Raw genomic sequence first — 72089 nt, forward strand, 5'->3', positions numbered from 1 at the left:
GAAACTAAGCAGGTGGGTTATCTCATGTGCAGTAATCTATATAGGTGTGTTCCTTACGATGTGAATAGAGAGTTTCTTTTCTACCAACGGGGCATTTGTGTTCAGATTTGAATTTGAATCGGGTTGAGAAAGTTACTTGATTGTCGCAAGAATAAATGCTAACTTAGTGGATGATTAAGGTATTTTATGGTGGGTGTTGCATAAGCTTGAGAAGAATTTTCGTTGAACTAACTGCAGTATTATGGCAGTAATGAAGTATGGGTATTATGAGTTGTCGAGTGTTTTGTTCTATGGCTTTGAGCCAAGTGAGGGAGCCTTCTATTGGCAATTCAATTCATGGTTATGCATCAAATGTTTTGTTTTGGTCTGAAGTATACTTGGGAATTGGTGATGACTTGCAGAGGTGGAGTTCGAGAATGACTCGAGTAAGGAAATTTCTAGATACAGGATATATTGCGCTTTATGAGTATATGAAAATCGTGGAATGAGTGAGTTGTTATTTGTGAATGATGTAGTACGCAAGGAGTATGAATTTGATAAGTGGTATTAAAGTAGGGTTACTTCTTTGAGTGTTGTTATGCTAATGGGGAACGTGTCTTTTGGCCCATTTAGGCGGTATAATGTGGATTTGAACAAAGGGGGTGACTCTCGAGAAAGTTCTAATGGATTCGAGATTAATTTGTTACAATTGAGAATTTTTGGCGGATTTGTTTATGGCTAAAATCTGAGATTTAAGTTGGATGGTATCGAGACTTGTGGCATTTTTGTATATCATTATGGATTTTATATTTCGGTATCAGGAAGGTGAATGAAACGGCCTTAGACTCAAATAAGGTATTTTAAGAGTGTGTTTCGGTTGTGGTATTTATAGGGGTAATTATGATGTGGTGAGACTCTACAGATGTTTTGGTGGCAATACTCTCGGATTTGGCAACTTGTGTGGCTTGGTGGAGTTGGATGAATTCAGTTCTGATAGCTTGATTATGTGCAAATGGATTTCAAAGGGTTCTTGATGGTTTCTACCATGGTTTGAACCAGATATTTTCTACTGGTGTGGGAAACGTGTTGTGTATTGTGATTTTCTCCTGGAAGGAAGCAAGATAAAGGTTTCTAACTAACCGAGTATGTAATTTGCTGGTGACTCAGAGTTGATAATGGGTTTCTTGTGCTTGTCACATGATTGGATAATAGATGTGTTGTGTTGTGCGGGATTAGGAATTACATGTACAAGGTGAAAGTTCAGTCTTGAAAAGAAGGTAACGAATATTGGACAGCATGGTCAGTTTCAGATATTTCGATGAATGTTATAACTACTCGGTAATTCCTGAGAAGGGTGCGCATTTCAGAAGGCGCATTGTGTTTTGACTTACAAATAATTCGTTAGTATTGCGGTACTCACCTGGTTGGTAAACTGATGACATTCAAATTAATGCTATGTGGCACTGAAGAATTATGAAAGTATTCCCCGTGGGATGATCGTGCATAAATTATGTGTTAGTCATTCGAGTGCTGGAGTTGGGATCAGTTACGGTAATTCATGTGTTCGATGAATTTGTTAGACCTCCATGCCTTAAATTCTTAGTTTTGAGTCTCTTATAGGCTAATTCATGCTTTACTATAATCTTGTTGTTATGAAACTAAGCATGTATGCTTACCATGTTGATCTAAATGATATGCCTCCTCAATTCTGCTAATGTTGCACATGCTACTCTTTCATTTGTTATGAACTTATATTGTCATTCTTTATGCTAAAACTACTCTATCAAAACTGTTCTCTGTTGATCCTTCAACTTTCATAATTAGATCGCTTGCTTGAAATTGCCTTAAGCTGTTTTTTACCATGCTAATGTTTGAGAAGTAGTCTGTTATCCTATGATGATCCATCATGTCCCTCTAAACCTGGAAGATGCAAGCATGAACTCGTCTTGTGTGTGTCTTACCCACATGTCACATGACACTACAAAAAAATAACAAATTTGCGACCGTCAAATCAGTCGGAAATCGGTCGAAAATCGTATTTTTCCGACAGATTTCCGACTGAAAAGTGTTAGTCGGAAAACACGTGGTCACAATATATTTTCGACGGAATCAGTCTAAAATTTGCGACGGATTTAGTCGCAAATTGAAAAATACGGGGACATTTGAAATTAGGCCATTTGCGACAGAATGAGTCGTAAATGTAGCGACCGATTCAGTCGTTGACCTGAATTAAAAAACTAAATATAAATTAAAGGTTGCGATTGATTCCGTCAGAAACTTAAAAAATAAAATTAATTTTTAATTAATTATTCCGACTGAATCTGTCGTAAATATTGATTATTAATTAATTAAAATATCGATATTTCTACATTTTTGACTGATTCAGTCGCAAATATTAATTAAATTTTGTTAGAAATTTTCAATTTGCGACTCAATCAGTCGCAAATTTGGGTAATTCCTGGTGAAATTTACTACTGATTTAGTCGTAAATCGGGCATTATTAAGCAGAATTCTGTTGTATTTTTAATTACAGCACCTGCCAAATAAAACAGCCAACCAAACACTTAACAACCAAACAAAAACCTAATATAACATTTCAAAACCTAATATAACAATCCAAAACCTAATATAACAATCCAAATCCAATATTTACTACAAAATGAACAGTAATATTTATAACAATTCAACCAACTAATCAAACAACCAACTACCAAACAATATAAATTATACATGTCTCTAACTTCAACTCTAAAACATTCAAATAGCCTATTCAGAATCAATCTCCTCTTCAGACTCAGACTCCATTGCAGCTCCTTTCTTGCTTTTCTTTTTTAACAATTTTTGGATCAAAGCCTGAGTTGCTTGAAATTATTGCGACATTTGATCCACTTTTTGACGCATAGCTTTCATGTCTTCTTGGAAACTGATGCCCCAGTGAATAATGGTGCTGGTGTATGACTGGAGGATGGTTGTACTCCAATCCCGTAGACTCGACCTTTATTTATTATTTTTATGAGAAATAAAGAAAAGAAAGTAAAAGAAGTAAGAAACTGAACATGCAACTTTCAAGCTAATACCAAAATAGATAATTACATAATATTTATACCTTTATTCACGCCACTCGTCGCATGTGTCCAAATTGTAGTCATATCCTCTGGGGCCGGCTGAGTTCCTTCAGGCTGAGTTTGTCGCCATGCATCAATATCAATATGATACTTGTCCTGAAATAAACATAATACATGTTATATAAATAAAATAAACCAGGAGAGAAAAATAATATAGTATTGGTGTTGGGATCATACAAATGTCTCTGAATCTATAAAATATACATTTGAGTTTTGGTGGCACATTCTTGTCACACAAAACAGCAAAAGCATGTCTCTATTTCATCCATCCCGCTCCAATACAATGTGTGACATCTTCGTCAATCTCCCCATTTCCCTGTATAATAGACCCAAGGTACTTAAAACTTCCCCTCCTAGGAATGACTTATGAACAAGCCTCACCTCTCATTCCACTCCCTGAGTTGTACCACTAAACTTATACTCCAAGTATTTGGACTTGGTCCTGCTCAACTTTAAACCTTTATACTCTAGTGTCTGTCTCTACACTTATAACCTCGTATTAACACTGTCTCACGTCTCATCAATCAAAATAATATTGTATGCAAATAACATGCATCACGGCACCTCCCCTCGGATGTGACGAGTTATTTCGCCCATCGCCAGGGTCCCAAATCAACCAAAACAATATTTTTGTCCCCCTCCTCGTTCAAGAGACTATGGAAGTAAGTGCCAACTCCGACGGATATGCGCCTCATCCAACAAAACTCTACCTCTTTCGTCCTTGATATACTTCACTTTGTCTAAGTTGCGGGCTTTTCTCTCTCTCTTTCTCACCTTGGCTAGCCTAAACAACCTCTTATCCATGCCTTTACCCTCAAGTTATTTATATAAATAACTAAATATAGTAGTCTTATCCACTATAACTGTTAACTTCGCCAACCCATACAAACCGATCCTTCCCAAAGAAACCCAAATTTGATGTGCAAGTATCATGGCACGCATGGTCACAAGACCGAGGATTGCAGGAAATTAAGAGAGGAGGTAGCCCGTCTATTCAATTAGGGTCATCTTCGAGAGTTCCTCAGCGATCGAGCCAAGAATTATTTCAGACAAAGGGACGCCAACAGGAAAAATGAACAGGAGGAACCCCAATATGTCATTCATATGATCGTCGGTGGGGTCGACATCCCACAGGGACCCATATTAAAATGCACTAAGGTATCAATCACTAGGGAAAAATGAACCCGAGATTATGTGCTCGGAGGCACTTTATCATTCAACAACGAAGAAACATAAGGCATTTCTCAACCCCATAACGATGCTCTGGTAATTTTTATCTTATTAAATAAAGTTCAAGTTAAGCATGTTTTAGTGGATCCAGGTAGCTCGGCAAATATCATTCGATCGAGGGTCGTGGAGCAGCTCGGCCTACAAAGTCAAATCGTACCCGCAGCTCGAGTCTTAAATGACTTCAATATTGCCAGTGAAACAACTAAATAAGAGATTATTCTACCAGTGAACATGGCTGGAACCATTCAAGATACCAAGTTCCACGTAATCGAGGGCGACATGAGGTACAATGCCCTGCTCAGAAGGCCTTGGATCCACAATATGAGGGCAGTCCCTTTGACTCTCCACCAAATGATGAAATTCCCGACGTCGTACGATGTAAAAATAGTGTACGGGGAGCAGAATGCTGCAAAGGAAATGTTTGTGGTCGATAAGGTGACCCCGACATCGACACTATCAACCTCGAAAAGGTCGAGCATCAAAGATAAACAGGAAGTCAAATAGCAATCACAGCCACCAGCCTCGACCTAATCAGGGAAGTGGGAGATAGAAGAAGAAGAGGAGGATTTTCTGACCCCTCGAACTTTTGTTGTTCCCGAAGATACTGACGCCACCAAATCAACGGTCGAAGAGCTGGAACAGGTTATATTGATCGAGTACCTACCCGAGCGAAAGGTATACCTGGGAGCGGGATTAACCCCCGAACTTAGAAAAAAACTTATTCAATTTCTTGTTGATAACATAGATTGTTTTGCTTGGTCCCATTTAGACATGGCAGGGATTCCACCGGAGGTAACGACACATCGGCTAAGCCCGGACCCCAGATTCAAACCGATGAAGCAAAAGAGAAGACCTCAGTCCGAAGTAAAGCATGCATTCATGAAGGACGATGTAACTAAATTTCTCAAAATAGGATCCATTCGGGAGGTGAAATATCCCGAATGGTTAGCTAATGTAGTTGTAGTCCCTAAAAAAGGGGACAAACTTAGAATGTATGTAGATTATAAAGATTTAAACAAGGCATTCCCCAAAGATTCTTTTCCACTGCCTAATATCGATCGCATGATCGATGCCACGGCCGGCCACGAGATCCTTACTTTTCTCGATGCCTATTCCGGGTACAATCAAATCCAAATGAACTCGGAAGACCAAGAAAAGACTTCATTTATCACCAACTATGGAACATATTGTTATAATGTAATGTCCTTCGGGCTAAAAAATACAGGAGCTACTTGCCAACACCTAGTGAATAAAATATTCGAAGAACAAATAGGTAAATCAATAGAGGTTTATATTGATGACATGCTAGTTAAGTCCCTGCATGCAGAGGACTATTTGGCTTATTTGCAGGAAACGTTCGAGATTTTAAGTAAATACAACATGAAGTTCAACCCCGAGAAATGTGCTTTCGAGGTTGGTTCGGGCAAGTTCCATGGCTTCATGGTATCAAATAGGGGGATCGAGATCACCCCGATAAAATCCGTACAGAGGCTAACTGGACAGATTGTAAGGACCCGTAAAACATTTTAACCAAAAACTCGGGGTTTCATGGTGCCAAGATAGATTCCTACGTATAGTAGAAATTCTTCGGACTTTTTGGATTGAACAGTACCCTACGGACTGAGAGGAAAATATTTCGCAGAAGAGCACATTTCTGCGGTCCATTATGCGGTCGCATAATCATTCTGCGGACCGCATAATGGCCGCAGAGTGAAGCAGAAAGTTGGCCAATTTGAGGTCATCTTTGCGATCGATTATGCGACCGCATAATCACTATGCGGACTGCATATCGGTCGCATAATCCCTCTTGGGCTTTTGCGGAGGGAGTTCTGCAGTGCATTATGCGACCGCAGAACAAGTATACAGACCGCATACTGGTCGCATACCTGGGCTGAAAGTTCAGGCCCCTGAGGGCCATTTATGTGGTCAATTTGCAGACCGCATAACCATTATGCGGTCGCATATGAGACCGCAGACCTGTGTCGGGGCACCCATTTTCTTAATTTAAAACCCGACCCCCATTCCATTAAAGCACCCCTTTAGTCTATTTTGAAGCTCATTTATGATATTTCTTGAGTGGGAGAGAGAGGGTTCTAGAGGGAGGGACTAATTTTCATCAATTAATCTTCAACCATCACTCAAAGCTTGGAAATATTCAAGTAGAGCACCAAATTCTTCATCCAAAAAGGTAAGACTTCATCACCCCAGCACTTAATTTCAAACATAGCTATAATGGGGTATTCGTGTGATACTTCATGGGTATGAGGGTAGTTCATCTTGCATGCATGTGATAAAGAGTGTGGGAAAAATAAAAAGTGAACTAGAACCATGAACGTTTTCCTAATTTTGGGTTCAATTTGTATATTGCTAAAATAGATTGAGGTTGCTAAGAGTTCCGAATAATTGTAGAGTCAAAGAAGCTTGATTGAGGTATGTATGGCTAACTCTCTTCTTCCTAGAATCGAACTCCTGGTGTCCGAATAATTGGTGTAAGTTTCGACTTGATCATACTAGAATTGTTTGTCTTAGTGTGTTGGGTTGAAAGATTCATGTTCCCTAATTGTTTTAGATGTTTACTATGTCATCATGCTATTTAAGGACGTAATTATGATTTTCCAAGCTCCTTCCCTTATGTGTGCAATGCTTTATGTGATGGTAATTATCGACATGAATGATGATGTTATTTGATGAAAAAAATAAAAAAAGGGAAAGACTTGAATTGTAAAATGTGCCCAAGTGTCGGGAACTATTTAATAAATGAGGCTGTTTGTGCCATGTAATGAAAGATGGGAAAGAAATGTGAATTGAGTGAACAATTGAAAGAGGTTATGTCTCAATTGGGATGGCTTAGCCGATCGGGCTGAGATCGGACGCCATGTTGTACACATGGTGGAATTTGTGTTGAAATTATTGATTTACATTGTGGATATGGATATGTCTCACTTGAGATGGCTTAGCCGGTAGGGCCGAGACCGGACTCTGTGTAAAAACACGGTGGCATTGTCAGTTGTGGCGTTGGCACTAAAGATTATTAACCTAAAAAGATGGAAAGATTGAACTAGAAACTATGTGATCCTTGCTTGCTGTTTCTTTGTATTTCTGTGAAGTACTTATTGATTATTATGACTACCTTCTCTTTGTTTCATTGTTCATTCTACGAAGATTGGTGGTTGCCTTACATACTAGTACTATTCGACAGTACTAACGTCCCTTTTGCCGGGGGCCCTACATCTTTGAATGGATGTAGGTGGTTCCATCGTAGTTAGTGCCGATCGCAAATAGTGGTGCTCTCTTCCTCTCCTTACAGCACTCTTGGTGAGTCCCATTTCTCCCAGGGGTATGTAGTCCTTCTTTTGTATAAGTTTTCATATTTTGAGGTATAGCCAGGGCCTTGTTGCCGGCATTGTCATGTTGCTCTTTTGTACCCTTAGAGGCTCCGTAGACGTTTATGTGGGTCATAAATGTATGTTGGGGTGGTCGTTGGATCGAGTTGTATTTTGGAAACTCAACTATGGCATAATGTACCTATATAAGGAAAAATGAACTAGCAAAGTTTATATATTTATATAACTGATCTCTCCCCGGTTTTACAAATGGTAATGCATTCCCTTTTTGGATTATGAATGTGTCGGGTAGGAAAGGTTTAATAGGCTTGCTCGACCGGGTTCACTCGGTTGAGGGCCGGTCGCGCTCCCCGGTTTTGTGGCGTGACAAACTTGGTATCATAGCCTAAGGTTTTAAAGTGTCATAGGATGTCTCGGAGCCGTGTCTAGTAGAGCCCTTCTTATCGGTGTGTTGTTGACCACATCTATAATTAGGGGTGCTACTTGGACATTTAAGAATTATACCCTTCATTGTTGTTCTATATCGTGCGATAGAGCGGAACGTGAGGTTGTTTTCCCCTAACTCGTGCATTGTTTTAACTTTCAGTAAATGGCACCTAAGAAGAGAGCAAGAATTGGCCAAGAAGCCAATACCACCCCAGGAGTGGCTGTTGATCCCCTACTTGATAATGCGGGTGAGGATAATCCCCCCACTATCACACTGCCTGATTCGTCTACTCCAGATGCTAACCCCATTATCCTATCACACTGCCTAATTCAGATGCTGACTCAGTTAGTAGCTTCCCAGGTTCAGAGGTCAAATGTTGCACCCACCTCATTTAGCTTGCAAGGAGATTCTTCCAGTTCCAGGGTAAATAGGTTCCTTTAGTTACACCCTCCAGTGTTCACAGGTACTGATCCCAGGGCAGACCCTCAGGATTTTATTGATGAGATGCATAAGACTCTCCGAGTTATGCGTGCTATGGAGACAGAGGGAGTAGAGTTGGCCTCCTATCGTCTGAAAGGGGTGGTATATTCCTGGTTTGAGATGTGGGAGGATTCCCGTGAGGAGGGGAGCCCTCCGGCGGGATGGAGTGAGTTCGCGGATGCCTTCATAGACCATTTCTTGCCTGCCGAGACTAAGGCAGCCCATGTTGTGGAGTTTGAGACCCTTAAACAGGGTAGTAAGAGTGTGTGGGAGTATCACATGGAGTTCGTGCGCCTGTCAAAGTATGTTGTTTATATGATGCCGACTATGGAGGCTAGGGTGCGTCGATTTGTGCAAGGCCTTAGCCCTTTGGTTATTAATGAGGCTGCCACAGCTGCTCTAAATTCTGACATGAACTATGGAAAGATTGTGGCATTCTCCCAAGCTACGGAGGCTCGAAAGTTAAAGTTCAGGATGGAACGAGAAAATAGTAGTAGGGCCCGATCAGCGGGCAACCTTGGGGATTCACTCGGAGGTGGGAGATCAGCTTTTCGGGGAGGATCATCAGGGCCGTCCCAGTCTTATGCTCAGTTTTTAGCTAGTGCCCCGCCATCAGGGCATGGCCCGCAGTAGGGGAGTCACTTTAGGCCCGGTCAGGGAAGCAGGGGGTCCCACCATTAGGTCCGATCAGGAGGGAGATTTCAGCAGCAACAGAAGATCCCATGCCCTAAGTGTGGGAAGATACATTCGGGAGTCTGCTACTTGGACATGCCAGTATGTTATGGATGCAGAATGAGAGTCCATATTCAGAGGGAGTGTTATGCATCCCGTCAGGGTGCAGGCAGGGTCACAGCTCAATCATCCAGTCCTACAACTGCTACATCTTCAGCACCCCCTCCAGCTCGAGGCCCTCCAGCACCCGCAGGGCATGGTATAGCTAGGGATGGTGCACAGAGTTCGGGAGGACCCAACCGGTTCTATGCTATGAGTGGTCGATAGAGTGCAGAGGCTTCCCCAGATGTCGTCACAGGTATATTAACTGTTCAATCTCATGATGTGTATGCCCTTATTGATCCCAGATCTTTTTTGTCCTATGTTACTCCTTATGTTGCTACGAGCTTCGGGATAGAACCGGAACAACTTCATGAGCCGTTCTCTGTATCTATTCTGGTAGGTATTACGGCCGCGCGGGTTTATAGGGATTGTGTTGTCATGGTGCATGGTCGGGACAACATGGCTGATCTCATTGAACTGGAGATGATTGATTTTGATGTAATAATGGGAATGGACTGGCTTTATTCATGTTTTGCCAAACTCGATTGTCGAACCAGAATAATGAGGCTTGAGTTTCCTAACGAGCCAGCTGTTGAGTGGGAGGGGAATAATGTTATGCCAAAAGGTAGGTTTATTTCTCACCTTAAGGCCACGAAGATGATCAGGAAGGGATGTATTTATCATTTGGTCCGAGTTACGGGCACCACTAATGAGATGCCTACCCTTGAATCTGTACCAATTGTGAATGAATTCCCCGATGTCTTTCCGGATGAGCTCCCTGGAATTCCTCCAGATAGGGAGATTGATTTTGGGATTTATTTGATGCCAGGCATACAACCTATATCCATTCCACCTTATAGAATGGCGCCGGCAGAATTAAAAGAGATAAAGGAACAATTAAGGGATTTGCTAGAGAAAGGTTTCATCCGACCGAGTGTTTCGCCTTGGGGCGCACCGGTTCTCTTTGTCAGAAAGAAAGATGGATCGTTGCGGATGTATATTGATTACTGACAACTCAACAAAGTCACAATCAAAAACAAATACCCATTGCCTAGAATAGATGATTTGTTTGATCAATTACAAGGTGCTAAGTTCTTCTCCAAAATTGATTTGCAGTCCGAGTACCATCAATTGAAGGTAAGGGAGCAGGATATTCCGAAAATATCTTTCAGAACCTGGTATGGGCACTTTGAATTTTTGGTAATGTCTTTCGGGCTAACAAATGCCCCGGCAGCTTTCATGGATCTTATGAATCGAGTCTTCAAGCTGTTTCTTGACTTCTTTGTGATAGTATTCATTGACGACATCCTTGTATATTCACGAAGTCGAGAGGATCATGCTGACTACCTCAGGGCAGTTCTGCAGACTCTTCATCAACACCAGTTATATGCAAAGTTCTCGAAATGTGAATTTTGGCTTGAATCTGTTACATTCCTGGGTCATGTCGTCTCCAGAGAAGGAATTAAGGTCGATCCTCAAAAGATTGCAGCGGTGAAGGATTGGCCTAGACCTACTACTCCAATAGAGATTCGCAGTTTCTTGGGTTTGGCCGGGTATTATAGGAGGTTCGTGGAGGGGTTCTCCACTCTTTCCTCTCCATTGACTAAATTAACGCAGAAGGCGGTTAAGTTCCAGTGGTCCAATGCTTGTGAAAAGAGCTTACAGGAATTGAAATCAAGATTGACTTCGGTGCCGGTATTGACCCTGCCAGAGGGTACCGAGGGGTTTGTGGTGTATTGCGATGCTTCAAGGATTGGTCTTGGGTGTGTATTAATGTAACATGGTAAGGTCATAGCATATACTTCAAGGCAACTTAAGAATCAAGAAAAGAACTATCCAACTCATGACTTAGAGCTTGCGGCGGTGGTTTTTGCATTAAAAATCTGGCATCATTATTTGTATGGAGTCTATGTAGATGTATTCACGGACCACAAGAGTCTTCAATACATTTTCAAACAGAAGGAATTGTACTTAAGGCAGAGAAGGTGGCTTGAGTTGCTCAAAGATTATGACATCGACATTTTGTATCATCCGGGGAAAGCTAATGTGGTGGCGGATACTCTTAGTCAGAAATCTATGGGTAGTTTGGCTCACTTGGAGGCATGTCGAAGGCCCTTGGCTCGGGAGGTTCACTAGTTGGTCAGTTTGGGAGTTCGTCTTGCGGACTCTAATGAAGGGGGAGTGATTGTGCGAAATAGGGCGGAATAATCGCTTGTAACGGAGGTCAAGGAGAAGCAATACAATGATCTAGTGTTGGTGTAGCTGAAGGAAGGGATTCATAAACACAAGACTACGACTTTTTCTCTTGGCATGGATGACGGTACATTACGGTACCAAGGACGACTATGTGTTCCAAACGTAGATGGTGTTCGGGAAAGGATTATGGCAGAGGCTCATACTTCTAGATATTCCGTGCACCCGGGTTCTACAAAAATGTATCATGACCTCAAGGAAGTTTACTGGTGGAATAACATGAAGGGGGTGTGGCAGACTTTGTGGCAAAATGTTCAAACTGTCAACAAGTGAAGGCCGAGCATCAAAGGCCCGGTGGGTTAGCACAGAGTATAGAAATTCCAATGTGGAAATGGGAAATGATCAATATGGATTTTGTGGTAGGGTTACCGCGCACTCCACTTAAGTTCGACTCAATTTGGGTGATCGTGGATCGACTCACGAAATCAGCTCACTTCTTGCCGGTTAAATCCACCGACACTGCGGAGTAGTATGCTCAATTGTATATCAAGGAGATAGTCAGGCTTCACGGCACTCTAGTTTCCATCATTTTCGATCGAGGGGCCCAGTTCACAGCTAATTTCTGGAAGGAATTTCACTAAGGTTTGGGTATGCAGGTAAATCTTAGCATGGCTTTCCATCCACAGACTGACGGGCAAGCAGAGCGGACTATTCAGACGCTTGAGGACATGTTGCGTGCTTGTGCGCTTGACTTAAAGGGTAGCTGGGATGATCATTTTCCGCTCATAGAATTTGCTATAACAACATCTTCCATGCAAGTATTTAGATGGCGCCGTTTGAGGCCTTGTATGATAGAAGATGTAGATCGTCGATTGCATGGTTCGAGGTTGTAGAAGCTGAACTAATAGGACCAGACCTTGTGCATCAGGCTATGGAAAAGATTAATATCATAAAAGAGCGGTTGAAAAATTCTCAGAGTCGTCAAAAATCCTATTCAGATGTTCATTGCAGAGACTTAGAGTTCAAGGAAGATGATTGGGTGTTCTTGAAGGTATCTCCGATGAAGGGGATCATGCAGTTTGGAAAGAAAGGGAAATTAAGTCCGACGTATGTCGAGCCATATAGAATCACTCAAAGGATAGGTCAGGTGGCGTACAAGCTTAATCTACCACCTGAGATGTCATTAGTGCACCCGGTATTCCATGTGTCCATGTTGAAGAAGATAGTTGGAAATCCGTCCGCTATCGTGCCGGTTGAGACCATCGAGGTTAGTGAAGAATTGTCGTATGAAGAGATTCCGGTTGCTATCCTTGATAGACAGGTCCGAAAGTTGAGGAACAAAGGAATTGCATCTGTAAAGGTATTATGGAAAAACCAGCAAGTCGAAGAAGCTACTTGGGAAGCCGAGAATAAAATGAAAAAGAAGTACCCTCATTTATTTGAATAGCCATGTAATAGCTCTATAAAGTTGTCCCCCCTAAATTTTGTATCATTTGTTCGGCTAATATAGAGACACTCCTTTCTAGTTATTTTGCATTCTGTTGTGTCATTTAATTCTATATATGTTGCTAAGGTGTGTTTCGGGGGCTCTCTGACAGGTGGATAGGCCTAAATACAAAGGAAACTCTAGCGAAATTTTCAGAAAATTAGGAAGTTAGGCAAATTTGGGGCTGATGGTATGTGGTACAACTAAAATTGTGTTAAGTGAACCTTGATCATCATTCGAGGACGAATGATCTTAAGTGGGGGAGGATGTAAGGACCAGTAATAAATTTAAACCAAAAACTCGGGGTTTCGTGGTGCCAAGATAGATTCCTGCGTTATTATAGTAGAAATTATTCGGACTTTTTGGATTGAACAGTACCCTACGGACTGAGAGGAAAATATTTCTCAGAAGAGCGCATTTCTGCAGCCGCATAATCACTCTGCGGACCGCATAATGGCCGCAGAGTAAAGCAGAAAGTTGGCCAATTTGAGGTCAGGTTTGTGGTCGATTATGCGACCGCATAATCACTATGCGGATCGCATATCGGTCGCATAATCACTCTTGGGCTTTTGCGGAAGAAATTCTGCGGTGCATTATGCGACCACAGAATAAGTATGCGGACCGCATACTGGTCGCATACCTGGGCCAAAAGTTCAGGCCCCTAAGGGCCATTTCTACAGTCACTTTGCGAACCACATAACCATTATGCGGTCGCATATGCGACCGCAGACCTGTGTCGGAGAACCCATTTTCTTAATTTAAAACCCGACCCCCATTCCATTAAAATACCCTTTTAGTCTATTTTGAAGCTCATTTCTGATATTTCTAGAGTGGGAGAGAGAGGGTTCTAGAGGGAGGGCCTAATTTTCATCAATTAATCTCCAACCATCACTCAAAGCTTGGAAATATTCAAGTAGAGCACCAAATTCTTCATCCAAAAAGGTAAGACTTCATCACCCCAACTCTTAATTTCAAACATAGCTATAATGGGGTATTAGTGTGATACTTCATGGGTATGAGGGTGGTTCATCTTGCATGCATGTGATAAAGAGTGTGGGAAAAATAAAAAGTGAACTAGAACCATGAACGTTTTCCTAATTTTGGGTTCAATTTGTATATTGCTAAAATAGATTGAGGTTGCTAAGAGTTCCGGATAATTGTAGAGTCAAAGAAGCTTGATTGAGGTATGTATGACTAACTCTCTTCTTCCTAGAATCGAACTCCTGGTGTAAGTTCCGACTTGATCATACTAGAATTGTTTGCCTTAGTGTGTTGGGTTGAAAGATTCATGTTCCCTAATTGTTTTAGATGTTTACCATGTCATCATGCTATTTGAGGACGTAATTATGATTTTCCAAGCTACTTCCCTTATGTGTGCAATGCTTTATGTGATGGTACTTATCGACATGGATGATGATGTTATTTGAAGAAAAAAATAAAAAAGGGAAAGACTTGAATTGTAAAATGTTCCCAAGTGCCGGGAACTATTTAATAAATGAAGTTGTTTGTGCCATGTAATGAAATATGGGAAATAAATGTGACTTGAGTGAACAATTGAAAGAGATTATGTCGCAATTGGGATGGCTTAGCCGATCGGGCTGAGATCGGACGTCATGCTGTACACATGGTGGCATTTGTGTTGAAATTATTGATTTACATTGTGGATATGGATATGTCTCACTTGAGATGGCTTAGCCGGTCGGGCCGAGACCGGACTCCGTATAAAAACACGGTGGCATTGTCAGTTGTGGCTTTGGCACTAAAGATTATTAACCTAAAAATATGAAAAGATTGAATTGGAAACTATGTGATCCTTGCTTGGTGTTTCTTTGTATTTCTGTGAAGTACTTATTGATTATTATGACTGCCTTCTCTTTGTTTCACTGTTCATTCTACTAAGATTGGTGTTTGCCTTACATACTAGTACTATTCGATAGTACTAACATCCCTTTTGCCGGGGGCGCTACATCTATGAATGGATGTAGGTGGTTCCATCGCAGTTAGTGCCGATCGCAGATAGTGGTGCTCTCTTACTCTCCTCACAGCACTCTTGGTGAGCCCCATTTCTCCCAGGGGTCATGTAGACCTTCTTTTGTATAAGTTTTCATATTTTGAGGTATAGTCAGGGCCTTGTTGCCGGCATTGTCATGTTGCCCTTTTGTACCCTTGGAGGCTCCGTAGACGTTTATGTGGGTCATGTATGTATGTTGGGGTGGTCGTTGGATCGAATTTTATTTTGGAAACTCAACTATGGAATAATGTACCTGTATAAAAAAATGAACTAGCAACGTTTATATATTTATATAATTGATCTCTCCCCGGTTTTACAAATGGTGATGCGTTCCCTTTTTGGATTATGAATGAGTCGGGTAGGAAAGGTTTAATAGGCTTGCTCGACCGGGTTCACTCGGTTGAGCGTCGGTCGCGCTCCCCGAGTTTGGGGCATGATATGAATATCTGCCTTAGGTCGATTCATTTCGAGGTCATCGGATCAAAGCCACAGATTCTTCTCTTTACTCAAAAAGAAGAACGATTTCGCCTGGACCCCGGAATGCCAACAGGCATTGGAAGAATTGAAGCAATACCTATCGATCCCACCACTGCTTCACACTCCAAAGGCAAATGAGAAACTTTACTTGTACTTGGTAGTATCAAAAATTGTGGTAAGTGGTTTCCTAGTTCGAGAAGAGCAAGGTACGCAATTTTTCGTTTATTATGTAAGTCGAACCTTAGCAGAAACAGAAACTAGATATCCACACTTAGAAAAATTGGCACTTGCATTGATAAGCGCCTCTAGAAAGTTAAGACCATACTTTCAATGTCACTCCATATGCGTATTAACCACTTATCCACTTCATAATATTCTGCAAAAACCCGAACTGTCGGGCCGATTGGCCAAATAGGCCGCGAGCTCAGTGGGTACGACATCGAATATCAACCCCGGAAGGCCATCAAGTCTCAAATTTTAGCGGACTTCCTGGCCGATTTCACGCCATCCCTCGTACCCGAAATTGAAAAGGAACTCTTGTTAAAATCGGGCACGTCATTGGGAGTGTGGACCCTTTTTACAGACGGTGCTTCAAATGTGAAGGGGTCCAGGCTAGGCATCGTTTTGAAGCCACCCACGGGTAGTACTATTAGGAAATCTATCAAAACTTCTTGGTTGATTAACAATGAGGCCGAGTACGAGGCCATGATTGCAGGTCTCGAGCTAGCTAAAAGCCTGGGGGCAAAAGTCATTGAAGCCAAGTGTGACTCTTTATTGGTGGTGAACCAAGTAAACAAAACCTTTGAAGTTCGAGAGGATAGAATGCAAAGGTATTTGGACAAGCTGCAGGTAACTTTGCACCGTTTCAAGGAATGGACTTTACAGCATGTACCTCGAGAACAAAACAGTGAGGCCGATGCACTTGCAAACTTGGGGTCATCGGTCGAGGAAGATGAAATCAGCTCGGGGACTGTCGTTAAACTCTCGAGATCCGTGATCGAGGTAGGTCATGCCGAGATAAACTCTACAAGCTTAACCTGGGATTGGAGGAATAAATATATTGAATACTTGAAGAATGGAAAGCTCCCGTCGGACCCTAAAGAGTCGAGGACCTTACGAACTAAAGCTGCTCGATTCACATTGGCTGAAGATGGAACATTATACAGAAGAACATTCGATGGACCATTGGCAGTGTGCTTAGGACCAGGAGGCACCGATTATGTTTTACGTGAGGTTCATGAAGGCACTTGTGGAAACCACTCCGGCGCCGAATCACTGATTCACAAAATCATTAGAGTAGGATACTACTGGGATAACATGGAAAATGATATTAAGGAGTTTGTTCGAAAATGTGATAAATGTCAAAGGTTTGCACCGATGATCCATCAGCCCAGAGAACAACTTCATTCAGTCCTATCCTCATGGCCATTCATGAAATGGGGGATGGATATCGTCGGCCCTCTTCCATCGGCCCCAGGTAAAGCTAAGTTCATTTTATTTATGACTGACTATTTCTCTAAATGGGTTGAAGCACATGCGTTCGAGAAAGTGAGAGAGAAAGAGGTTATAGACTTCATCTGGGATCACATCGTATGTCGATTTGGGATACCCGCAGAAATAGTATGCGACAATGGTAGACAATTTATTGGCAGTAAAGTGACGAAATTTCTCGAAGACCATAAAATAAGGATATTGTCAACACCGTATCACCCTAGTGGGAGCGGACAGGCCGAATCGACGAACAAGACTATCATCCAAAACCTGAAGAAAAGATTGAACGAAGTTAAAGGGAAATAGAGAGAAATTCTGCCCGAAGTCCTTTGGGCATATCGAATAACATCGAAGTCCAGTACAGGGGAAAATCCGTTTTCCTTAGTGTATGACTCCGAAGCCTTAATCCCAGTCGAAGTTGGAGAACCCAACGTAAGGTTTCGACATGCATCGGAGGAATCGAACCACGAGGCAATGAATACTAGCCTCAAATTATTAGATGAAAAATGAGAAGCAACACTTGTTTGAATGGCTGCACAAAAGCAACGAATCGAAAAGTAGTACAATAGAAGAACCAACCTTCGCCACTTCAGGGTCGGGGACTTAGTCCTAAGGAAGGTTACCATCAACACTCAAGATCCTAATGAAGGGAAGCTCGGCCCGAATTGGGAAGGACCCTGTCAAGTCCTCGATATAGTCGAAAAAGGGTCTTATAAACTCGGAACGATGGACGGTGAACCATTACCGAACAACAGGAACATATTACTTCTCAAACGATATTATTGTTAAGGTATGATTTTCTCCCTTCTTTCGTTTATATATATTCGACGCTAACTCATTGCAGGAGTTCGATCAAAGACATCGAGACCTCAGTTTTTAAAGTACGAGTTGCACTCTTTTTTGCTTAGATCGGTTTTTATCCCAAATGGGTTTTTCCGGCGAGGTTTTTAATGAGACAACAATTATGTGCTACCTGAGAACAATTCAATAGTATCCAAGGCTTCTTTGCAATCAACCTCGAATACTGGAGGGCATGACCCTCGGATGTTGTATTCTCGAGAATAGTACTTCATGTCAAATGGCCTCTATAGGGAAGCTTTGTAATAGACCAAACGATTAAGTGAACCGTGTCCATATAAATTAGTCAAGCCCCGATGGAAAAATATGTACGCATGTATAAACTATTCAAAGAAGCATTCTCTCTTCATTTAAACATTTTGTGTCTCGAAGAAAGTTATCTATTATACAAACCTCATGCTTATGATATTGTGATAAACGGCTCAAGAGGCAAAGTGCAAATATACACTCGGGGACTACCATCGATGATAGGCATACTAGAGTTATCTAAACACAAATGCATAAGACCTCAAAGAGGCACCCCTCGATCTATAGGCCAAGGCCACCATTCTCGGGGACTGACATTTCAAACAAGTTCGAAATGTTATTGGGAAATAAGCCTAAGAGGCGTACCCGAAGGCTACGGCCAAACTAAAGGCTACGGCCTAAATAATGCGGCTCGGAGACGTTCGAATTCCGCAATAATGATAGGCCTTCAAATTCTCTGAAAAACCGATTAAAAAAGGCTACCCTCGGCAAATAATCAAAAGGGTTTCGATAAAATCAACCCTCAAAAAACCTTAAGAGGTATCAAATCATCTTTAACATAAACGTTCTAAGGCACAAAAAGCAACAAAAAAAAATAGCCGAAAGGGGGAAATAATAGCCGTCTTTTAGAGGCCATATGGGCCCAACCTAAAAGAGCCTAAGGGCCAATACATTTAGAGTTCGAGACTTTGTTCTCACTCAACTAGGACCTAAGGGTTCCACTATTTCGAGTTCAAATAAAGTTGATTTGAACTTAGCTCAAGGATCCGCCATAAAACCTTAAGGGGTATGTTACTGTAAGTTCGAAAATTACTCATTATTTGATTAATAACCTAAGGGTTTATTCTAAGTTTGAAACATACTCGAACTTAGTTATAAAAATAGTGCAGTCACAAAGGTTTTGTTCTAAGTTTGAACTAGTGTTCACTCGATTACGGAGGCTGCAACAACAAAATTTTCACAAGGCAAAAGCACAAAACACGTTTGAACATAAAATTGAGAAGACATTCAAAAGAAGTTTTTCTATTATATATTGATAAAAAAGGTTATGTACAAGAGACCGATCAAGGTCTTACAAAAAAAAAAACTAAATCCTAACTACGGCCGGTTTCCACCTCTTCTTCGGGAGCAACTTCTCCTTCAGGCCCCTCATCGGATCCACCTCGACTGCCTTCTTCATCATCGTCTTCGTCATCAAAGGAGGCAAGCTGTCTGGCTTCAGCCTCAAGCACCTTGGCTCGGGCTATCTCCTCGGAGAGGTCAAAACCTCGAGTATGGATTTCCTCGAGTGTTTCCCTCCGGGATTGACACTTTGCCGAGTCAATGATCCATTGCTCTTGGTCAGAAGCCTCCCTTAGCTGCATTTGAGCAGCCTCAGCATCGGGCCGGTACATGGCAATGGACTTGTCCGCCATGACTTTTGTCTTCTCGATCTCCGCCTTGGCCTCAGCAAGCCCTGTTTTGAGCTCCTCGATCCTCTTGGCTTGGGCCGAACTTTTCTCTTTGACGCCCCGAAGTTGAACCTCGGCCGATGACAGTTTGGCAAAGGTAGTTTCTTTTTCTACAGCTAGGCGGTCCATATTCTCCTTCCACCGATCACAATCGGCCTTGGCCTAATCGACTTCTCCCCGAAGCAACTCGATCCTTTCAACCTTTTGCTATAACTGAGATAATAAAGTATTAGCCTCTACAGTTGGATCGAGTCCATACTTTATCAAAAGGATACTCACCTGCTTATCTAGCTCGGCCTCTTCCTCACGAGCCTTGGCCAAATACGCTTGAAGATCCTTTATAGTTTCGTCTTTTTGGCCGCAAAGAAGCTTCAGAGCGTTCCTCTCCTCCGAGACCTTTGGGAGCTCGGTTTCACACTGGCTGAGGTCAGCTCGAAATTTGGAGGAGGCCTACACAAAAAGGGAAAACACAAGTCAGATTTAGAAAAGAAAAAAAAAGAGTAAAGAAAAGAAGTACAGTAAACAGATTCTTACCCGAGATAAGAGACGTTGGGCCTCTTCTAAAAGAATAGAAGCGTCACTGATATCAGAGGCATCATCGACTACAGTAAAGCAATCCCGAAAGGGATCCCCTACACTAGAGCCTCCATCAATATCATGGGTCTTCAACTCTCGAGCTTCCCTTAGTGCCTCCTCGGAAAAAGTCGGAAGAGAAGGCAAGTGACATGCTGCCATGGTCCCGAGCAAGTCGCTCGAAACGCTCTGATCGATCTTCGGGGTCTCAAAATCGGCCCCGTCCGGTGTAGCTGCAGATGACTGAGAAACTATCTCAACCTCTGGTAATTCGGGACCCTCACCCGATTTCTTTTTGGAAGCCTCCTCAACACGAGGCTTGATTTTAGCAGCCGTCGTAGGATCAGAAGGTTTGGTGACCTCGACGGCTTTCCTAGGTTAGACCATCAGTGCCGAGGCATTTTCCTCTTCTTCCTCTTCTTCGTCTCTCAGTTTTTGGATCGAGTCCATCATGAGAGCGATTACTTTCCTCCTCACCCTTCGAAGTTTGGACTTGGGATCCTCGGACTGCGAGGCAGTTTTCCTCTTCTTGTCTTCCCCCCGGCTTGGGAATCGGGGACTTGGTTTCTTCCTCGCCACTTGGAGGCCTCAAAATGGCATCCTTGGTCAGGCCTGCATGAAAGAAAATTAGTGATAAATAGAGTATAAAAAGTGTTTCAGAACATGAAAAGGGAGATCTTTACGGTGGTTCTTGGCCTCCCATCCGCCCTTTGCCAAATCACGCCATGCGCGTTCGGCATAAGTGGAAGTTGAGGCTAACTTCCGAACCCAATCTTCAAGGTCGGGTACTGCTTGATGCATCTAAGGAATAGCTGCATGTTGAAAGGGGATATCAGGCAAAATCGAGGAAGGTACGAAGAACAAATTTTAGAAGATCACTTACGGTCAAAGTTCCATTCCTCAGGGAATGACATCTTCTCTTCCGGGGTCCTCACCCGTATAAAACCGCTCATCCAACCCCGATCCTTGTCCTCGTCGATGCTCGAGATCAAGGCTTTCATTTCCCGGCGTTGGAGCCTGATTAGTCCTCGATAGATTCGGGGCCGGTACAACCGCATGAGGTGATTTAGAGTAAACTCTAGCCCCTCAGCCTTGCTAGAGAAGAAGCGCAACACGATTACTATGCGCCATAGAGAGGGGTGGATTTGGCCGAGGTGACCTGATATCTTTTACAGATATCAATAATCACTGGGTCGAGGGGACCCAATGTGAAGGGGTAAGTGTAAACACTTAGGAACCCCTCCACATAAGCGGTGATGCTCTCTTCGGGAGCAGGAATTTGCACCACGACCTCGGGACCCCAGTTGCAATACCTCTTCATGGCCTCGAGGTGGCTCTTCGTTATCGAACACATGTACATTGACACATGCTCACATCGGCCCGGGATCGATGAAGGGTTTTTGACCTTGAAGTCGGATTTTAGAGTACATGGGTCAGGTACATACTCGTGGGGAAGCGGCTCCGCCGGCATCTTGCCGCCGGACGGCCGGGAAGAGGAGCAAGAAGCTTTCTCCTTCTGCGGTATGGTATTTGAGGTTTTCGCCATTTGTATAAGTAAAGAAGAGCGAAGAAAGATGAAAAACTGGTGGTTTCAGCGCTAAAGGAGGTGGCTCTACAGACGACGAAAAGGAGAAGATGAAAAGAGTGAGAAGACTTTGAGGTTTGATTAGAGCAAAAGTAAAGTTTGATTCAATGATAGAACGGGTATTTATAGGCTCACGACGACGGTTCGGTGGCGCTAGTGGCCGACCGCTAATTGACAGGCATTAATGATTTGGGGAACTGAACCGACGGGACGTTTCGATCACATCCGTCACTTACGTCATGAGAACGACGTCATGATCGAGGTTTTGAAATATCAAGGCTCAAACCGTTTCTTATCATTTTATTCCAAGAAACGCGGGGACTATCTGTATACGGTCGAAATCGGACATGTCAGATATCATAGGCACGAGAAGCCGCCCCGAGAGTAAGCTCGTAATAAACCAGGCTCGAGCTCAATGGCAAAGTATGGAGCACGAAGATCGAAGTGCTCGCTGAAGATCGAGACCGAACATGACCAACTTCGAGTAAGGCATAATAACGGAATGGCGAGATATTAACAACCAACCGAAGATCTCGGTGGAAATCTCGGAACAGATCAAATAAAGCGGTTATTGACGTCAATCATGGGAATTGTTTTCGTGAGTAGAATTGTATCTTATTTAGGATTTCTCTACTATATAAAGAGGGACCCTATTCATTTGTAAGGGGCATTGATTCACTGATAAAGATATATAAAAACGTTGCTCTCTATTTTACTTACTATCCATTACTGTTCATTATTGTTTATCTTCTACTATTTACTGTTCTTCTTACCCAACCTCGAGATCATCTCGAATCGAAATCGAAAGCGCTGCTAGAACACTGGTTTGATTTATTTTACTATTCAGATTATTTATTCAATTCCTTGTTTTTCAATTGGTATTGGATTAAATCACGTATTATTAAAATCACTAAATAAGTTTAATTGTTACTCGAATTTCTGGTTAAACACTGTGATTGTGAAGCTATGGGAGAAGAAATGAGAGGATAGATATAACAACGACAACGAGGAAGCATATAAAGCTATCTCTAGTCTTCTCCTTGCAACTCTTCCAACGTTTTGAAATAAGACAAGATGGGGCGATGTGGTAGACGACGACTTCTTGAAATAGATCTGAGTCACATTTCTGTGTATTATTGAGTGGGGAGCTGTTTCATGGGTTTGCATTAGAGATTGTGTGTCCCTTCAAATTTTTATGGGGCAGCGACAGTAATTTCAATATTTGGGAGCACCGACTGGAATTAATGTTTGCCGATGGGGCATTTCTGTCCTTCCCCATAAGAGAAAGGGGGCAAAATTGATCCAAAAACATTATAACCCGCCCAAACCACCGATAACCTTAATGAAGAATTAACTTGAATACCCGCTCACCTAGTCGTAACCAAAAATCACGGATGAATGTATAATATGTATAATAAATGTATATCAACTATACAAATTCAACCGGCTATTCACATAAAGATCCCATATTATAGGGTTATGATCAACCCATTTTAATCAGCCCAATTTAGCCCAACTCCCTATTTGACACCCTATTGATATAGTCCTCTCAGTTTATTCTGCAGCAATATACATTACACGGATTTCTGAGGATTTACCAACACTAAGAAGCCTAAAAATGGAAATCAGCCTGAGGACATTCTTGGTTGGTGTTGGGCTGAAATGTACAAGGTGCTGGTGCCTACTTTTGCTTCAAGTCAGCCTAGTCGATATATGATCTGGTTCATTACTGGTGCCTACTTTTGCTTCAAGTCAGCCTAGTTTATCCTTCCTATGGCGGTTATTGGTAGGTAAGAGAACATGACAATTGTTTCCTTGTTAACTATTCTTCTTCTTTCCCAAGTAAATTTTACTGAAAGAGGATATTTTGCATGACCTAAAGAGGATCCTCTTGGAAATGGAATATATACTCTTTAAAGCATTGTTCTTGCTCAAATGTAATTAATATGAAGGTTCTTTTGTTTCTTCTTTTGTCGGGGAGGGGTTTAGATTTTCAGTTATGATACATTCTTCGGATAGCTCGGAGACCATTTAAGGGGACCTTTGACTTGTGCTAAGACCAAGATCATTTGCGGATTGCAAATCAATGATATGTATGATTAGAAGATGTTTGGAGAGCCATATTGAAGATTCTCGCAAAGAATACAGTGTTTGGGAGCTCAAGGACTTGGTTGGAGACATGGAGAACTGGGTGCGCGAAATTCAGTACCAGCGTGCTATTCTGGCATTGCACACATTGCTTTGGCTGCTTGAGTTTAGACGGAGGGCGGGACACCGAGGCACGAGGATCAAAGTCCTCCCAAAGTGCAAGTCTATGTGAGGCACTGAGCCGGAATGGACGATAGAGAGGCTTTTAGTTTGGACCATTTCGTCTTTTCTTAGACTTAGTATTAGCTACTAATATAAGATATTGGTGAGACTCGTTTTCGTGGGAGATTAGCATATTCTGAAGATTGATAAGCGTCACTGTAAGATCAGAAATTTTATTATTCAGGTTAAACTTCAGGTATTACTTTCAAGTTGCTTTCTTGATGGTACTACTTTCTTCTTTTCAAACCTTTATATCTTTGGTTCGTTCTTGTGCTTCTTTTGGTATGGTTCGTTTATGTACTGTTGTTACCATATACGCTCAGTCATTTGAGATTCTTTCTATTCGACAATATCTGCTAGAATTCTATCGTGTTATTTTCGTTAAGTATTGGAATTATTTCGCTTGTGTGCATCCCAAATCTTATCAAATTGCTTGGAGGCTGTGGTGTATGAAATAATTGATAGACCATGTATCGGATTGTAGATGCTGATGAATTGATAATCTTTTCCTCCAGCTAAATGTACAGTTGTTCAAATTCCTCCATAAGCAGCAAAGAAAGATTTGATAGCTGATTTCCTTGTTAAAAGATAAGCCAGCATTACTTTAGCCAGTTGGAATGAGTTTTACTTTTTCCCCTTTTTCTCTTCCACCAGTAAAAATGTATATATTTGAATATTAATTAGCCTTAACATCAACATTCTTCTTGCAAATTCATGTCTGCTGCTGCTCTGTCTATATTTGCTTATGCCTAGTGTATTTTGATGCCTACCTTGCTGTCTTTTTGCCAATATATTCCTTTTCTGGAGGAGTGGTGAGTTCATGCACTGAGAAGTAGGACTGTCAGTAGTTTGGCTCGATTTGGTCTTTTCATGAAATTTATACTATACCAACTCTTCGATTAATCTCCGGTGTACAACCAAAAATAGACTTTTTTGAAACATCCTAATCATCTCAGTATCTCTTCAATATCGGTTCGGTGCAGTTTATTTTCTGTAGTTTATTCTTAAAAACATCACGTGGGAATCGCAATGCTGCTAGATGCCTTAATATTTATGTAGAGAATGGAATATCACCTGCATCCAATCCCCACTCTGAGTAGAAGAATCTGCGTCTTGCTTACTTCTTATATTAAAGATCTTTCTATTTGGAAAAAGCAGATTGGACTAGTGTGCAACTAAATGCCATCACAAGAGGCAAGCACTTCCTCAGCATCTGTACATTTATTATTTACAAAGTACAGATGCTGTTTTCATTACCAGAAGGGTCAAATTCATATTGAGACTTTATTCTTTGGATATGGAAAGCTTCTACCTTTATCGATGATTCCCCCTTTATCTTGCTGATGATTTCCATTCCCATAGAAAGTTCTCGCAGGGCAATTGCTTTTTAGCACTATATGAGAACTTCAGTCAGACAAATTTAGTAAATTATCATGTTAGAATCTCTGTCACTGAGGTGATCCCAGTTGGAATTCATCTTTTACTCAAGTTGATCTAATGGTGATATCACAATCAGACACTTGTACGTGCATGGGCCTTTGTCAAAAGTGCCAAAGCATATTATGGAAGATAATCATGTATTGGGGAATCAAGTTCTTTTCCTTTCATTTCTTTCCTCCAAAGTAGAACCTAGAATTTTCTTCTTCTAGGTATATTCTCTACTATTATCCACCCTGTCCACTAAACTCTTCCTTTCTTGGGCTTATATATTCCTTTTGTGTTCAATACTAAACTATTTGAGTCCCTTCTGTCCTTTCCCTTCTGGCCTCCTCAATTGTTATCCTTCAATATGGTAAGCAAGTATTTGTCTTAATTCTTAGATTGATAGACATTTTTGAACAATTAGTATTTTAGTGATTTGATTGAACTTGAGAGTGAATCATCTTTTGCAGAGTTTAGAGAATCATGGAAAACAGATCATTTCAGTTGGGCCATGGGGAGGTGACAATGGATTGCACTGGGATGATGGAGTTTATTCCACCATAAGGCAACTGGAAATAGCTCATGGAACAGGAGTTGATTCTCTTAAGGTTGAATATGACAAAAATGGAACCTCAGTGTGGTCAGAGAAGCATGGTGGCAGTGGAGGTGCTAAAACTGACAAGGTTGATGTTAGCGCAGTTTTGTGAAACTTTCTATTTACTGAATTGGTGTGAGCTTCATATTAAGTTGTTTTATTAAAGACTATTGGATGTTCTTCTTGTGCTATTCTTGCAGGTAAGACTTAATTATCCAGATGAGTTTCTAACTTGTCTGCATGGATATTATGGTAGCTTACACGAAAGGGGGTCAGTTTTTGTGCGATCACTTACATTCCAAAGCAATAAAAGAACATATGGACCATATGGTGTCCAGCAAGGAACATATTTCACTCTTCCAATTTCTAGAGGAAAAGTTGTTGGCTTCCATGGAAAATCTGGCTGGTATCTTGATGCTATTGGAGTATACGTAGAGCCTATTCATAAATCTTTGCCGACTAATTCTCTAGTTCAATCTCAGCAACACCATTCTATCGTTCATTCCCAACAAAGTGTTGTCCAAGGGTTTGAGAATTATGAATACTCAATGATACAAGGAAGTCTCGGTAAAAATTTTGATCTAATTGTTGCAGTTAGACACAAAGACGAGAACAGTAACATTTTACCTCCAACCACACTTTCAAGACAAACTTCTGGTTCTGATCATGATTCCGGTTCAACTGGACCAAATAAAAAGGTATGATAAAAGCTGCTAATTTTCTGTCCGTCCAACCATTTTCCGGATTCTGCATATTCTAAAATGCAATATATATGTTTCAGGTGGCAACTATTGAGAAAGTCCCGTCGAAAAGTGTCAAGGGTGTTGTCACATATTGTCCTTGGGGTGGAAGTGGGGGGAGTGTTTTTGATGATGGAATCTATGATGGTGTTAGGCAGATTTACTTGTCACGCAATGTGGGAATCGTTTCGATAAGAGCTTGCTATGACAAAAATGGAGAACCAGTTTGGGGAAACAAAAATGGTGGTACTGGTGGATTTAAAACTGAGAGGGTAATGTTGTGAGTCCTGTTATTATAGAATTAAATTCAGGCTTTTCCTTATTTCTAATTCATACCTATCCGTCGGTTTTGCAGATAATATTTGATTATCCATCAGAGATTTTGACACACATCACAGGCTACTATGGACCAGCCATGATTATGGGTCCTAACATTATTCAATCACTAACTTTTCATACCACAAAAGGCAAACATGGACCTTATGGAGAAGAACAAGGGCAACAATTTTCAACCAAATTGAAAGAAGGGATTATTGTTGGATTTCATGGGAGAAAAGGATTGTTTCTTGATGCACTTGGTGTTCATGTGTTGGAAGGAAAAGTTGTTCCATGTTTACCCCCTTCCCCGGCCCCCAACTCCATCAAACCAGGTGCAGCGTCTGTCCCATCTTTACCTGCCCCAGCTCCCCCCAAATCCATCAAACCAGATGCAGCAACTGTCCCATCTTTACCTGCACCGGCTCCCCCCAAATCCGTCAAACCAAAAGCAGCATTTGTCACTGAGGTTGATGATAGACCACAGTGGTCTTTTAAACTGGGAAAGAAAGGACTCACTGAGGAGGTATTAAATTATGTCCCCTGATATTTGCTAACACAATTAACTACTACTCCATCTGTTTTATTTAATATGATGGTGGTTGGATATGGATTTTGAAAAAGAAAGATTTTTGACACATAAGCTAAATGTACATAACATACCAACAGTACCCTTAGGATCTTGTGGTCTTCAACATATCGTGTCATTCCTATAAGAGTACGTTATTTAAGTGTAGAATTGAGATGTTAAATTAAAGAGTTTCTAACTTTAGAAATGTTTCAATTTTTTTGGAACAGACTAAAAAGGAAAAGGGACAGATAAAATGGATCGGAGTGAGTAACACACATGCCTGGACAATGCTGCCCCTCTTTGCACATAGAAAAGGGAAAATGAAAAAACTAATACTAAAGTGACTGTTTTTAATGTTTTTGGTTGAATATCAGGGAGTGCAAAGGATAGTGAAAGATCCAGCACCATATGGACCTGGTCCATGGGGTGGAGATGGTGGGAAGCCATGGGATGATGGAGTTTTCACTGGGATCAAACAGATAATCCTAACACAATCATCAGAAGGCATTTGCTGTATCGAAATTGAGTACGATCGAAATGGACAATCTGTTTGGTCAGTAAAACATGGTGCAAATGCTGGGAAATGCACAAATAGGGTACACAATCACTTACTTCTCAGTCTGAATGACTTAACTCACCAGTTGGAATAAGAATAGGCTAATATTTTGCAGGTAAAGTTAGAGTATCCTCATGAAGTACTAACTTGCATCACTGGATTCTATGGTCCTATAAGCAAAGATATGGGGTTGAAAGTGATAAAATCACTGACTTTTCACACCACTAGAAGGAAGTTTGGTCCCTTTGGGGAGGAACTAGGAACATATTTCACTTCAGCAACAACAGAAGGTAAAGTGGTAGGATTTCATGGGAGGAGTGGAATGTATTTGGATGCAATTGGAGTGCATATGCAACACTGGTTAGGCAATCAGAAAACCTCCAAGCATTCTCTTATGAAGATGTTCCATTGATATATTTTCTGTTTTGAATAAAGAAAAGTCCAAAATAGAACAGAATCAATAAGTTTTGTGTGGAAAACATCTTATTGTTTTGGCTTTTGTGTTTGGGTGAGCATAAATGAAGTTCTATTGTAATAATATTCGCATTATTTATATTTCTGGTGCCTTCATCAGCTTGCTCTATCCTATATATTTGGATTTTGAAGAAAGAACTTTTACATGATTTGAACTTTGAACATGAGGAGGAAGTTGTAGTTTAGTGGTTGCAAATTCACCTTGGACCATTTGGGACACAGTTTTATTTCAATTAAAAGTTTACCCATTTTCATTCAAAAAGCGACAGTAATAAACAGAATATGACTGTTCCACATCTATAAATTTACGACGTGACACCATATTTCTAGAGCTTTACTTTTAGCTTTCTTTTCATGTTATGTTGGTTTTAGACTTTAGTTTGATGATAAAGTTAGAACATTAAATTGAATTTTGTTAAGAATGAACGTTTAGACTATAGTTCAATTAAGTGCAATCCTATTAAAGTTTTACGCGTATACGTGATAATAGAAAATGAAATAAGTAATTAGTTGTATTGAAACATATTATTCATCCTACTGGTCTATTACCGCAATTTTTTGTCATGGTCGTCTAACCGTTTTTCTAAATACTTTTACATATAAAAAGTTATTTTATTTTTATATAGTTTCTAAGTATATACACTGTATATCAAAGAAATTAATAATTGTCTAAATTCCTGAGAAAAAGAAGATGATTTGACTTTGATCTACGAATTCCAAAATACTAGTACTTGTTAGGAAAAAGAAAGCTACTGTGAACTTAATAAACATAAAAAAGATCAAGGCTCTTAGAAGTTGTTTGTTTATAGTCAAAAATAATTGAGTGAAAATCGTTTAATTGAGTGAAAATATTTAAGCACCTTTTTCAAGAAAATAACTTTCAACAAAGCTTTTTAAAAATTGAAACGGATTGAGTAACAAGTAATAAATCTAAGGTAATTTTGTTTGTAACGCTGGTGTACGAACCCAATCCTTTTATATCAATCATTGAATTAATAAGCCAACCTCAGAACAAAACTAGTTAAAATCAATTATAAGAATCCTCTATATATATCTGTTCGTAATTTTGTTAATATGTGTCATGTACTCTGTTATAATGGTTGGACTCTCTCTTTTTCTGAAAACGTGATGTAAAAATAGGTACAGAAACTGTTCAAACCCTATAACATGGCTGACACAATAACCATCAATTGGTTCATTGGAGCAGGTAGAAATTGAAACCAGAAACACTTGCAAAAATAGGCTCCAGTCAAACATATATAGAGGATTTGGTAGCAGAGGAGTAGTTGATTTGTTCATGGAAACTCTCTATATAAATTTGCACAAAAACTTGTGTTTCTTAAGAGTCAATCACCCAATGGCTTCTCTCAAACTTGTTTTTACACTTGCTATAATGATGTCTTTTCTCTCCTCTGCCATGTCCCAAGCTCTTTCCAGCTGGGGTGGTGGTCTTTTTCCAGAATTTTACCAGTTGTCGTGCCCACAAGCGAACGAGATAGTCATGTCTGTTTTGGAAGAGGCTATTGCTAAAGATCCAAGAATGGCTGCTTCTTTGCTTAGACTTCACTTTCATGACTGCTTTGTCCAGGTACATACATATATACTTTTAATATCACACAAGTTTATCACATATGCATTGTCAAAAGTTAATTTCTGTTTCACCCAGAAATTCTTCTTTTGTTATGTTATAGGGCTGTGATGCATCAATATTACTAGACAAGACTAGTGCATTCAAAAGTGAAAAAGATGCAGGACCAAACAAGAATTCCATCAGGGGATTTGAAGTGATTGATCAGATCAAAGCTAGACTTGAGCAAGTTTGCCCTCACACTGTCTCCTGTGCAGACATTCTAGCCCTTGCTGCTCGCGACTCCACTGTTCTAGTAAGCAGTCACCTTTTCCTTTTATTAAAATGGGAATATTATTAATAAAGTACAAGCTAAGTGAATTTTGCTAAACAGAGTGGAGGACCACATTGGGAAGTGCCACTAGGAAGAAGAGACTCAAAGATAGCAAACCTCAAGAAAGCAAACACAAACATTCCTGCACCAAATTCCACCATCCAAAACCTCATAACACTTTTCGCGCGACAAGGCCTTAGTGAAGAAGATCTTGTTGCTCTTTCTGGTGCAAAAATCTAATCCTGCAATGATTTTTACCTTTGTATGAGATCGATAATGCTAAAAGTTTTGATTTTTCATCATGTAATAGGAGCGCACACCATAGGGATGGCAAGATGTGTATCATTTAGGCAAAGGCTATACAATCAAAATGGTGACAACTTGCCAGATGCAACACTTGAGAAAACTTACTACACTCGTTTAAAAACAGCTTGTCCCAGAAGAGGGAGAGACAATAACATTTCCCCTCTAGATTTCACATCACCAGTCAGATTTGACAATACATATTTCAAGCTGTTGCTGTGGGGCAAAGGACTTTTGAACTCAGATCAAGTGCTACTGACTGGGAAAGTAAAAAAGACCAAGGAATTAGTGAAGAGCTATGCTGAAAATGAGGCACTTTTCTTCCATCATTTTGCAAAGTCAATGGTCAAAATGGGGAACATCACTCCACTTACTGGATTGAAGGGTGACATTAGGAAGAATTGTCGCAGACTTAACTAAATATCTGTTTATCTAACAACTACTATATGGATTGATCATGTTTGCTTTAATTTCTGCTCAAAACAACAACAATTGATTAGAACAATTCCTGTGAATTATTAAAGTTTCTACAAACTAAAGTAAAGTAATGTTCAAAATTTTAAAACTATAGCCTATTCCAAGCAATGTTAATCAGAAAGGTGTTACTGCGAATTTTTTCACTGCCAACGATTGTCAATAATAAAAAATCATAGACTCGATCCTCCATCTTTCACATTTTTCAAACTACATTTACTTAAAGAGGAGGAGGAATGATCATCATTGAATGTCATTGATGGACATCAAACATGAAACGATTAATTCAGAACCAAGGCATGACACTAATGGAATTTGCTTATAAAAGGACAATTTCAAAGCTATGAGTTCATAATTTGAATTTATTTCCATAAGTAGAAATTAATAATATAAGCATTCACTATAAATTGATTAAATTTATGTTGGCAAACTTATATCTGAGAGCATACACACTTACACAGGCGACAAGGTTGGAAATTATAATTTGTCATTTTAACTAATTGAAAAAGAAAAAGCAAAATCAAATTCAGGACGCTTCTGAGGACGTCGTTTCTTTATATGGTTGCAAGAGTTTCTTGTTTCTTGTTCAGCACTCCTTGAGCTAAAGATTTCAGAAGTAAATTGTTCAGTAAATTATTCAGCTTTTCACCGACTCTCAGATTCCGGCAATGAGCGAAGGAGAAGACGTGGTGCGACGCCGCAACGCGGTGGCAGAATACCGGAGAAAGCTTCTCCAGCACAAAGAACTCGAATCCAGAATCCGAACCGGTCCGTCTTTCCTCCAATGCCCAATTTCTATACCCTAATTCAATCCTATGTGCAAAAATTAATTTTTTGCTTCTTCTCGAATTTATGAAATTAATGTAGTCAGGGAGAATTTAAGAGCATCAAAGAAAGAATACAACAAAACAGAGGATGATTTGAAGTCGCTTCAGAGCGTTGGACAGATTATCGGCGAAGTTCTTCGCTCTCTCGACCAAGAACGAAGTAACTTACTATCTTTCTACAAGCTTCTTCTTATTGTTACTATTAACTTTCAGACTTTTAATAAATCTTTTTGATGAATTATGATAAATTCATATAGCTGATCTCAACTATTTTAAGATTAAGATGTAGTTGATTGATTGATTTATAAATAGTTTTGATGCATTCACGTGTTGCCTTTCCTTATTGGTGAAAGTTGAATTTTGCATATTCAGGTGTTGCTGAATAGTTAAAGCATCACGATAAGAGTAGGCAAGCTTTTCTGTAGATTAAATAAGGTTTCAATTTTTAGTTCAAGTGTATTTTAGTTCAAGTTTCAATGCATTAGATGGTTGCTTTCATTTCCTGCTGCGTTAAATAGTAATTGACCATCCTATCAATCAATCAATCAACTTTGCCTCAATCTTAAACTAGTTTGGGTTAGCTGTATGAATACGTTGTCTCTGTTTTGCTCTGTCCAATACACAAAAAGTCTCGTCTTTTAAGGCATATTTGGGGTTCTCTAATATTAGATGGTATCGAGATCTCACAAGTGGTTTGAAAATTCATATGATTGAGCTGGTATGAGCATATAGCTGATTATAGCTGCTTTGACAGTGTTCTTTTTGTTGTTTACCTTTCCCTTTCGTTTTCTTTTTCCCGGGAGAGTATAGTTATATCAAGTTGTCTTACTTAAGTATATTATCTTCATGGAAGTTGTAAAAGCAACCGATTCTTGGAACACTTTGTGCCTATGGAAATTCATTAGAAGAAGAATGTGTTATATAGTGTTCTATATGGGCACTTCTTTGCTGTAGATGGGGATGCAATTGCCTTTATGACATAACTTTAGATTCAGAAACATCTGTTTGCTTTTGTTGTATTCCTTCATTGTAGAAGAAAGCAGTGACCATAGTTACACAGCTAATAACGACTTACCATGTGTTTTATTTTAGTGATTGTAAAAGCAAGCAGTGGCCCCAGGTATGTTGTTGGGTACCGTAATAAACTTGACAAGGAAACACTGACCTCTGGAACAAGAGTGGTTCTTGACATGACAACTCTCACAATCATGCGTGCCCTCCCGCGTGAGGTATGTTTCCTCTTTCCTCTGGTCTCTTCAATGAAAACGTTAATGGAAAGGCTGGAATGTTTAATGGTTGAGATCTCCTTGGAGGGGAGTAATTGGTTTGATGAAACTCTACCGAGATACTTCTTCATCAATGCTTAATATTTCATGCTCTTCTTGTAAAGGTTGATCCAGTTGTTTATAACATGCTCCATGAAGATCCGGGAAATATTAGTTACTCTGCTGTAGGTGGTTTGTCAGATCAAATTCGTGAACTTAGGGAATCCATTGAGCTACCTCTTATGAATCCTGAGCTGTTCCTCAGAGTTGGAATCAAACCTCCCAAGGTCATACTGACCCTTCCCTCTCTCTTTTATCCTTATGCATGTGCATTTTAAAAATGTCTATCAGAAAATGAATGATATGTTAACATCTGAAGTATAGAATTGATTTGTAAACATCATAAAATGTTTCAGGGTGTTCTGCTCTACGGCCCCCCTGGTACTGGCAAGACTTTGTTAGCTAGAGCCATTGCTAGTAATATTGATGCCAACTTTTTGAAGGTTGGTGCATAATAATCTGTTCATGTTGCTTTTGGTTTTATTAATGTCTTGCTTTAGATAAGAGAAAAGGACATGATTCATTACATTCCATGCTTATCGCTTTGTAGATCGTATCTAGTGCCATTATTGATAAGTATATTGGTGAAAGTGCAAGATTGATAAGGGAGATGTTCAATTATGCACGCGATCATCAGGTAAGGAACTTTATCTTGCAGAATTTTTATTGTACTTTAGATGCAAAAGTTTTATTGTACTTTTGCGTTATTCTCTGCTTATCATTTGTTTCCTTTTTAGCCCTGCATAATCTTTATGGATGAGATTGATGCAATCGGTGGACGACGTTTTAGTGAGGGAACAAGTGCTGACCGGGAAATTCAAAGAACACTGATGGAGTTACTCAATCAGCTTGATGGGTTTGATCAGCTTGGCAAGGTATCTATTTGCTTGATTTTGTGTAACATTGCCAAAGACTCTTGGATAAGAAAATTTGGGAATATCTGCCCACAATTATAGTATTGCTCTTTTCTAGCCATGGTTTACGTGTCAGTTTATGTGGGTTCTTGCTAAATAGATGTATCTTTGACTATAGCAATCCTCTGTTGCAGGTAAAAATGATTATGGCAACAAACCGGCCTGATGTTCTTGATCCTGCACTTCTTCGTCCGGGTCGTCTAGACAGGAAGATAGAAATACCATTGCCAAATGAGCAGTCGAGGATGGATATTCTCAAAATTCATGCTGCTGGAATTGCAAAACATGGTGAGATTGATTATGAAGCTGTCGTTAAGCTCGCAGAGGTGAGTCCTGGAACTTCTCTGTTATCAGTTTGTTTATGAACATCACTTCCATAAATTTAGCTGCTTTTTTTCATTTTAGGGCTTCAATGGAGCTGACCTCCGTAATGTATGTACTGAGGCTGGCATGTCAGCTATTCGTGCAGAAAGAGATTATGTTATACATGAAGATTTTATGAAGGTAAATTATGTTATACAACTACAGGTTTATTATCAACAATTTCTTGCTGTTCACTTCTCTCTGAAGCTTTGTCAGCTTGTATGTGATAATTATTATTTCCTTAAACTTCTTAGGCTGTTCGTAAACTGAATGAAGCAAAGAAACTTGAATCAAGTGCACATTACAGTGCTGATTTTGGAAAAGACTAGGATGGATGTCTATTAGTCTCAAAAGGCATTAATATTTGGATGTGCACCTTCCCTTTGCAATACTTGCTCGATATTTTCGTCTGATGTTTCTGTGTGTGCGGAATGTGCTATTCAATGCCATCTAGCACGGAATGACTCAGGCGCCAAAGTTCTCCTGTCTAGTCTGTGCTGCATCAGTTTCACTTTTTTTTCCCCCTTCCCTTCTGCTGAACTGTCAATGGTAATGAAGTTAACAGAATTTTATGGAAGTTCTTCAATCTCTACTGTGTAATATGCTTTTTTGTTTGCTTTTGATGTGGGTGATTGTTCCCTGCATGCATATGGCGTGAGATGGAGGCGAACAAGCCAGGAATCTTGAATGTGCATCCAAATCAAGTTGGAGGGATGAAGATAGTGAAAGTACTTCAAGGCGTATTAAAGTTGGGCAGGAGGTTACACATCAATGCTAAATACTTATTGGCACAAAAAAAATTTTAGTTGCTGGGTAATGAAAATTGAAATATCTGTCAAGGGACAGTTGTAGGTTTAGTACTCCCAAATGCTTACTACCTCTGCCCTGTATTATTCCAAGGTTTTTGCACACCCCATAAGAAAGTAATTTTATAGTCTTAATCATAGTAGTATTTGCCTAATTTCTCCTTGAGCATATCCTTTAAGTAACATCCCAACAACAAAAAAAATGTCTTTCTTGTTTTTTTCTTTTTGAAGAAAAAAGGTCAAATATTTTAAAACAAATTCGTTTGACAGACAACTAATACTTGGGAGCAGCAGGAGTATTTGGTGTATCAGCATCCCCGCAATCTTGTAATACCGTTGTCATGGTTATAAAGCGTATGAAGTTTGTCTCTAACTTCATTAAGCAAAGTGTTGCTATAAGGCAACCCCAACTTGTTCATTCATTTGAGCTGATACAAGCAACTAGACTAACTTGGGACTGGCATAACGAGTTTATTAACTATTTGCAGAAGGGAGCATTGCCTGAACACAAAAAGGCAGCCCGACAACTCAGTATTCGAGCAGCAAGATCATCATTTTGGTTGACCTAACCACTAACTTGTGTTAATTATCTAATCCAACTGGGATGGGCAAGCTACGTTTTGTTTCAATTTTAATTTAGAATATTTCGGTCCAATCAATCGTCTCGAAAGCAAACCCTATGACAAAACAAATATTTCTAAAGATAATGCGACTTTAACCAAGTCTCTTTACTTTGATACCCACCAAACTACGCATGTACGTTGATGAAGAGTCATTGCCTCAATCACACCCCATCTATTCAATACAACAAAGTACTCTCTCCCGTCCACAATAAAAGTGAATTTTTGGTTGTTTTCACACATATTAAAAAATTCACATTTTAACATTAATTAGCAATAAAATTGACCGTATTAACATTTATTATCTCTTCACATAAACACTCCTAACACATACTCCAACACTATTTACTCCAAGGGTACTGTAGAAAAAAAAATTCATTCTTGAAATCTTGAAAAAACACTTATTTTGGACCACAAAAAAAAGCTAAAAATCACTTATTGTGGACCAAAGGGAGTATGAGAGATTACGACCTTACGATTTTTAGTTAGAAGGAAATTAAGTAAAGGACCATGAGGTCACTGGTTGAAGGATTTCACAATCACGATTACCTAACTAGGGTTGTGCATGGATCGGATCGGATTTAGCACATTTCAGATTGAAATTTCGGATTTCGGATTCTACAAAATGGAATCCGAATCCGATCCGAATTAATATCGGATCGGATAAATATTTCGGATTTTTGGGATTGAATTGTACGTATTATTAAGGCTATTGCTAATCTAATCGTCTAATGCATTTGCTTTATCTGCTTCTTCTATGTTTTATGCCTTTTAAGTTGCAAAACTCATACTCAAACTGAAGACCACAATGGCACACACCATACTCCTTCTCTTTTATCCTTTTTTGCGTTTTCCATTCGTGGTATTGGTAGTAATAGCAAAAAGATTTTTCTTGTAAATCCCCCAACTCTAACGTGGATGGCTTGTCTTTGACCAAATCAGATTTGGTGTAGAAAAGTTAATACGAGGACATCAATTGCTAATCTAGCAAAAAAGGTACAAAGAAAAAGGCCAAAAACGGTAGTAGCAGTAAATTGTGCAGGAAACATAGTTCATCTCCGACCAAACTTAAATCTGATGAGAGGCAACACAGTAAAAATATCAGCCCTAATCCACAGAAGAAAAGGAAAGGTGCAAATCCCAATTCTTGTGGTAGAATCCATTACATAAACAAAACACAATATTCATAGCAAAATAAAATTAACTTAAATCCCAAATAGATGTCTAATAAACTGAAATCCTCAACAGGAATTCATTAACAGATTACACAAAAGAGTTTCAAGTTCCAACTTCTATGGCCATCCCACTCAATCCTGGCCCGCTTTCAAGTTCAGCAACACTGCACTTGTCAAAAACGAGAGGATTAGTACTCCAGTGAAAATATTCATAAGATATTATAAACTCCAGAGGATTAGTAATTCAGTGAAAGCATTCATAATCTGAAAGCTGAAATAGCAAAAAAGTTAAGACATCAACTAAATGATTAATTTCACACTTGGATATCTGTGGAGCAATGACACAAAGTTTTTTCAGATCAATCAATGTTCCTAAGTATCTGTAATAAAACCATCTAGTTCTACAAATAGTAATGAAGTTTTGCTTATAAACAGAATACACACAATTTTTCAAAGACAATTAATATAAAAGCAGAACAGCACATAAATTGAACATAGTAATGACAATCAATAGTAATGAAGTCTTCGACTTTGCTTATAAACAGAACAGAACATTATAAACACTACAGATCTTTTCTTATAAACAGAATAGAACAGAACATCAATAGTAATGAAGTCTTCAAAGACATAATAATTTTGAATTTTGGATCGGATCGGGTTAAAATTATACCAATCTGAATCCGATCCGAATATCCGAAATTTTAATAAACATAATCCGAAATCCGATCCAAATATCCGAAATCCAAAATTGAACGGATCGGTTCAAATTTCGAATATCCGATCCAAATGCACAGCCAAATACCTAACTCGATGGAGATTAATTGGACTCTTCTTCGATATTACAGAATATCATGATGAATATGCCATTTAAGTTGGCACGGTATGATTGGTCATTGAGTAGCAATAATATGAGAAGATTTAAAAATTAGATAAATCACGTGTGACCAGATTTAAAGTAAAATTTCTTGGCTCATATTCTTTTTCTTTTTTCCCGTTAAACTGATGAAACCTTAATTAACTTCAAAGATGAAACCTGAAGGTATCAAACTAGTTGTATAATTTCTTCTTGTTAGATGTATTTAGTGTTTGTGCCAAAGCCCATAAATTTATTAAGGTCAAGCGATAGATTAAGGTAAAATTATATTAATTAGTTATGGTTAAGTGATAAAAGTGAATGTAAATCACACTCGTCATATTCATTGGTTACAGAAAAAAATATATATATTTATTGATTTGATGTATATCTAAAGTAGTTCAGGATAATACGATCTTGTAAAAAACCTTCCAAACCCAATGTGTGTGAATTATATTGTATATCTGTGACAGTCACTCCATAATAATGATGTTATAGCACAGAAAGGCTTAATTGTTGTATGAGGTAAAATGAACGAATGCCAGGTGGTCGTTCGTTGAATTGTCACGTGACAGTAAAGATAGGTAGGATATGAGTCAACGAATAGCTGACACAGGGTACAAGTATATGACCGATATTGTATGAGTTTCGAACACATCAAAACCGGAGGGGAGAATTTAAAAGCAAGGTACCCGTTAAAGAGGGCAGCATTAAAGGAGCATCTATTACCGAGAATTCTAGCATTTACACTCAACCGTTATGCAATTATCAAGAGGGGGTTTTATTCACCTTAAAGAGGAACTTGATTTGGGGATCTTATATCCCCTAATTTAGCTATAAATTGCGAAATTTGTAGTCATTGAAGGGGACAAAAGACTTGCATAAAAAAAAGACTAATATTACTCTCTTATTCTGCTAAAAAATTGTTCTACTAGAATTTAACTCTTGATATTGTTCTTGTTTCCGGAGAAGTTCAATTTAAGTCACAAGCTTGTCTTTTCTTTAATTATTCTTATTTTATTCAATTTTGTTTTTCATTACTTTATATTCTCGAATCAATTTAATTCACATGCCTATAAACCATGTTATAAATTTAACTGTACTATTTTACGGGTAAATAATTTGGTGCTCGCCGTGGGGTATAAATAATTGTGGTATTACTTTGATCCATTCATCTTTTACTAACGTACTTTGAAGTTTTTCTTTAGTGAGCAAAAAACAGATATGGCACCTAATGATGTGAACAAGTCACTCAATGTTGGGACAAACAATGAGCATGAGGATAATTTCAGTGATGGAGATCAACGGGATGATTCGACCAGTGAAACTCGTATCCATGAAAATGAGACAACTCTGGTCCGAGAAGAACGAAATACTCGGCGTGCGAGGAGTCCTGCCCTAGATGATATGGATGACGAACCCGTTGTCAAGACGGTGAAAGTTTTGAGAGATCTGCAAAGGAAAATCATGAATCATCTCTCAAGACATGAACGAATAATGACGGAGATCCAGCAAGCACTATCGATTGTCTCTAATAATTTCAACGGAGGAGTTCGAGCCCCTCCCAGCGCACCTGCAAATCAGATAGCACAAAAAACTGGTAACATCATTTCAAGGGGGAGTTCAGATCTAATGACAATCAAGCGGATGGTGCAGGCAACGGATCGGGGAATGGAAAACACACAGATGATCCTTTTAAAATCGAGCTCAAGAGATTCATGAGGGAAATGAATGATCAGATGTATCAAAATGCTAAGGAGTTTTATGCTCGGATGGATCAGATCCTGAGGGCACCTCTAGTCCTAAAGGACTCAGATTCAAAGAAATATACTTAGTTGCCATTCAAACCTAGTGGGGCCCCGGAGTTGATTCCAAAAATATTCAAGATGGAGGATGTTCTCAACTGCTGGATGAACCCAATAGGTGGTTGAAATGAGAGAAAAGGAAGTTTAGTAAGAGGAGAATTTCCTTTAACACAGTTGTAATGACTCGTCCGATCGTTTTGAGTATTACAACCTTGTTACCCTATTTACTGCTCAATTTGTACTTTACAGTTATTGTGTGACTTGGCAGGGTAATTGGTTCGGGTCCGGTGAGGTTTTGGAATGAATTGGAACACTTAGTTCCAAGGTTTAAAGCTTAAGTTCAAATAGTAATCAGATGTCGACTTATGTGTAAACAACCTCAGAATGGAGTTTTGATAATTCCAATAGCTCTGTATGGTGATTTTGGACTTAGGAGTGTGTCCGAAAATTTTCTTTGAAGTCCGTAGTGAAATTTGGCTTGAAATGGTGAAAGTTAATTTTTTGGAAAGTTTGACCGGGGAGTTGACTTTTTGATATCAGGATCGGAATTCAGTTCTAAAAATTTTTATAGATTCGTTATGTCATTTATGACTTGTGTGCAAAATTTGAGTTCAATCGGAATTGATTTGATAGGTTTCGGCATCGAATGTAGAAGTTGGAAATTCTTAAGTTTCTTAAGCTTGAATTGGGGTATGATTCGTGGTTTTAGCATTGTTTTATGGGATTTGAGGTTTTAACTAAGTTCGTATGATATTTTAGGACTTGTTGGTGTATTTGGTTGAGGTCCCGAGGGCCTCGGATGAGTTTCGGATGGTTAACGGATCAAGAATTGAAATTGGAAGACTGCTGAAGTTGAGTTTGCTGGTTTTTGGCTGATCTGGTTTCCTTCATCTGTCAAAAATTGAGGTAAAAAAAATTAAGGTAAAAAATCGAGGTCAAAATCGAGGTGTGAAAATCGAGGTCAGGAAATCGAGATCAGGAAATCGAAGTCAGGAAATCGAGGTCATGAAATCGAGGGTAGGAAATCGAGGGCAGCGCCCTGGACAAAGATTTTAAGTTATAAAACGGGGGTTTCGTCCCATTTTCCATTTTTAACAATTTGGAGTGAGGCGATTTTTGAAAGATTTTCAAGGAAAAATATTGGGGTAAGTGATTCTAACTCGGATTTGATCAATATACATGAATATATCATTATTTTCATAATTTAATTAGTGTTTTGAGATGGAAATTTGGAGAAAATTGTAAAAATCTCATAAAATAAATTTTTGAGATTTTGATATCGATTCGGAGTCGAATTTGAGTGAAACTAGTATAGTTGGACTCGTAATTGAATGAGTTATCGGATTTTGTGAGTTTTATCGGATTCCGAGATGTGGGCCCTGCGGGCAATTTTTGGGTTAAAATTCGGATTTTGTTAGAAAATTTGTATTTTCTTATGGAATTTATTCCTATAATTTGTATTGATTGAATCAAATTAATTATGATTAGATTCGAGCCGATCGAAGTCGGAAAATCGAGGAAAAGGCATACTACTTGATTGATTGAGCGTGGTTTGAGGTAAGTGACTTGTCTAACCTTGTGTGGGGGAAATTCTCCTTAGGATTGGTATTGATATGAAAATGTTGATGTATTAAAAGTCGTGTACACGAGGCGATGATTGTGTATACGGGCTAAATGTGGAAGATTATATCTTTAAATTGTGTAGAGCACTGTTGCATATTAATTAAATTATTTTATTCTATTATATTCATCATCCTTAATATATTTTCGTATCTTAAATTTGTCTGACCTGTTCCTGCTAAGTGTGTTACCTGTTTAGTTGAAACTCTGCTTCTTTTGTTCTGTGCATTATTTGAAGGATGAATTTCTTAAATTTAGATATTATTTTTTTTTTTAAATGAAGTATTTTACATTAAAAATTTTGATATTTAGAAAAGGTGTTAAATTTGTGAAATATTATTTTTGCTGAATATTTTATGAGATTTTTGTACTCATTATGATTGAGTCATGAGCTCTTTATTGTGAAAAAATATTATTGTTGTTGATTTATTTTGGCATGAGCAGTGAGCTCTTTATTGTGAAAAAAATTATTGTTGTTGATTTATTTTGGCATGAACCGTGAGCTCTTTATTGTGGAAAAATATTATTGTTGAATTATTTTGGCAAGTTAAATTATTTGAGCACTTGAGGTGCAAATTATGATATATTGTGATATTGATACGCATGCGGTGGTATAAGGTCTGGGTGTTGAAACGCATGCGGTGAGATAAGGGTGGCTTGATACGCGTGGCTAGTAGGGGAACTACTAGAAGTCATGCAGTGTGATAAGGGTGGCTAAAACGCGGGATGCTATTTCGGGAAAAAATATTTTCTTTAAATAAATTGTGAATGCTCCCGCGGTGATATAAGGAAATGAGATATTGTGAATTTATTTATGATTTGGGACTACGAGGCGGTACCTTTGGAGTGCCCTTGTTGATATTTCTTTATGGCTGCATTGTCTTTGGTTATTTTTGGTATTTTTCTTAAAGTTGTAAATTTCTGTTTTCCTTTCGCGAGCTGTTAATTGCCCTTATACTGTGTAGTAAAATTGTGACATAATACTTACATGATTTATCCCTATTTTTATTATTATTATTATTATTATTATTATTATTATTATTATATTGTTAAACTTTTCTCCCTGTATTTTATTATTTCAGTAGGACCTGACCTGACCTCGTCACTACTCTACCGAGATTAGGCTTGGCACTTACTGGGTACCGCTGTGGTGTACTTGATGTCGCTCAAATTCACACCACTGATTGGGATTGTGAAGCGGTCGATGCAATTATAATTATCCAACTTTGAGTCGGGGTCGATTCCTTAGAGAGCTTATATTGGATTAGTATATACTTAGACTAGGTGTATGACGTGCCTAAAATACACTTCCACATACTTGGTTGTTTCTTTCTACTTCTAAAGTTTATACTATTATTTGTAAATATAAAGCTATAGAACGATATTTTAGGTGCTGTTGTTTTTCAAGTTTATAAAAAATCTAGGGCTGTGACTTCCACCTAGGTGGTTACCTAACGGGTTGGGGGCTTAGGGGCATATTTCGTTGGTCGGGGTATAATATAGCAATCAATACGCGATTACCCACTCGATACCTCTCGGTAGTTAGAGTGGTTTTGCCCAATTTGGCTTTCTCAAGTCCAAATGGGTAATTCACAAAACCGTTGATATATGCTCAAGTCGGGTTTTACTATCTCTAGATTCAACCCTTTAATTTGGGCTATCAATTTCTTGAGTTCACCCTAATTTCTTGTTAGCCAAGTTTTCCTAGAATTAGTCTCTCATTCTCAAGTAGAAACTAAGTCAATTAGGCATAAATTAATGTTTGCGACCATTAATTCCTAAATTCAAGCAAGAACTAGGCTAAAAATCAGACACCCAACCTTATATAAGCCCTAAATCAAACATCCATTAGATACCCACACTAGGATTGGGTCACAACCCTTGTTAGAGATTTAGCTACTCATAGGCAAAAATGAAGAAACTAAGGAAGAAAATAAGATTAAACTCATAATAGATGATACAGGGATGAAAATTCAATGTTAAAACGCTAAACTAATACAAAGTTTCCCAAAGCAGTAAAGGAAAAATGGCTATCTACTTTTTGGAGTTCAAAACTTTACCTAAATTTGACAAAAAGAACTATTTATACCCAGCTGAAATTATCGGATAAAATTTCCCCTGTGGAGGTTGTGCGTTCCGCACTTTGAAGCTGGCTGGACAGGATGGACTTCTGCTGCCGCACAATTCTGGGGTGCGGCCGCAGTTCTTCAGATTTTGCGGACCGCACATTTCTGAGTACGGCCGCACTCTTGGACTTGAGCTGGACATGGGAGATTTCTGCGGACCGCACATTTATGAATGCGGCCGCACTTTTGCATTCTGCGGTCACACAATAATAGTGTGGTCCGCACTTCTTCAGTGACCCAAAATACCATCTCTCTAAACCTCGTCTTCTGCGGCCGCACAATAATTGTGCGGTCCGCATTTTGCGAAGGGAATTTGTCAATGGTTCTTCATAGTCTGCGGTCGCACACTGTATTGTGCGGTCCGCACTTTGCTCTTTTCTGCTTTGTTTTGGTCCTTGTCCAATTTTACTCTTTCTTGAGTTGATTTTCATCTCTTTGGCTCATCTCCCAATATTCCTGCAAGAAAGCACATTTCATTAGTTCTCAGGAATACTTTTAAGTATTTTTGAGCTCAAACGAAAGTAAAAGAGTGCAAATAAGTGGTCAAAATCCCTACTTATCAACTCCTCCAAACTTAAGCTTTTGCTTGTCTTCAAGAAATTAAGGTAATTCCCACCTCGACAAGGAAAGAGCTATTTCAGTTGGCCTAAGTTGAATCAAACACACATCAATTGGGACCAGCGATTACCCACACACTCATGAATCATCAGCAAGCCTATGTTTTGAATGTTAAAGCACAAATAGCTCTAATGTGACGCTTGACCATCAAGAGTTGACTTTATTCATCAAGGAAGTTCGCACTTTCATGTAGGTCACTGTGGATCCCAAACTCCTCTTCCTATACTCTCCGTGAGCTCATCTCACTCAAGAATGAAGCACTCAATGCAATGATTCGAGAAAGGTTCGCTCATCACTATCAAAAGAATGTCACAAGCCAGGCTCTAAGTACCATACGCTTGCCCCTAATGTAGATCACTACTAATGTAAGCTTACTCGGCATGAAATCACGTTGGGATTTTTTGGCATGTAATGAAGGCTTTTGGACTAAGGAGGGAAATATTGGAATGGAACTGGTTTATCTTTCCTTTAGCACTCCATTTTCTCTTTTTGGCTCATACTTTGCCGACTCTTTGAGTCATTTTCTTTTTTCTTAGGGGAACTAGAGAGACTTAATATCACTCTTTATTGGTCATGCTATTCATATTCTCCTTCTTTGTTTTCTCCATGCTTTGCACTTTTGCTTTCTTTTTGAATCTTTTCAACCCTTTCACATTATTCATTTTCTTTTTGTGTTTTTATCTTTATTTTCTTTGCCTTTCCTCTTCTTCATTTCTTTTCTCTTTTTGTGCCTTGATACTATCTTCAAACTCCTCGTCTCTCCCCCAAACTTATGTTTTCGCCATTTGTTTCTCATGAGTGCTAAAGAAAGCTCGGGTGCCAAGAGAGGGTCACTATAAAACGGGTAACGTCTTGTAACATGGTTATGAAATGAAAAAGGCTTTAGGCTCAAAAGGGTTGACTAGGAATAATATCATTGGTGAGCCATGGAAGGTTTCAAAACGGGTCAAGGAGAGCCTACAATCACTTCTCAAGCCAAGCTAACTTAGAATTTCGCCTAGAAACACATTCGGGGCAAGTTCTAGACCATTCGCACGGGTACTTGGACTTGTAACAAAATATCTCAACTCTCACACAACCGGATTGTTAAAGAGGATAGAGTTGAGGGCCCACAACAACCGTCTTTAAATTGAAGATTGCTAATGGTTCTACTAAACCATCTGATGATTGCCTAAGTCATCCAAGAGTCACAAGTTCACTAACTAGAGCCATTTCTTTCCAAAAGCTTGTTTTTAACCATAAGCGTGTAGCTAAGTGTGTTGGTACCAAGTGAAGCATGCCTGACTCTTATTTATTCATTAATACTACTGTTTCTTCCTAAACATAAAAAACGGACTCGATCCCTTAAGAAGGTTATCACGCCATCCATCGTTGGGAAGAGTCACCCGGTTCACACAAAACCCACATTTGGAAAGAACCGTAGCATTAAGAAAACCAAAGGCTTATTGTTCACTTAAACATAAAAAGAAGCTAACAAATCAAAAAGATGCTATTAAAGTAAATAAGAAGCTATACTATTAAGAAAAAAAATGAAGAAGCTATGAAATAAACTACTGAAAGTAAGGCAAATGAATATACAAACCGAGGAGAATAGAATATATACTTCAAAAGAGAGGAAGGAATATATACATAATGAAAGAGAAGATAAAGATAAAAGAAGAAGAGTATTAAAGTTATTACATGCCAATGTCATCAAATCAAACCAAAATACACCACCCCCCTGAATAAAAATAAGCATTGTCCTCAATACTTAGCAAAATCAGAATAAGGGAGGGTAGAGAGTAAAGAAAACGCCCTATGTGGTCTCAAGGTGACTGGCAGCATCACCACCCTCGGGCTCCTCCAACTGGATCTCATCATCCTCTGCTCGGGGAGTAACGGGGTTGGTGAACATCCGAAGCACCTCCTCAGCAGTATGGGTAGCAAGGTCTGGCTCGTCAGACTGGCCAGCCGATGCCTCTGCTGATGGTGCTGCTGGGTGTGCTAGTACTGGTGGATTTGTCTCCATCAGTAGGTCAAATAGAAGATCACCATCAACTGCAATCTTGGTCACTTCTTTCCTCAATCTGTCCACTGATTTCTTCGAGGCCTGAGACTTTCTCATCTTCTTCACCCATTTGCCAAACTCCTCAATAGCTCGCCCATGTGCCACCAGTGTATCCAGAAGGTCTGGTTCTCCAGGATCTTCTTCAATATTTCCTCTACTGATGGAGGAACATGTGGTGTTGCTGGGGTGGAAGATTGTGCTGCAACAACACTGGATATGTTAAACAGCTTTGAAGTAGTTGTCTGTATCCAGTTGTTGAGACTCGCAACGCAGTAAGTGGATATGTGGATGAGGCAGGCACTGATACTGGTGTTGATGGTCTAGAAGATGAAGGTGGTGGCATGTTAGCTATCTCGGTGGAAGGACTAGTTATTGTGGAAGGCATGGCAGTTGTTGAAGGCATATGAGCTATAGAAGGCTCAACAGCTGACTCTGTAACCACCACCGATGGATCATTAGACTGGCCAACGGTGGCAGTTGCCTTACCCTTGAACTTTGGGTTTCCCGGACCTTGCAAGGAGTACCATGAGTAGGGCTTCTTGGCCCGTACTTTTATATCAAAACTCCTCGGCTCCATTTTTGCATCCGTGAGATATTTTGTGAGGGTGTTGGGATATGGATAGGAGCTTTCACCTTTTCGGACAACCATTGATATGTTGACCGACATGATGGCACCCATATTGATTGGGTATCCGTCCATGATAGATGCCACCAAATCTACTCGGGGGATAGGAAGATTGTTCTCATTCTGGCTCGGGTCTATAAGGCTGCACGCAAAAGTTTGCCACCCTTTTGCTTCAAAATTGAGGGTGGCCCGTGCAATGGGAACCCCCGTTGTGATCCACGGTGGTGATGGTCCTAGAGAAGCCAAAATATCTTCTAACCAAGGGCGAGCTGCATCACCCATAGCAAGCTTCTCCAAGTACTGGATTGCCTCTACCTCTTCAAGTCCCAGGTAAGTGTTCAGAATGCTTGGGTCGAATCTGACTTTCAAATTTCTCACTTTGGTCACTTTTGTACCCTTCTTGATGTGTACCATATTAGCATAAAACTCCCGTACCAAGTGCTCTTTGTCATCCATAACACTCTAGGTGAAACACATCCACCCCTTGCGCTCCCTAAACTAATTAAGAACATTTGGATTGTATTTATCCAAATCCGTCAGTAAGAATTGTCGCTCAAGTGTGAGCGATCTTTGGGGCCACCGTTCCTTGAACCTTGTGAAGGTTGTCAAGCTCACAAACCTATCTTCCCATACCTCCTTCTTCTTCAACCTCTCTAATCCGCCCACTCTAGTGTCACCTCCCCTACCATCATCAAGAACATCATCATCATCTACTGCAACTGGTGCAGAGGGAGTGAGTGTAGAGGAGGGCTCTGAACCCTGGCTACCGGCATCGAAACCCTCAGAAGAACTTGCTGTGGTGGAGGGTTCATTGCGCAGTTGGTATCTCCCAGTGAATTGTGGTGGTTGGTACTGGGCCTCAGGTTGTACCTCCACTGAGTTACCCTCAGAGGCTTCCCTAGACGGGACATATGAACTAGATTCTGAGGGCTCTGTGGCCCTATCTCTCCCAGTAGTCGGCTTTTTGGCGATGGCTTTTGATTGCACTCCAGTGGGTGAGTGCCCTTTCCTCGGCCTCGGAAGGGTTCACCTCTCCCTTTAGATGTATCGCCTCTACCTTGTGACCGAACCATTATCTGTAATACAAGGCACATAAGTCAGTTAGAGTCCAAAATAGTGTAAATAGTTGCATTACAGTTGCAGGAAAATAGTCTACAGAAGAGACAGTGCGGATCGCACAATTTTGAGTGCGGCCGCAGACTGCCATGTGCAGACCGTACAATTTCAAAGTGCGGTCGCATATCCTAAAGTGTGGACCGCATAATTTTGAGTGCGGACGCACATTCCCAAGTTCAGAACACTGGTTCTCTGAAGTTCCAAAGTGCGGTCTCACTCATTTTTTCTGTGGCCGCACAATTTCTCTGCGGACCACACAATTTTGAGTGCGGTCCGCACTTTTCATGCAACACATTTGCCCTAATTTAAGATCTGCGGACCGCACAATTTTGTGTGCGGCTGCACAATTTTGTGTGTGGCCGTACAATTTGAAATTAAGCGGCACTGACTTTAGGTTTTGCAATTTTTGCACAATTTAGACATGGTATTTGCAAATAAACATGATTAATGATCTACCCAGTCCCCAATGAATACACATGATATAACCCACATGATTTTAAGCACACATGAATAACATTTGATATTTTAGGACTACAAATAACTATACTAATCAAGAATAAAAATTAAGAAAAATGGAAAAATCTAACATGGATTGAACATACCAGTGATGAAGGATGCAGGTGAGAATCTAAACTTGATGAAATGAGTATGGAGTGTGAGATATTTTGCGGTGCACTGTGTTTTCTTAGGTCTTAAGAACTCAGAGTGTGTAAAGTTGTAAATAGTGCTCAGAGGACCTATTTATAAGTTTACCAAGTCGGTCAAAAGTTGAGTTGAGTGTGGCCGCACAATTTTAAGTGCGGACGCACTCTTTACCTGGACCTTTGCTGAGATTCTGCGATCCGCACAAAAGTGAGTGTGGCCGCAGAAATTTGTGCGGTCCACACATTTTTGTGTGCGGCCGTAGAATGGCCTATTCTCAGCAACTCAAAACTTCAGAGAGTTCATATTTTTGGGTCTCCAGTTCTGCGGCCGCAGACTCCTTACTACGGTTGCATTTATTATTATGCGGTCTGCACTTTGTTCCACACTTGGCCAAATTTTTCGAACACGGTCCATGCAATGCACACTCATTCCTGCAATTCATTTCAAAACCAGTTAGCTTAAAACAAAACTTATCTAACAAAGAAGAAAATGAAAAATGAAAAGAAACATGGGTTGCCTCCCAAGAAGCGCTTGATTTAACGTCGCGGCACGATGCAGATTACCATCAATCACTTGAAATGAATTAATGCCACGATGTAGCCATCATCAAATTTGCCAAGATAATGCTTCACCCGGTGACCATTGATTCTAAACACTTCATCATTTTTATTTTTCAAGTTCAATGCACCGAAGGGTGTCACATGAACAACCTCAAATAGACCACTCCACTTAGACTTCAACTTTCCCGGAAACATTCGTAACCGAGAATTGAACAATAACATAAGATCACCTTCTTTGAACTCTTTGTTCCGAATGTACTTTTCATGGAGGTACTTTCTCTTGTCCTTATATAAGGATGAACGTGAATATGCATGGTACCGGAATTTATCAAGCTCATTCAATTGTGCCACCCTTAAGTTGGCGGCGACATCCCATTCAAGATTAAGCTTCTTCAATGCCCACATAGCTTTGTGCTCAAGTTCCACCGGAAGGTGACAAGCTTTCCCGAATACTAACCAGTACAGAGACATACCAATCGGTGTTTTGTAAGCCGTCCTATAAGCCCAAAGAGCACCATCAAGTTTCTTTGACCAATCCGTCCGCTTGATATTCACTTTCTTTTACAAAAGACTCTTGATCTCCCGGTTGGAGACTTCCACTTGCCCGCTTCCTTGAGGATGATAGAGGGTCGATACTTTGTGAGTAAGGTATCAAAATCTTTGTTGTAAAAGTGCGATCCCCCTTCACTAATAATGGCCCTTGGAGTACCGAATCTCGTGAAGATGTTCTTTTTCAAAAATGCCACCACGCTTCGAGCTTCATTGTTGGGTAAAGCCACGGCTTTAACCCACTTTGACACATAATCCATCGCTACCAAAATGTAAGTGTTCCCACAAGAGCTCATGAACAGACCCATAAAATCAATGCCCCACACATCAAAAATGTCAATCTCCAAGATGGTGGTGAGGGGCATCTCATTTTTCTTTGGAATCCCCCCGGCCCTTTGACATTCATCACAATGCTTGACGAGATTGCTAGCATCCTTGTAAAGAGTAGGCCAATAGAATCCACAACTCAACATTTTTGTTGCCGTTCTAGCTGCCCCATAGTGACCACTATATGGTGAAGACTGGCAAGCCTCAATAATTTCCACTTGTTCCTCCTTCGGTACACATCATCGAATCACACTATCGGTACAAATTCGGAAGAGATACGGCACATCCCAATAATAGTCAAGGCAATACCGTTTGAGCTTCTTCCTTTGGTTTGAAGAGAAATCATTCGGTACGATAGCACTCACAAGATAATTGGCTAAGTCAGCGAACCATGGCATCCCGGTCATTAAAATGGCTAGAAGCTGCTCGTCGAGGAAGAAATCATTTATCTCAAGGCCGTCATGCGGCCTCCCCTCCTCCTCCAAACGAGACAAGTGGTCCTCCACTTGGTTTTCACTACCCTTGCGGTCTTGAATCTCTAGATCAAACTATTGCAATAGAAGCACCCACCGCATTAAACTTGCCTTTGAATCTTTTTTGCTTATTAAGTATCGAAGCGCCACATGATCGGTGTGGACAATCACCTTTGTAACCATCAAGTACGGGCGAAACTTCTCCATAGCAAAGATAATAGCAAGGAGCTCTTTTTTGGTCACTGTGTAATTGACTTGGGCATCATTCATGGTCTTACTAGCATAGTAGACCGAATAGAAGATTTTGTTGATACGTTGCCCCAAAACTGCTCCGACCGCCACATCACTTGCGTCACACATGAGCTCAAAATGCAAGCTCCAATCCGGTGCGGTGATAATAGGAGTAGTAGTGTATTTGAACTTGAGCAATTCGAATGCCTTCATACACTCCTCGTTGAAATGGAACTTGGCATCCTTCTCCAAAAGTTTACACAAGGGGTTCACCACTTTGGAAAAATGCTTGATGATTCAGCGATAGAACCCCGCATGACCCAAGAAGCTCCTCACTCCCTTCACGGATGTAGGGGTGGGAGTTTAGAGATCATATCTATTTTGGCCTTGTCGACCTCAATACCATGCTTTAAAATTTTGTGGCCGAGGACTATGCCTTCTTCGACCATGAAGTAACATTTCTCCCAATTCAAAGCCAAGTTTGTCTCATCACATCTTTCCAAGACCTTATCCAAGTTGTTCAAGCAATCATTAAAGGAATTCCCAACAACAGAGAAATCATCCATGAAGACCTCAAGAAAATCCTCCGCCATGTTCGTGAAGATGGCCATCATACACCGTTGAAAAGTCGTTGGTGCATTGCATAACCCAAATGGCATCCGCGAGAATACGAAAGTACCATAGGGACAAGTGAAAGTAGTCTTCTCTTGGTCCTCTGGAGAAATAAGAATTTAATTGTAGCCGGAATATCCATTAAGGAAACAATAGAAAGCTCGACCGGCCAACCTATCAAGCATTTGATCAAGAAATGGGAGTGGGAAATGATCTTTCTTTGTAACTTTGTTGAGCTTCCGATAGTCCATGCACACTCTCCACCCGGTCACCGTTCTTGTAGGTATTAACTCATTATTATCATTGGTGACCACACTCATGCCCCCTTTATTTGGGATGCATTGCACCGGAGAGGTCCACGAGCTATCGAAAATGGGGTAAATAACCCCGGCATCCAACCACTTTATGATATCCTTCTTCACCACCTCTTGCATTGCTTCATATAGTCTTCTTTGATGTTCAACGGAGGGTTTGGCATCCTCCTCCAAAATAATCTTGTACATGTAAAAGGCGGGGCTTATACCCCAAATATATGCCAATGTCCATCCTATAGCTTTCTTCCTCTTTTGTAGCACCGCCAAAGTAAAGTCTACCTGCACGTTAGACAAACAAGAGGAAAGAATAACCGGTAAAGTAGAAAATGGCCCAACGAATTCATACCTGAGATGTAGAGGCAATGGCTTCAACTCCAAAGTGGGAGGCTCCTCGATTGAGGGCTTTGTTGGAGGAGTATTCCGGTTCTCAAGATCTAAGGATAATTTTCAAGGTTCATAAGTGTACGACCCCATTCCTTGCAATGCATTTACACATTCCACATAGCCATCCTTCTCATCATCATCATCATTATTAACAATACAGCCTCCAAAGTATCATCAATATTCTTTATGGCACTAGCATCATCAACAATCACCTAGGTCACTAAGTCCACAAACGAACAAACTTCATTGCTATTTGATTGCCTAATAGATTTGCATACATGGAAAACCACCTTTTCATCGCCCACCCTGAAGGTGAGCTCACCAGCTTCCACATCAACAAGAGCCTTCCCCGTAGGAAGGAAAGTTCTACCCAAGATAATAGGTACCTCATAATCCACTTCGCAATCAAGAATCACAAAGTTCTCCGGGAGGATGAACTTATCAACACGAACCAACACATCATCAATAATACCCAATGGTCTCTTCATAGTATGATCCACCATTTTTACCCTCATAGATGTGGGTCTTGGTTGCCTAATTTCCAAAGTTTTGAACACCGAGTAGGGCATCAAGTTGATACTTGACCCTAGATCACATATAGCTTTGGCAAAGTCGGCACTTCCAATAGTGCAAGGGATTGTGAAAGTGTCGGAATCTTCTAATTTCGGAGCCATTGAGTGCACAATAGCACTCACTTGATATGTCATCTTGATAGTCTCATAATTCATTGATCTTTTATTTGTCACCAAATCCTTCATGAACTTTGCATAGCCGAGAATTTGTTCCAACGCCTCAACCAATGGCACATTAATGGATAAGCTCTTCATCATGTCAATAAACTTCTTGAATTGGTTCTCACTATTTTTCTTGGAGATCCTTTGAGGGTATGGAGGAGGAGGCCTTGGCATTGGTGCCTTGTCCTTTGGCACTACCGGTTCCGGTATGTCAATCACGTGTTCCCTAGACGGGTTCACTTCTTCTTGAGTCTCCTCTATATTTTCATCAATATCAATTCTCACTTTTTCACTAGCTTGAACCACATTGCTTGGAATTTCATCTTCTTGAATTACTACATCATCATCCACAATTCTTCTTTGGTTTGATGTTGTTTCCTTCCCACATTTTCCACTCCTTGTGATTACGGCCATGGCATGTCCCGTGTTGTTCCCACCCTTCGGGTTCACCACCGTGTCACTAGGTAATGCCCCTTAGGATGAGTGTTTAAAGCTTGCGAGATTTTCCCTAATTGAACCTCCAAATTGTGGATTGAAGTGTTGTGAGAGGCTAGTTGAGCATCGGAGTCGGCATTTTTCTCCATCATTTGTTTGAACATATTTTCAATCCGTCCCATCTCATTATTGGAAGAGCTAGAATCATGAGATGGATAAGGAGGCGGGTTGTTTGGTTGTTGATACATCGGGGGCCTTTGAAAGCCCGGCCCCCAATTCCCTTGGTTATTGTTCCAACCCCCTTGGTTGTTGACTCCCCAATATCCTTGATTATTGCCACCCCAATTGCCTTGGTTGCCTTGATTGTTCCAATTACCTTGATTATTGTTATTGTTCCAATTACCTTGATTATTGGTACCACCACTCCAATTGCCTTGGTGATTTTGATTGTTCCAATTTCCTTGATTTCCTTGAGATCGCCATTGTTGTTGATTCGGACCTTGAGAGTTGTTTCTTTGCCATTGGTAGTTATTCACATATTGCACTTCTTTCTCTTTCTCATTGTATGATTCGTCTTGGTCAAACCCACTATCATCTTGCACAAATTGTTCCACACGGTTTTGTAATTGTTGACCCTTTTGCCTTCGCTTGTTCACCATCATATTGACACCTTCCATTGCATTTACTTGCTTAGGACCTTGAACCTGTTGAAGTTGAGCTTTGGCCAATTGATTCATTGTAGTGGTCAACTTGGCAATTGCTTGCCCATGATCATACAATTCTTTGTGTATGTGAATCAAATTTGAATCACCTTGAGGAAAATTTGCTCTACTTTGCCATGCCGATGAAGTATCCGCCATTTCATCTGAGATTTCACAAGCTTCGGCATATGGTGTTGTCATGAAATTTCCACCGGTAAGTTGGTTGACCATGCATTGATTGGTAGTATTGATCCCCCTGTAGAAGGTTTGTTGAATCATAGCCTTAGTCATGTCATTATTCGGGCACTCTTTCACCATAGTGCAGTACCTCTCCCATATCTCGTGCAAAGGCTCATTGTATTCTTGTTTGAATGCTAGAATCTCATCTCTAAGAGTAGCCATATGCCCGGGAGAAAAGAACTTGGCAATGAATTTTTCTGCCAATTCATCCCATGTATGGATAGAATGGTTTGGCAATCTTTCTAACCAGTCCAAGGCTTTCCCCCATAGAGAGAAGGGAAATAGCCTCAACCTTAGAGCATCCTCGGAGACGTTGGTCTATTTATCCCCCATTAAGTGTCCACAAATCCTTTCAAGTGTTTGTACGCATTTTGATTCGGAGCCCCGGTGAAGAAACCCCGTTGCTCAAGAAATATGAGCATAACATTTGTGATTTTAAAGTTGCCCGCCCTAACGCGGGACGGGACTATGGCACTTGCATATCCTTCATTCGGTAACACCCGGTGTGGAGCCGCTCTTGGTGGATTTGGGGGTAGAATGGGAATGTTGTCTTTAGGCGGTCGGCCTCGTCTATTTGCTTGAGGTCAAAAGGAACCTCTTCAACTGGGTCATCTTCCACGTCCACATCCCCCAAAGGCATGTTTCTGAGAGGATCATTGTTGAGAGCCATTTTTGTATCTACAATCGATTCACAAAAAGGTTAGTAACCCGAAAGGAAAAGAAGACAAATCGCACACAAAACTAAATATATAGCTAAATCCGTTTTAGCTCCCCGGCAACGGCGCAAAAAATTGATGTAGCCCAAATTCACACCACCGATTGGGTTTGTGAAGCGGTCGATGCAATTATAATTACCTAACTTTGAGTCGGGGTCGATTCCTCAGAGAGCTAATATTGGATTAGGTATATACTTAGACTCGGTGTATGACGTGCCTAAAATGCACTTCCACATACTTGGTTGTTTCTTTCTACTTCTAAAGTTTATGCAATTGTTTGTAAATGTAAAGCTATAGAACGATATTTTAGGTGTTGTTGTTTTTCAAGTTTATAAAAGATCTAGGGCTGTGACTTCCACCTAGGTAGTTACCTAACGGGTTGTGGTCTTAAGGGCATGTTTCGTTGGTCGGGGTGTAATATAGCAATCAACACGCGATTACCCACTCGATACCTCTCGGTAATTAGAGTGGTTTTGCCCAATTTGTCTTTCTCAAGTCCAAATGGGTAATTCACAAAACCGTTGATATATGCTCAAGTCGGGTTTTACTATCTCTAGATTCAGCCCTTTAATTGGGACTATCAATTTTTTGAGTTCACCCCAATTTTTGTTAGCCAGGTTTTCCTAGAATTATTCTCTCTTTCTCAAGTAGAGACCAAGTCAATTAGGCATGAATCAATGTTTGCGACCATTAATTCCTAAATTCAAGCAGGAACTAGGCTAAATATCATACACCCAACCTTAAACAAGTCCTAAATCAAACACCCATTAGATACCCACAATAGGGTTGGATCACAACCCTAGCTAGAGATTTAGCTACTCATAGGCAAAAATGAAGAAACTAAGGAAGAAAATAAGATTAAACTCATAATAGATGATAAAGGGATAAAACTCCAATGTTAAAATGCTAAACTAATACAAAGTTTCCCAAAGCAGTAAAGGGAAAATGGCTATCTACTTTATGGAGTTCAAAACTTGACCTAAATTTGACAAAAAGATCTATTTATACCCAGCTGAAATTATCGGACAAAATTACCCCTGCGGAGGTTGTGCGGCCATAAAATTCTGTGTGCGGTACGCACTTTGAAGCTGGCTGGACAGGATGGACTTCTGCGGCCGCACAATTTTGGGGTGCGGCCGCACTTCTTCATATTTTGCGGACCGCACATTTTTAGTGCGGCTGCACTCTTGGACTTGAGCTGGACATGGGAGATTTTTGCGGACCGCACATTTATGAGTGCGGCCGCACAATAATAGTACGGTCCGCACTTCTTCAGGGACCCAAAACACCATCTCTCTGAACCTCGTCTTCTGCGGCCGCACAATAATTGTGTTGTCCGTACTTTACGAAGGGAATTTGTCAATGGTTCTTCATAGTCTGCGGTCGCACACAGTATTGTGTGGTCCGCACTTTGCTCTTTTCTACTTTGTTTTGGTCCTTGTCCAATTTTACTCCTTCTTGAGTTGATTTTCATCTCTTTGGCTCATTTTTCAATATTCCTGCAAGAAATCATATTTCATTAGTTCTCAGGAATACCTTTAAGCATTTTTGAACTAAAACGAAAGTAAAAGAGTGCAAATAAGTAATCAAAATCCCTACTTATCAACTCCCCCAAACTTAAGCTTTTGTTTGTCCTCAAGCAATTAAGGTAATTTCCACCTCCACAAGGAAAGAACTATTTCACTTGGCCTAAGTTGAATCAAACACACATCAATTGGGACCAACGATTACACACACACTCATGAATCATCAACAAGCCTATGTTTTGAATGTTAAAGCACAAATAGCTCTAATGTGATGCTTGAGCATCAAGAGTTGACTTTATTCATCAAGGAAGTTCGCACTTTCATGTAAGTCACTGTGGATCCCAAACTCATCCTCCTATACTCTCCGTGAGCTCATCTCACTCAAGAATGAAGCACTCAATGCAATGATTCGAGAAAGGTTCGCTCATCACTCTCAAAAGAATATCACAAGCCCGGCTCTTCGTACCATATGCTTGCCTCTCATGTAGATCACTACTAATGTAAGCTTACTCGGCCTGAAATCACGTATGGCTTTTTCGGCATGTAATTAAGGCTTTTGGACTAAGGAGAGAAATATTGGAATGGAACTGGTTCATCTTTCCTTTAACACTCTATTTTCTCTTTTTGGCTCATACTTTGCCGACTCTTTGATTCATTTTCTTTTTTCTTAGGGGAACTAGAGAGATTTAACATCACTCTTTATTGGTCATGCTATTCATATTCTCCTTCTTTCTTTTCTCCATGTTTTGCACTTTTGCTTTCTTTTTGAATCTTTTCAACCCTTTCACAGTATTCATTTTCTTTTGGTGTTTTTCTTTTGTTCTTTCTTTCTTTTTCTTTGCCTTTCCTCTTCTTCATTTATTTTCTCTTTTTGTGCCTTGATACCATCTTCAAACTCCTCGTCTCTCTCCCAAACTTATGTTTTCACCATTTGTTTCTCATGAGTGCTAAAGAAAGCTCGGGTGCCAAGAGAGGGTCACTATAAAATGGGTAAAGGCTTATAAAATGGTTATCAAATGAAAAAGGCTTTATACTCAAAAGGGTTGACTAGGAATAATCATTGGTGGGCCATGGAAGGTTTCAAAATGGGTCAAGGAGAGATTACAATCACTTCTCAAGCCAAGCTAACTTAGAATTTCGCCTAGAAATATATTCAGGGCAAGTTCTAGACCATTCGCATGGGTACTTGGACTTGTAATAAAATATCTCACCTCTCACACAATCGGATTGTTAAAGAGGATAGAGTCGAGGGCCCACAACAACCGTTTTCAAGATTGAAGATTGCTAATGGTTCAACTAAACCACCCGATGATTGCCTAAGTCAACACAAGAGTCACAAGGTCACTAACTAGAGCCATTTCTTTCCAAAAGCTTATTTTTAACCATAAGCGTGTAGTTAAGTGTGTTGGTACCAAGTGAAGCATGCTTGACCCTTTTTTATTCATTAAGACTATTGTTTCTACCTAAACATAAAAAATGGACTCAATCCCTTAAGAAGGTTGTCACGCCATCCATCATTGGGAAGAGCCACCATTGAAGGCAAGCCACCATGCACCATATTGCCGGTCCTACTTGTGACAGAAACATATGGTAGTTCCAACAGAACTCCAAGATGATTGGGTCTATTTTCTTGCCAAGTCTTAAAGTGAAAGGGTACGAGTAAATGTACATGTACCCTAGTTTACTGAATGTAATTCTTTCCACTTCACTTGGGGATGAAATCTCAATATTCTTCCAGCCACAATTTTCTTTTATGACAGGAATACTGGCCGAGCGAATAGAAGAGGGATATTCACCAACATCTCTGTTTTATCGTTGTCGGGGTCAAAAGATTCCTTTTGAACATGGAGATCTATTTTGCAAGACAATTGATAAGGGATGATCATGTTAGTAAAGGGAGGACCGGCATCGGGTTTCTTAGACTTGTTCTTCTAGGATGGAACGCCACCGGTGCAAGCCCCTGTATAATCGGAGGAAGAAATAATAGAAGATATAGTTATGGAAAGTATAAATTTGTATGTTTTTGCGAAGAAAAGGAGAGTTGCAGAAAAGCTTTAGGAAGAACCGGAGAAGAAAATTTGTAAAAGTGAAGGATGAAAGTGGTAAAAAGAGAAGGAGTTTATAGGTGGCAGAATGCAAGGCCATCATTACCTAGGTAACTGGCGAAAATACTTGTCAAATCACGGGATAACACGTGTTTGACAAATGCAAAGAGACATGCTTCCTTTCAAGTGTCAAAAACTGTTCAAGAACTTTCGTGCCAAAAAAAGAGGTCTTATCTACTTCACATTCATCAAGATTGAGTCACCGAAAAGTAGGGGGACTATTTGTATGAGGTAAAATTAACGAATGACGGATAGACATTCGTCGAATTGACATGTGACAGTAAAGACATATAGGATATGAGTCAGCAAATAGCTAGCAACGGGTACAAGCATGTGACCGATACTGTATGAGTTCCGAAGACATCAAAACCGGAGGAAAAAATTTAAAAGCAAGGTACCGGTTAAAGAGGGAAGCCTAGCAGCCAGAGAATTCTAGCATTTACACTCAACTGTTATGCAGCTATTAAGAAGGGTCTTTATTCACCTTAAAGAGAAGCTTGATTTGAGGATCTTGTCTCCCCTAGTTTAGCTATAAATAGAGAAATTTTAGTCATTGAAGAGGGAAAAGACTTGTATGAAATAAGATTAATATTACTCTCTTATTCTGCTAAATATTGTTCTGCTTGAATTTAGCTCTTAATATTGTTCTTGTTTCCGGAGAAGTTCTATTCAAGGCCAAGACTGCCTTTTCTTCAAATATTCTTATTTTATTCAATATTAATTTTCATTACTTTATATTCTCGGATCACTTTAATTTACGTGTCAATAAACTACGTTATAAATTTAACTGTATCATTTTACGAGTAAATAATTGTCATTAATGCTTCTTTCTTTGTTTGCCACTTTTCCTTCCTCTAATATTTCTATGGTGGACCACTTCCACAAAAGTCTGTAGCTGCGTGCCATCACCATGCTTTTCCAACCAGACAACTTTACTTAAAACATTTTTTTAACATAAAAATATGGTTGTATTTAGTTTACTATAATGTTGTTTCCAGCAAATATATATGATCCACTCTTTTGTTAGATCAATAACTTTCGTGAATCTTGCTCTTGCATTACATGGATGAATTGAAAGATCATTATATAATCTCCACAGCTTTTAAATGTCGTTCATAAAGTCAATTCTGTTTCATCATTGTCTTGTTATTGCATGAAAGATTATTGATTAATCTCCACAGCTTTTAGATATTTCATTAAGTCATTCAGGAAATATTCTAATGAACCTCTGACCAAGAACACGTATGATGGAGCTAAGATTCGTGTTAGGACTGTGGCGGGTGACTCAGAGTATTTTTCGGTTGTTATGGGGTTACTCCAAAGATATGCACTCAGCCCGTTTCTTATTTGCTATGGCAATGGATGCATTGACACACCATATTCAAGGGAAAGTGTCATAGTGTATATTATTCGCTGATGACATAGTTCTGATCGATGAGACGCGAGATGGTGTTAATGAGAGGTTGGAGGTTTGGAGACAGACCCTCGAGTCTAAAGTTTTCAAGTTGAGCAAGACTAAGACAGAATACGTAGAGTGCAAGTTCAACGGTGTATCGGGAGAAGTGGACATGGACGTGAGACTTGCCTCTCAAGTCATCCCCAAGAAAGGGAGCTTCAAGTACCTGGGGTTGGTTATCTAAGAGGATGGGGAGATTGATGAGGATGTCACGCACCGTATAGGGGGTGGATAAAATGGAGGCTAGCGTCTGGTGTCTTGTGTGACAGGAAGGTGCCTCCGAAACTTAAAGGTAAGTTCTACAGATCGGTGGTTAGACCGACTATGTTGTATGGTATAGAGTGTTGGCCAGTCAAGAATTCTCATATCCAGAAGATGAAAGTGACAGAAATGAGGATGTTGAAATGGATGTGTGGGCACACAAGACTGGATAGGATTAGGAATGAAGATAAGGTGGATGTGACTTCCATGAAAGACAAGATGCGGGAATCTAGGCTTAGATGGTTCGGGCACGTGCGGAGGAGAAGCCTGGATGCCTCGATAAGGAGGTGTGAATGGCTGGCCTTGACGGGTATGACTAGAGGTAGATGGTGGCCTAAGAAGTATTGGGGAGAGGTGATCAGGCAGGACATGGTGCGGCTTCAGATTTTCGAGGACATGACCCTTGATATGAAGTTGTGGAGGCCGAGCATAAGGGTTATAGGTTAGGAGGTAGAAGGCTAGTCTTATAGTATTTTGTCTTAGGCTGTTAGTAGCTCATGTTGTGTCCATATTACTTTATTAGGGTTGTAAGTTAGGTTGTAAGAGGCTAGTTTGATAGTGTTATGTCTTAGGATGCTAGTGGCTCTTGTTGTGTCCTTATTACTTCAATTGTGTCTGTAGTACTGTGGCATTGTTACTGCTTATTGTTATTGTTTTTCTTGCTATTTTCTGGTTATCACGCTGTTGGTGTTATCTTTCTGACTTCCTTTGATGTTACTGCTCCACTGTCTTTTACCATCGTCGTGAGTCGATGGTCTATCGGAAACAGTCTCTTTACTCCTCCGGAGTAAGGGTAAAGTCTGTGCACACACTATCCTCTCCAGACCCCACTTGTGAAATTCCACTGGATTGTTATTGTTGAACCTCTGACCAAGAAAAATACTTCGAGATTTCTTAATCTCAAGCGAGCTGCTCCTTTTAAGAGTTCAAGTTGTCTCCAGTAACACTCTGTAAAGAACTTCCCGCACTAATTTGACTGCACAGATTACTTATTTTTCTTAATTATTTTAATTTACAAACCTATAATCGGCTTTTAGCTGTCACATGTGTCCCCATATATATCTCCTTTACTACAATTTTAAACATAATTATCTATATATATATATATATATATTATATATATTATATATTATATATTATATATTATATATTATATTATATATATTATTAAAAAGAAAGAAGTCAGCCATGAGAAATTTTTGAACTTGATATATGTGAATGGGCAAGATTGGGTAACCGTACAGCATAATCCAAGGCACATTTTGGAACCTTTTTTGTGGAAGTTATTAGATTCAGTTTATTGACAAAAACTTCGGCCCATCATTCTGTATCTTTTATCTTCAAATCAACAGTAACCCTTCTCTCATATTCTATACATGCTTATCAATTGATGAGTATGTTTTGTCGAACTCAACCCGGCAAATGAATTTTAAGCATATGAGTTCTCCTTTCCTCAATTCGCAAATAAAAATACTAAGTTGGGGTTTCACGATTAGGTTAGGGTTTGGCTTTAATGTTTGTGCATAGATTTATCGTTGGGTTCCGGCAATTGAAAGGAGAAAACTGAATCTGCCATTGTAGTTGATTTCCCAAAATCCAATTCAGGTAGGATAGTTTCCATGGCAGAACAAGCATTCAAAAGGTAAGATTTGAGATCAATAGATATATTGATCTTTGTTTTGTTTATTCTGAAAATTTTATGCTTCTCTTTCAAACATTTGATTGAATTGGAGAATTGATGCAGCGACACTACATTGGTGTCATTACTATATTGTAGATCTATAGTATTATTGTCCTTGCGGGGAAAAATGCCAGTATAATTTGCTACGAAGGAAAATGCTTTTCACTACAATTTTCTTGCGGGGAAAAATATTTTAGATTTTTTGGGTGTAAAAGTAGGCCATACTTTTCCAGTATAAAAAAGTTGTCAATCACGTCAAATGTTGTATTGATAAAGAGTTGGGATAAACATAAAAAACTTTCTATTATTTGGATTGAAGATTTCTGTGTTAGAGAATTGGCAATGGCTTTTATATCTTCAAGTACAATTCATGGCTCTCTTTCTTCATCTTTTTATGAAAAATAACCCAAAGGTACCCATAACCTTTTTCTCTCAAACTATTAACTTTTACACTTAAATGTGTAACTTTTATGAAGATTAGACAATTTTATCATCTGGGTTCGTCTTTCTTTCCCTTTTTGGTTTTGTTTTGGTTCTCAAAGTTTCAGTCTTTGCAATTAAAAGTGTAAATGTGATGAACATCAAGAATTTTATCATTTGAGGTTTTTCTTTGTGCTTTTTTTTTTCTCTAGGATCTCATTTGTCGATTTTTTACATTGTCACTCAGCAAATGTATCGGCCTCAAACTTCTTTGAAAGCATTGAATTTTACTCTGACGTGTTGGCTATGAAGTCATTAGTTCCATTAGAAGCAACTACCAGTAAGCTATTAGCCTTACCGATATCTGGCCTTTTCAATTTTTTACTAGCCACCCATTTTCTAATACATGTAAATAGGCTAATAGTTATGGGCTATAGCGTCTCACTGTAATTATATCTTCCTTAGAGTTTGTTTGTAGGATTCACGTTTAAAGAATTGTACTAACTGTTCATGTAAAATAGTGACGATTATAGCTTTCTTGGTCTGATAATTAAGATCTCTAATTTGGTTTTATAGTTCAGTTGTAAATATTGGTTCCTGCTGAAAAGGTTGTTTATTGATCTACGTCGATTCCCGCCATCAATGTTAGCAACAATTGCAATCTTTACTGTGCAATGCATGCTCTGTGTGTCTAAGGAGTGGAAGAAAACCCACTTTTGTAGCTTTTACTGTTGTTGGAGTATACAAACAAGATATAGTAATCAAGATGGCAAAAGCACTGCAAAGTTATGGCATGTAGAGAACAGTAGTTATTCATTCTGAAGGTTTACATTAAATGAGTCCTCTTGGCAAGATTTTCTTTTTTTTCCTTATTGTATTGTATATATAAACTTGCACTTGGCTTTATCAATCATACAATGTGAATTGACAGGACCTGGAGCAGTCCTTATGTTACACCTGAAAATATTAAAAAATTCTCTTCTAACCCATGTAAGAATCTTTTTTCTCTTCTTCTAGCACAACGTTTGGTGGCCCATTTGGACAAATTTAATTCAAAGTATGTTCTACAATTGGGTTGTTGTTGTTGTTGTTCTACAATTGAACTGAGATCAATACATATATTCTCTGTTTTGTTTATTCTGAAAATTATATTTTCATCAATATTTGAAGATTGTGGTTGCTAAAGTTTGCTTCTTTTTCATTCATTACTTACATAGCCTGAAGCAGAACAAATTTGAAAATATGAACATTCTCAAGCACATCTCAGTTGTTGTTGCCTTTTGACTCCAAAAGAAGAAAATAAGAAGAATAATCTGGTTTCTCATCATAGAATACAATAACTAATATTTGTGTATCATTGCAATTGATTTTGGTATATCAAGCTGTACTATACAGAACCTGCAAGGGGGAGTCATAGTACAATGTTGAGATACTAAGGCGTATGCTTTCGGTTGAAAGAAAATGGGCCAATTGAAAATGTATTGGTAAGTCATTATATTTTCTTGATCCTTTTATGCTAAGTCATTATACTAGGATTATACCTATTTTTGTCATATGCTATATGTGGAGCTTGCACGATATCTTATGACGTAGCAATATTGGTTCAGAATACCCTTTAGAGTCGCAACAGTGATTGAGTCCCTTGAATCACATGATTAGTACTTAGCAAATCATCTTTTATAGATCAAAGTTATATATACTGACAATATAAATAATTTTAACCCTTTAACCAGGTATTTTGAGTTACCATATATCAGACTTGCTATGAAATATTACCTGTTATTATAAATCAAATTAAGCTGATTTCCTCTATACACTGTCAATGTGTAGAACTTGAACTCTTGCTGATCACATCAAGCCTCTGCATAAATGCAAATTTAGATACTGAATGTTGCAGCAGCACTATTAGTCAGCGGGCAAGTTGTTAACTTAGTTGAATGAGTAGCAATGGCACGTACCACACATCATTCAAGGAAAGCTCTCAATGCTCTTAATCATTGGATTGATGTTTTCATTATAAGTCAAAATCAAGTACTCCTATTTTTCAGTTCAACTAAAACAAGAATTTGTTTGACAGCTTAAAATTTACTGTGTGATAGTTTTATAACTCATTATTCTGATACTAAAATATAGAGTGCAAAAGAATCAGTAAAGATGCTCCGCTAGAGTATGTAAGGATAAGATTATTGAGCTACTCTCAAAATTTATGCTTTGGTAATTTGTTGGATCATTTGGAAGCATAAAGGTGAGGTACCGTATGGTGACTCCAAGAAGTTCTCTCTGTTCAAAATTGAGAAAGATATTAGTTGAATGATCAATACCACCTTGGCTGTTACTCCCTAGCTGCAATCTCAATATGCATTGGACTCGATTTTGTGAATATGTTGAAATGCTAAGGCAAAATATCATTAACAGTTATATTACTTAGGATAGACTTGCTTCATAAAAATGAAAACTTGATAGCGATGAAAGTTTTATAAAGAGACTGGCAAGAGCGGCATAGGTGAAATTCTGCGTAATGATAATGGGGCTATCATCTTCGCTTACACTTGCCCTGCTAATGGTAATGGAATCATGGCTACAGAATCGAAGGCTTTACAATAGGGTGTCAACTGGTGCGTCGACAGTCGACAATAGTTCCAGAAATTTCAAAGGGGAAATTGTCTCTCCTACAATTAAAAATATGGTAGTGGGTGTTTCTCCTACCAACTATAAGATACTCAAGATGATTAGCTACTCAATTCTATGGAAGGATCTCATGTCTCTGTTGTGTAATCAAAGAGCTAACCAAATATTTTGCATATTTATCTTAAGTTTTTGCAGTTACTTGATTTTCTGTTTGGGTTATTTTTGTTTTTCCTTTTTTAAATTGTCATTGAGAATTACTATTACCCAAATATGGTGTCCGTTAGCATTATTATGCATATGTAAACAAATTAGTTTTCGCAAACAAATAAACGATACTTCTTTGTTCAAGACATTGTGATGTCTTCCGATGGTGGAACACTTGATGGGGTTGAGCATACTTATCTTTTTTCGAGTTATGATACAGCAAAATTGCATCATTTTTGGAACAGAAATTGTTCCGATTATTAAATTACATAAAATTTATTAATAATTCAAACTTGAATCATATGAGATCAAAGAAGCTTTGGTGTGTCTATACAACACTAAAAATATGTTATATGAGTAATTACTAGAGTCTTGAAAGGTAATCGTATTTTATTGCTTGAGATAGAAAGGAATATAATGTATGTCTTTAAACTTTGCAGACCACCAAAAAGGGAGCAAAATCTTTTTTCAGTTAGTCACATAACAGATAAAGAGAGGGAGAAAAGGAAAGAAGGAAGAAAACATGCAATTTAGGGATTGGCATAATAGAGGTTTATTTAAAAGATGGATAATAGACAAGGATTACAGAATAAAGAAAGAAAGAATCGTCTATTAATGTCCCTTACACCTTGATAATAAAATATGCAGTTCATCTTGGTTATAATTCTACTAAATATATTTATACTTTTGTAATTTTATTAATATATAATTGATTTTTCATACATGTATATCTGTTCGATTGCAATTTTTGTTTTATTTTTGCATAGACATAGTTTCATCTTAGAATCAGTGCTATATTATTTTCTGCCGTATATTTTTTAAATATTTTAAATATTATCCGCGCATCGCGCGGGTATAGATACTAGTATATATATATATATATATATATATATATATATATATATATATATATATATATATAGTTGGGAATGTGGTATACCTATTTGCGCAGAAAACCTAATTATCTATTTTGTCAATTTTTTGACTTTTATCCTATTTTTTACTACTTTATGCTATTTCTAAAAAATCCAAAAGTCACGACATCAGGCGACTATTAAGAGAGCAGTTATAGTATTCTTACAAGTTACAATTCCAAACAAAAGTAACGCCCCTAAACAAGCAAATAAGTCCTACAAAAAGCATCACTTTTGTACCAAAATTGAAGAAATCCTCAATTATTGTCCCTAAGAAATCAATCAGTTTCTCAAAAAAAATTTCAAAAACTGCCATTGATCGTGTTTGTACCAAGACAATAAAGAAATCCTCAAATTTGTGTGTTCTACATTGTATGATTCTGTCTATGATATAATTCTCTCTCTCTCTCTTACATCTATGTTACTAGACTTACTCTACAAAAGGTTTTTGTAGCTTCTGTGTTTCTCGATCGGTTCTTGCTGAAGATCAAAGATGCTATATATGGTGAGGCTCAACAATTTCCAGTACATCTGATCTTCTTTCTTCAATTTATTTTTGCTTTTATCCAAGTCTTATTGATAACAAATTAGATTTTAAAATATAAAAACCTTAATTCCCGTTCCTGTATCATAGAAATCCAATAAAGCATAAAAGAATATTTCATTATAGGGTTCAAATAGATATTCTAACAATTAAATTCCTCATAGGATAAGTACACAGTTTTGCATTTCAGATTTCCTTCTTCGTCAGCCGTTGTTGGTTAAGCCAGTGTCCACAAGGATGTCAATGTGACCTACAAAGTAAAGGTAGTATCGATAAGACTTTTCAATATTAATTCTATATTTTCCCCCAATTATGAAATTACACAGATTGAGTTGCAGAAAAATAGACTCTTATGGTCATGTATAGTGCCTTTTTTAAATTTTCTTTTTCCTTTTTCACATTTCTTTCTTTGATTTCAATTTTTTTAGACGTGTACATGAAAATATTGATCTCTGATTTAAGGGAGCATTTCACTAATTAAATAGTTTTCAAAATAAATTTATTCCTTTTAATATATAAGAGAACAATCGTATTATCTTTTTCCATACTTTCTTATCGTTCTTCACTTGATAGCTTCTTACATAATTTGATTAGGATATACTTTGAGTTTGTATTGATATAGATATTATGTCTGAAAGTACAAGTGGTAAATTGATCTGGCCATAGTTACTAATTTACTTAGTTAATTACTTCTTGATGGTTTGGTTTGTTCTTCTGTTAGTTCAGTGCAAGAATGTCCAAGAATTATAAGGCTGATGTGTATTTATAAATGAGAAGTATAATTGCATTTACATCTATTCTCTCTCTCCCTCATGCTGATTTTCATATTCTCAGATTTCTCTCTTATGCTAATTTTCATATTCTTGCTATGAGATTTTTATAAGTTAATGTTTTTTATTTAAAAATATTTAATTTCTTATTCTCTTTTTGTATAGGACAAGAAACTCTTTGAAAATACACAAACTTTTGCAATACTTTATATGGCATCTTTTAATTGGACCATGTGATTTCCTTTAGCAACATGATATATTTGTTTGATCGTGTTACGTGTAGCATGGGATGATGAGTTACAGGAATGCAAACCATACTTGTGGCTTTTTATGAATTGTCAAACCAAGGATCTTTTTGTCAAGTGTGCAGTAATACAATTATTATCACAGACTCCCGCTTGATTTAATTTGGATGCCTTTTCGTTGGATAAAAAATATTTTACATTCTTAACATCACATTATTGATGATCAATTTTAATAGAATGTTCTGGAATGGTCTCAATATTGTGTTAGAATCTTAAGTGAGAATTTTTAAACTGAGGGGACAAGAAGATTTAAAAATTGGCGTCTTGAAAACAAGACAATAATGGGTAAGTTGAACAAGAAAATTCCACTTAAAATTTTGATGAAACTGAAGTGGAGTATTAATTTTTTCTCTTTATACTTTAACATTTTTCTCTTTTCTCGCCCAAGTGAACTTTCAGGCATTGTTGTCTCTTCGTTTTCTACCCTTTTGCTTTTGTGGGTCTTGTACAAAAGAAAATGATGAACATTTTAATTGGTGAAAATGATCTTATGAAACGGCAGAATACTTTTAGGATGTTGTTTTGATTTTGAAGGAAAAGGTTTTTTCCTCTATTTAGAGAAGTGATTTTAGTTTTTTCTTAATAAATAACGGGTACTAACAGGTGAGAAAAGGATATCAAAATGAGAAGACAAAGGAAGAAAAAAAAGGGGAAGAAAATGAGAATAAAAAAAATATAGTATTAATTAGAATAAGGAGCAAGTAACTATTTAGAACAAACACATGATAATATCTATTTTGTTGTCCCAATCACCGTTTGGACAGAAGTGTTGTTCTATTAACGTTGGAGAACTATGCAAAAATTGCATGGGGCGCCCTATTTGGTCGCCCCTTTTAACTTATATCCGTTTTGTTTTTCCGTTTGTATCCGTACTCATTTTTTTTAAAAGCATTTTAAAAAGACGATTTTGCCCTTCAGGACTATTGACAAAACTGTAGATTGTAGGACAACACTTCAGCATGTTTTGGCATGAAGTTTTAGCAAATGAACTAAATAACTTAAGCATGTTCATTCTGAAATTTTAGCAAATGAACTAAATAACTTAAGCATGATAAGTCTGAAGTTTTAGCAAATGAACTAAATAACTTAAGCATATTTAGTCTAATATTTTAGTAAATGAACCAAATAACTTCAGCATGCATTAGCAAAAACTCATTAGAAAATTACATACTGCAAGATAAAAACTTAAGCATGTTTAGTCTGAAATTTTCGCAAATGAACTAAATAACTTCAGCATGTTTAGTTTGAAGTTTTAGCAAATGATCTAAATAACTTAAGCATGTTTAATCTAAAATTTTAGCAAATGAACTAAATAACTTAAGCATATTTAGTCTGAAATTTTAGTAAATGAACTAAATAACTTCAGCATGCATTAGCAAAAATTCATTAGAAAATTACATATTGCAAGACAAAAATTTAAGCATGTTTAGTCTGAAATTTTCGAAAATGAACTAAATAATTTCAGCATGTTTAAACTGAAGTTTTAGCAAATGAACTAAATAACTTCAGCATGTTTAGTCTGAAATTTTAGCAAATGAACTATTTAACTTCAGCATGTTTAGACTGAAGTTTTGGATAAAACTCATGACAAAACTGTTGACTGCAGGATAAATAACTTCAGCATGCATTAGCATGAAATTTTAGCTTCAATGTAAAACAACTTCAGCTGCTACTGTAATTGGCTGAAGTTTTACACCATCTCGCATGCTAATGAATAACCTATGGTACTGTAAAACAATGTCATCTCCAAACGTTAGCATGCTGCTACGTTTATCAGGGCTTGTTTTACAGTATGCTAATGCAAATGAGGTCATCTCCAAAGTAGCATGCTAATGCTAATACTATCAGGGGTGTAATTGTCATATTATTATGGATTTTTTGTCAACTGGCTACCAAATCAATAATTTTTAAAAATAGGGTACAGGTTAAAAAGATGGCACAAATATAGGGTACGACTACAAATCCCCCGAGAACTTTTTGAAAATATTTTGTCGAAGAAATTTTTAAGAACAAGGAGGAAGAACAATTTGAAAACACATGTTATTGCATGTTTAGACAAGAGTGGGTTGCACTAGTGGTAAGCACCCTCCACTTCCAACCAAGAGATTGTGAGTTCGAGTCAACCCAAGAGCAAGATGGAGAGTTCTTGGAGGGAGGGAATCGGAAACAGCCTCTCTACCCCAGGGTAGGGGTAAGATCTGCGTACACGCTATCCTCCCCAGACCCCACTAGTGGGATTATACTGGGTTGTTGTTGTTGTTGTTGTTGTTGTTGTATGCTATTTGCCTGTTTCACCACCTCAATCACCGTTTCCACATATTAGTGTTTGGACTGATTTTTGAAAATATTTTGTTGGAAAAATTTCTAAGACGACAACAACAACAACAACAACAAACTCAGTAAATTTTTACGAGTGGGATCTAGAGAGGGTAAGATGTAAGACAAGCGATTTCCGATAGACCCTTGGCTAAAGAAATAAGGAAAGATTTCAAAGAACTTTTGAAAATAATTTGTGTTTGGATTGTTTAGTTTCTACCCAAACACAATAGACTTTCTTTTTTTGAATTTTTTTTATTTATTTATGAAAAACACTTTGGTTTCTTCGCAAATAATAAACAAGTATTCTTTTGCGAACAAATATTGATTTATTTATTTTAATTAAAAAACCGACCAAAGTTGGTCGGTTTCTTGAAACATAAATTTCGCGGGACTCAAAAATAGTTTCCCGCATTTTTGCGCCAAAGAAAACCGACAAAAGTTGGTCGATTTCGTAATTAAAAAAAAAAATTAAAAAAATATTTTGCAAAATCGATCAAAGTTAGTCGGTCGACCTTGGTCGATTTTTGCCGAATTTTTAGTAGTGTGATTTTTTTGTTGCTATTGATTAACGTGCAAATAAAGCATTAATCTAATCTCAAAGGTTAAAACCTCAAAATGAGATGCAATGAGATCTAAACTTGCTTAAAATAAATTTCTACCGAATATCATATAGTCATATGAATTAGAACCATCTTTAGTAGAGGTGAAAAAAAAAAGGAAGGAGGAGCAGAAGAGAAGCTCCTTTATTTACTACTTTCAAACTTTTATTTTACTTCTAAATTAGACCCATATGAGAAACCTGCTCTTTTATTTTCATCGCACTATACCAAACAATCAACAAAGTAAATTTTGAATATCTTATGCGAAACAAATAAATAAATGAATTTCTCTTTTATTTATGTTTCTCCTTTTCTTTGTTAAACCAAATATGATATGAAAGAACTAGGACATAAATAAAATAGCTCCTCACAACCTATTATTTTATACTTTTAACCATTTAAATATTGTAAACAATTTATTTCTAAATATAAGAGTTCTTTATAATCACGCGAAGCGCGAACATTATAGACATATAAAATTTATTAAGTTTAATCCATACAAAATTTGGATTGAATCTTAATTTTGTTTGGGTTAAATAATTAATTTGGACTTTACAAATCAAATCAGTCCATTTTATTATTTTTAAGCCCAAGGTCCATTCATTTTAAGGCCCAAACTCATACCATGTGTCAAGTGACGTGGCATATCTAGTCAAACTGCAAGCCAAACAGACGACGCCACGTGTTAAATGATGTGGCAATCCAAGTCAAAAAGCAAGAACCAGCCACAGGTCGCCAAGTGGCTAAAATGACATGGGCCAATCAGAATCAAGCAAGAGAGTTCATATGTAGCCGGACTGTCCATCCTCTACAACTATAAATAGAGGGGTTACATAACTCTCAAAAAAATTCAGAGTTTGAGAAGAGCATTCTGCAGTTGGTGAAGGCATCCGCAAACAGAGAGATCAATTATCAAGCGTATAGCTCTTCAACAAAGGAGTGGTCAACAGAGTTTTTTTCGGAGATCAACCCGAAACAATAAAGTATTGCTCGACGTTATTGGCGATTAAATACATCACAAGGAGGTCTGCATCGTCCTACATTCGAGAAAGACGCGTCTCAAGCCCTCGAATCATGGAGAATTTCATAGAGGAGAATCAAGGGATACATAGAATTGTACTCACAAATTTTCATCAATAAAATCTCTTTTTCTTCATATTATTTTTGTTGCAGTTTATTTTCCGTACAATGAAAATTTGTTGCGA

The 72089-nt window shown here is 38.8% G+C and overlaps 3 protein-coding genes and 2 long non-coding RNA genes across 7 annotated transcripts; 4 read left to right on the forward strand and 1 right to left on the reverse strand.

Annotated features, from left to right (window-relative positions):
* The first annotated feature begins 25693 nt into the window (after nucleotides 1-25693).
* LOC107767817 (jacalin-related lectin 3) lies at nucleotides 25694-28806 on the forward strand. Of its 2 annotated transcripts, XM_016586912.2 has the most exons (8): nucleotides 25694-25832; nucleotides 25933-26145; nucleotides 26258-26755; nucleotides 26839-27069; nucleotides 27153-27638; nucleotides 27911-27946; nucleotides 28058-28279; nucleotides 28355-28806. In XM_016586912.2, the coding sequence occupies exons 1-8, from the start codon at nucleotides 25830-25832 to the stop codon at nucleotides 28649-28651; spliced, it is 1986 nt and encodes a 661-aa protein (XP_016442398.1). In that variant the 5' UTR covers nucleotides 25694-25829; the 3' UTR covers nucleotides 28652-28806. The 2 variants fall into 2 exon arrangements, with proteins under 2 accessions (XP_016442398.1, XP_016442399.1); XM_016586913.2 differs by lacking the exon at nucleotides 27911-27946.
* Nucleotides 28807-29944: 1138 nt separating this feature from the next.
* LOC107767816 (peroxidase 9-like) lies at nucleotides 29945-31387 on the forward strand. Its single transcript, XM_016586911.2, has 4 exons — nucleotides 29945-30301; nucleotides 30405-30596; nucleotides 30675-30840; nucleotides 30925-31387. The coding sequence occupies exons 1-4, from the start codon at nucleotides 30011-30013 to the stop codon at nucleotides 31335-31337; spliced, it is 1062 nt and encodes a 353-aa protein (XP_016442397.2). The 5' UTR covers nucleotides 29945-30010; the 3' UTR covers nucleotides 31338-31387.
* Nucleotides 31388-31824: 437 nt separating this feature from the next.
* Nucleotides 31825-35781, forward strand: LOC107767815 (26S proteasome regulatory subunit S10B homolog B-like). The gene is made up of 10 exons (XM_016586910.2): nucleotides 31825-32159; nucleotides 32259-32378; nucleotides 33311-33447; nucleotides 33609-33770; nucleotides 33900-33986; nucleotides 34094-34180; nucleotides 34281-34418; nucleotides 34592-34783; nucleotides 34863-34961; nucleotides 35075-35781. The coding sequence occupies exons 1-10, from the start codon at nucleotides 32060-32062 to the stop codon at nucleotides 35147-35149; spliced, it is 1197 nt and encodes a 398-aa protein (XP_016442396.1). The 5' UTR covers nucleotides 31825-32059; the 3' UTR covers nucleotides 35150-35781.
* Nucleotides 35782-37303: 1522 nt separating this feature from the next.
* On the reverse strand, nucleotides 37304-38441 carry LOC107767821 (uncharacterized). The gene is made up of 2 exons (XR_001643996.2): nucleotides 38092-38441; nucleotides 37304-37585 (listed from the first exon to the last, which is right to left on the reverse strand). It is a non-coding gene; the product is annotated as an uncharacterized LOC107767821 (long non-coding RNA).
* A 23285-nt stretch (nucleotides 38442-61726) lies between these two features.
* LOC107799488 (uncharacterized) lies at nucleotides 61727-64710 on the forward strand. 2 transcript variants are annotated; one of them, XR_012694896.1, is made up of 3 exons: nucleotides 61727-62142; nucleotides 63984-64085; nucleotides 64432-64710. It is a non-coding gene; the product is annotated as an uncharacterized LOC107799488 (long non-coding RNA). The 2 variants fall into 2 exon arrangements; XR_012694897.1 differs by lacking the exons at nucleotides 63984-64085; nucleotides 64432-64710 and adding an exon at nucleotides 62814-63901.
* The last annotated feature ends 7379 nt before the right edge of the window (nucleotides 64711-72089 follow it).

This window comes from Nicotiana tabacum, chromosome 9, assembly GCF_000715075.1.
Source record: "Nicotiana tabacum cultivar K326 chromosome 9, ASM71507v2, whole genome shotgun sequence".
In the NCBI taxonomy this organism is placed as follows: Eukaryota; Viridiplantae; Streptophyta; class Magnoliopsida; order Solanales; family Solanaceae; genus Nicotiana; species Nicotiana tabacum.

Excerpts from the sequence above, each read along its gene's own strand:
- LOC107767815 (XM_016586910.2), top strand. The coding sequence starts at position 32,060 with ATGAGCGAAGGAGAAGACGTGGTGCGACGCCGCAACGCGGTGGCAGAA. Across the intron at positions 34,181-34,280 it reads ATTATGCACGCGATCATCAG|CCCTGCATAATCTTTATGGA; the intron begins GTAAGGAACTTT and ends TTTCCTTTTTAG. Across the intron at positions 34,784-34,862 it reads CTGTCGTTAAGCTCGCAGAG|GGCTTCAATGGAGCTGACCT; the intron begins GTGAGTCCTGGA and ends TTTTCATTTTAG.
- LOC107767816 (XM_016586911.2), top strand. The coding sequence starts at position 30,011 with ATGGAAACTCTCTATATAAATTTGCACAAAAACTTGTGTTTCTTAAGA. Across the intron at positions 30,302-30,404 it reads TTCATGACTGCTTTGTCCAG|GGCTGTGATGCATCAATATT; the intron begins GTACATACATAT and ends GTTATGTTATAG. Across the intron at positions 30,841-30,924 it reads AGATCTTGTTGCTCTTTCTG|GAGCGCACACCATAGGGATG; the intron begins GTGCAAAAATCT and ends ATCATGTAATAG.
- LOC107767817 (XM_016586912.2), top strand. Across the intron at positions 27,639-27,910 it reads AGAAAGGACTCACTGAGGAG|ACTAAAAAGGAAAAGGGACA; the intron begins GTATTAAATTAT and ends TTTTTGGAACAG. Across the intron at positions 27,947-28,057 it reads GACAGATAAAATGGATCGGA|GGAGTGCAAAGGATAGTGAA; the intron begins GTGAGTAACACA and ends GTTGAATATCAG.